The sequence below is a fragment of the Diprion similis genome, chromosome 6 (assembly GCF_021155765.1).
Source record: "Diprion similis isolate iyDipSimi1 chromosome 6, iyDipSimi1.1, whole genome shotgun sequence".
Classification (NCBI taxonomy): domain Eukaryota; kingdom Metazoa; phylum Arthropoda; class Insecta; order Hymenoptera; family Diprionidae; genus Diprion; species Diprion similis.
Window position 1 is genome coordinate 7,342,845 of NC_060110.1, and position 71,263 is coordinate 7,414,107.

Consider the following 71,263-nt stretch of genomic DNA (forward strand, 5'->3'; position numbering starts at 1 on the left):
TCTGCAGTTTTTCGGCTGTAACTTTCCAGGCGCTGCTCGCAGGGTATTGGGACTGCGCTCAATCGATTTCTCTCGCAAAATTACGTCGGAATAGTGCCTCAAGAAATTAATTGCAGCCTTTTTCGAAATCGTCGAAATTTTCGTCAAAAATCCAAAGGGGTTAGCCTTAGTTTTTTCTCGATTTTTGGGGGTGAAAATTTCGCGTCTTCGAATCGGTCGGTATGACCCTTCCTAGAGTAATTCGACCACCAGGAACTCGAAAAACACATGCAAAATAGCGTAGGACCAACAGCAGAGAAATGACGACGAAAATCTGCAGTTTTTCGGCTGTAACTTTCCAGGCGCTGCTCGCAGGGTATTGGGACTGCGCTCAATCGATTTCTCTCGCAAAATTACGTCGGAATAGTGCCTTAAGAAATTAATTGCAGCCTTTTTCGAAATCGTCGAAATTTTCGTCAAAAATCCAAAGGGGTTAGCCTTAGTTTTTTCTCGATTTTTGGGGGTGAAAATTTTGCGTCTTCGAATCGGTTGGTATGACCCTTCCTAGAGTAATTCGACCACCGGGAACTCAAAAAACACATGCAAAATAGCGTAGGACCAACAGCAGAGAAATGACGACGAAAATCTGCAGTTTTTCGGCTGTAACTTTCCAGGCGCTGCTCGCAGGGTATTGGGACTGCGCTCAATCGATTTCTCTCGCAAAATTACGTCGGAATAGTGCCTTAAGAAATTAATTGCAGCCTTTTCCGAAATCGTCGAAATTTTCGTCAAAAATCCAAAGGGGTTAGCCTTAGTTTTTTCTCGATTTTTGGGGCTGAAAATTTCGCGTCTTCGAATCGGTTGGTATGACCCTTCCTAGAGTAATTCGACCACCAGGAACTCGAAAAACACATGCAAAATAGCGTAGGACCAACAGCAGAGAAATGACGACGAAAATCTGCAGTTTTTCGGCTGTAACTTTCCAGGCGCTGCTCGCAGGGTATTGGGACTGCGCTCAATCGATTTCTCTCGCAAAATTACGTCGGAATAGTGCCTGAAGAAATTATTTGCAGCCTTTCTCGAAATCGTCGAAATTTTCGTCAAAAATCCAAAGGGGTTAGCCTTAGTTTTTTCTCGATTTTTGGGGCTGAAAATTTCGCGTCTTCGAATCGGTTGGTATGACCCTTCCTAGAGTAATTCGACCACCAGGAACTCGAAAAACACATGCAAAATAGCGTAGGACCAACAGCAGAGAAATGACGACGAAAATCTGCAGTTTTTCGGCTGTAACTTTCCAGGCGCTGCTCGCAGGGTATTGGGACTGCGCTCAATCGATTTCTCTCGCAAAATTACGTCGGAATAGTGCCTTAAGAAATGAATTGCAGCCTTTTTCGAAATCGTCGAAATTTTCGTCAAAAATCCAAAGGGGTTAGCCTTAGTTTTTTCTCGATTTTTGGGGCTGAAAATTTCGCGTCTTCGAATCGGTTGGTATGACCCTTCCTAGAGTAATTCGACCACCAGGAACTCGAAAAACACATGCAAAATAGCGTAGGACCAACAGCAGAGAAATGACGACGAAAATCTGCAGTTTTTCGGCTGTAACTTTCCAGGCGCTGCTCGCAGGGTATTGGGACTGCGCTCAATCGATTTCTCTCGCAAAATTACGTCGGAATAGTGCCTCAAGAAATGAATTGCAGCCTTTTTCGAAATCGTCGAAATTTTCGTCAAAAATCCAAAGGGGTTAGCCTTAGTTTTTTCTCGATTTTTGGGGCTGAAAATTTCGCGTCTTCGAATCGGTTGGTATGACCCTTCCTAGAGTAATTCGACCACCAGGAACTCGAAAAACACATGCAAAATAGCGTAGGACCAACAGCAGAGAAATGACGACGAAAATCTGCAGTTTTTCGGCTGTAACTTTCCAGGCGCTGCTCGCAGGGTATTGGGACTGCGCTCAATCGATTTCTCTCGCAAAATTACGTCGGAATAGTGCCTCAAGAAATGAATTGCAGCCTTTTTCGAAATCGTCGAAATTTTCGTCAAAAATCCAAAGGGGTTAGCCTTAGTTTTTTCTCGATTTTTGGGGCTGAAAATTTCGCGTCTTCGAATCGGTTGGTATGACCCTTCCTAGAGTAATTCGACCACCAGGAACTCGAAAAACACATGCAAAATAGCGTAGGACCAACAGCAGAGAAATGACGACGAAAATCTGCAGTTTTTCGGCTGTAACTTTCCAGGCGCTGCTCGCAGGGTATTGGGACTGCGCTCAATCGATTTCTCTCGCAAAATTACGTCGGAATAGTGCCTTCAGAAATGAATTGCAGCCTTTTTCGAAATCGTCGAAATTTTCGTCAAAAATCCAAAGGGGTTAGCCTTAGTTTTTTCTCGATTTTTGGGGCTGAAAATTTCGCGTCTTCGAATCGGTTGGTATGACCCTCCCTAGAGTAATTCGACCACCAGGAACTCAAAAAACACATGCAAAATAGCGTAGGACCAACAGCAGAGAAATGACGACGAAAATCTGCAGTTTTTCGGCTGTAACTTTCCAGGCGCTGCTCGCAGGGTATTGGGACTGCGCTTAATCGATTTCTCTCGCAAAATTACGTCGGAATAGTGCCTGAAGAAATTAATTGCAGCCTTTTTCGAAATCGTCGAAATTTTCAACAAAAATCCAAAGGGGTTAGCCTTAGTTTTTTCTCGATTTCCGGAGCTGTAAATTTTCCGTCTCTGAATTGATTAGTATGACCCTTCTCAGGGTAATTCGACCACCAGGAATTCAGAAAACACGTGAAAAAGAGCGTAGGACCAACAGCAGAGAAATGACGATGAAATTCTGCAGTTTGTTGGCTGTAACTTTTCAGGCGCTGCTCGCAGCGTATTGGGACTGCGCTTTATCGATTTCACACGCAAAATTACGTCGGAATAGTGCCCTGAGGAATCATTTGCAGCCCGTTTCAAAATCGTCGAAATTTCCGACAAAAAACCAAAGGGGTTAGCCCTAGTTTTTTCTCGATTTTCGGAGGCGAAAATTTTGGGTCCCCGAATCGATTAGTGTGACCCTTTCCAGGGTTATCCGACCACTAGGAACTCAGACAACACATGAAAAAGAGCGTCGGACCAACAGCAGAGAAATGACGATGAAATTCTTCAGTTTTTCGGCTGTAACTTTCCAGGCGCTGCCCGCAGCGTATTGGGACTGCGCTCAATCGATTTCTCTCGCAAAATGACTTCGGAATAGTGCCCGGAGGAATTATTTGCAGCCTGTTCCAAAATCGTCGAAATTTTCGACAAAAATCCAAAGGGGTTAGCCTTAGTTTTCTGCTTATTTTCGGAGCTGAAAATTTCTTGTCTCGGAATCGATTTGTATGACCATCTCCATAGTAATTTGACCCCCAGGAACTCAGAAGACACATTAAAAAGAGCGTAAGACCAGCAGCAGAGAAATGACGACGAGAATCATGAGCTTGTCGGCTGTCACTTTACATGTGTTGCTCGCAGCGTACCTTGACTGCATTCAATCGATTCTTCCCGCAAAATCACGTTGGAATAGTGCCCGAAAGAACCAATAGTAAAAGTTTTCTAAGTTTTCGGAATTTTCACCATAAACCAAAGGGGTTAGGCTGACTTTCTCTTGCGAGAAAATTTTTTTTTTTCACAGAATCGATTCGCATGATCCTTTTTTGACTCACCAGACCGCCAGGGACTCAGAAAACGCCGCAAATAGTGCGTACGATCATCTGCAGAGATATTACGATCAAAAGCCCAGCAGCAGCAAAATAACAATTCGAAGCGTTTCGTTCTCCGCTCGTGACTTTTTACCCCATGATCGCAGCGTATTGGGACTGCTTTGATTCGATTTCTTCCGCAAAATTACGTCGAAATAGCGCAGAAAAGAATCGCTTGTAGCATTCCTCAAAATTTTTCAAATTCTCCCCATAATACCAAGGTGTCAGCCTTACTTTTTTTCAGGCCGAAAAATCTTTTGTCCTACAATCGATTTATATCAGCCTTTCTTGACGCATTGGACTCCAAGGAACCCAAAAAACACAGCAAAAGCAGGGTAGGACCAACAACAGAGAAATGACGTCGCAAAGACCAGCAGCAGAAGAATGACCCAACGGGGTGTTCCGTTCCTCGGCTGTAACTTCCGTTTCCACGTAACCATAATAACTGAAAATCATAATTCGGAAAACACCTACCTCGCGACAAGCCGGCAATATGTGGGTACCTTGTTGCTTAGTCCTATACAGGCACTCGTCAGACTTGTTTAAATAGTTCAGGTCAATTTACAATAATAATAGAAATGGGAAGGGTCATCATTCAAAATAAATAATCATATGAATGACGTAAGTGGTAAAATATAACTTATATTTATGGATATGAATTGCAACAAATGCATATCGTATAAAAACCCAAAAATGTACAATGAAGTTTACAAATTGTTCGAATCGATATACGAGGCTCACGTAAACGAACAAATCTATATTTAACTGCAGTGGAACTGCAGAACTAGCTAAATCCGAGCGTTTACGTGGTCTATCAAAATATGTAATGAATTAATATTAAATCTTACATCTAATTAGTACTAAGAACATCCATTCTGAACGATAATTATTTCTAGGTGGTCGTTATAATTTATACTCGTATCTTTTTTCTTAGAATAATGTCAATCAAATGTTAACATCACATAGAACTATACTAACTGGTCCGTGGAGGGATGCGCTGTCTATTTTTCCAATTGGGCGTATTTTAGTCGAGATCAAGTCGTAAGAATCTCTCTTATTAAGCGCGGGAGTGCCTCCACGATCAGTCGATAAAGATCTATAGATGAATGGGCACATAGACTTCCAGCTAAATCCCAACACTATTGAGTGGTTTATGTTAAAATCTAAAAATTAAAAAAAAAAAACAATTATATACGGTCTAGATGGGGTAGTGAAGCTTGCCATCAATTGTTGTGCTACCTCTCTATGTCAATAAAGTAGTTCTGACAATTTGGTAATTTTAATGGTTTGAAGAATGTTGGAGAAGAAACTGCTCGAATTGACTTATCTTTGATAACGGTGGCGAGACTGAGAGCCGTCGGATCGTGTTGGTCAGCGTCAATGTTTTACTAGAGCATAGCCTCACCTCGCTATAGTACGAGTTGTTGAAAACGCAGGGTTGAACTTGTTCAAACTCAGCCGCTCAGTCTTTGCGAATTTTCAATTTATGTTGTTGTGCCAAAAGTTATCGTTCGAAATATTCAAATGTTTCACTTGCGATTGATCCATATAAATTGATTGAATTATTATTATACCAGGAAAAGTTATTAACTAGAATTGATGATTAATTTAGTTATGATTACGGTTACTTGAGACTACCTGATATATTCCGATCACTACTATTGCTTCTAAGGGTTAATACGGCTTGACGTCCACGCACCTCGCGACTTGACAGACGAAAGACATGGCTTCTTGGGCCTGATGGTCCAAGAGCCCTCGGTTGCAACTAAATTGCAGCGGTAATTAGCCAATGAGGTGTGAAGGTGACCTCTTGGTTCCCAAGTGCATTCGGTCAGCATTACTCCGACTGCCTCGATGGTGTTCCGACAATTCTCAATCTCGTCATTCACATAGACGAAATATTGACAAAAGATATGTTAATGTAAATCTCACATAGACATCCATTCTGTATTCTAATTAATCTGTTCCAATTTAGTATTTGTAATGTAAGTGGTTTAGCCTAATTATTGATGAACAATTACCATGCAAAAAGAGAGAGATTTCTGAGTTGAGCTCCTTGATGTCTTGGTTCAATGTTTCTTCGCTCAGTTCTTAGTACCAGTTAAACTGATACAAAGTTAAATCTAATACTGGAGTCTGTACGTGACTTCTTTTAGGAGGGGTGGAAATATTTGCCAAACGAATATGAGATTCAGGGTCATTTATCACGCTGTCTGACATGGTCCAAAAAATCTCGAGCACTCTCGAGTGGGCTAAAAGTATACCATTTGGTTAAAATTTAATTTTGGAGAAGAATTTGAAAAAGGTTCGTCGAGGCGATACGTTGGAGCGTAACACATCACTCGCAGCGTATTGGGACTGCGTTCAATCAATTTCGCTCGCAAAATTCGTCGGAATAGCGCATGAAAGAATTGTTCGCAGCATTTTTCAATTCCCTTGAAATTTTCAGGAAAAATCCAAAGGGGTTAGCCTTACTTTTTTTTGGGTCATAAGATTTTTATCCTAACTCCTTTGGAGTTTTAGTGAAAATTTCGGCATTTGTGACAGGCACAGAGTTTAACAATTAAAGATTATTTCTCGAACTTCGAACTTCAAAATGAAGATTGAACTAGTATGATTCAACCGCATAATCTTCGGTTATTTATGAATCTTCATATCTATAGCAGCTATTCAAAGTTGGCTCGCAAATCGAGCACGAAATGGTCCAGACTAATCACCCTCGAAGAAATCGAAATATCGCGAGGCATAATTTCTTACTCATTTCGTTCTTCGCGACACTCAAGCAGTCACGAACCTTTCGAAGGATCTAAATTCCCCCGATTTTTCCCCTGACGCTGCTGGATTGAGGCGAAAGCATTTCTACTTTTGCATTGACTTTTTACCAAATTGCAAAACCATGTTGTCATATTCATATACATTTGATGCCGGGTAAAAATTCTGCACAGATTCAATGAGTCAAAATTTAACAGCCTCAATCCGGCTAGAAGGTCCCTAAAAACGCAGCATCGACCGACCAGTGATTCTTGCGGGCTCTTAGCGCTCCTACTACGCCGGCGCGTGGTGGAATTTCCGATCCCTCGATCCTCTGCGTACAGAATTTCGATCGGCCTTCGAAGGTGATATTTTTCTCTGCAAACATCTCTGTATTACTCGGATGGAGACTATTCTAAAAAGTTCTTCAATTTTTGAATTTCTATTCCTTATATGCGTTATATGATATTTTTTCGGAAAATCTGCTCCGAGCGAAGATTTTTTTTTCACACTCACCTTAATTTTTTTGAAGCAAAAATTTCATTATGTTCCTATATGGAGAACTTACTGTACGTGTTCCGACGTCGCTAACGTGGATCAGCTTCTTCAACGAAAGGTACGTATTACATATTTTCGGCAACTGTGGCTACTCTAAAAAACATGAACCCTCCTGCATGCTGATAATGTTTTGCAATGAATTTGATTAACCGATTTTGGGTATCAATGACGTTCTCCTGTAGGTTGGAGACTTGCTGTTTTCACCGGCATTAGAGCCGCCCAGGTCACCGGTTTACCTGGTAAAGAAGGTGTGCGACAGAAAAGTGTGCAAACAAATCAAGGCCCGAATTTGCAAGAAATCGACGTACGGAGCGTCCGCATCGCCAGCTAATTTACCTGCGAAAAAACGCAAGACGCGAGCCTGCGTGGGTGATAAAAAGAGTGCGTCATCGGATAAGAAGAAAGTCTATTTGCCTTCCAGGCCCTTCGTAATCGTAAAGGAACGGAATAACGCGCAACATTCGAAAGTGAACTACTTCGACGTAATATAACGATTATGTTGTTTATTTTCATTTCTCACGACCGGAGTTCATCAAGTGTATGTGATAGATTTTTACAGTTCTTTGCATGACTTCAAATGGCGGCGTTACGCCCCCGGGAAAAATTCTGAACGCCGAAAAGTGTTTCCGAGAAGACGGAAGGCAATAAAATCAGAAAAAAATGACCCAATAAAATTCGTACAGATACTGATGACGATGAGTGTTTAGATCAGCGGAAAACCTTGCACTGTAGGTATTTGAATTTCTGTTCGTCATTCTTGAGGAGGATCCAGTCCTGCCAATGTATCTGTAAAACAATGCCGAAGAAACGGGTCAACGAATTAGTACTATTATGAGAATATCGATCTGCAGTATAGACACGTACCAAAACAGGATCGTAGCCGATATGTTCAAGCTGCCTAAACTTAGCGCGGAAATGTCCTAGTACACGGTTCGTATTTTTCGCAACCGCATTTCGGGTGCCTATCACTACAGCTAGCCATTTGGTACCGTATACGTCAATTCGCGGAGCCCGTTTAACCGTTCCAAGAGGTATTCCGGAGAGCATGGAGCTGATAGGAATAGGACGCTTCATTGCATCCAGGCAAACGATTATATCGGGGTGGCAGTATTGCGGCAGTACGTGATCGACGTGTAACATTTCCTTTGAACCGAGGTATTCCTTGAAACAGATGAATACAAGATCCATTTTAGGCCAATTGCAAACAAGAAAAATTTGAGAACTGATCGTCCAGTCATTTGAGGTTTTCTGTTCGAAATAAATCGGAGCTTCAATTTTTTTTTTGATAGTTTCATTCTGACGTTCTGATAAACAGATTAAAAATCGAGACCGAGATCGCGTTAGCGTTTATGAATGTAGAAGTGATCTTGACTTTGTAGTTTAAGATTTCCACGATCCTTCTTACATACAGAATATTTGTTTTTTTTTAGTTTATGAATATTCAAGGTCAAAGGTCAACAAGTTTGGTTTTTCGCAAATATCTCGCTTCGCAGACCAATCTAGGTGGTTATTAAAATTGGGACTGAGAAAATTTCGCACCAAACAAGTCCCCTTCGCTTATTACGCATAATGGACTATTTACGGAATATAGCTCGAAGCAAATCTATGACCATCGTAGTATCCGTTTTCGCACTACTTTCGAGGTAGTTTAGCGAAAATCTCGGTTCCTATGGCTCGACGACCAATCGAGGATCAGATCGAAATTAAAGATTAGTAAATTTCACACAAGAAAGATCATGTTCATTTTTCACGTCCAGTGGACTATTTACGGGATATAGAGCGACGAATGTCCGTAAAACGTGCGTAATATCAGTTTCCGTACCACCTTCGAGATAGGACAACAGGTACGTTTTTCTTTGTTATTGATCAATTATTTTCATTACTTATTATTTATTAATTATTATTACTTATTTTTTCTGCCGTCACAGCGGGCTTCCCCCTCAATATGGATTAAGTCTACTGGGAAAACCATATAAAAAAAAAACGCGCTTTGTATCTTACCTGAAAAGTGGTGCGGAAACTGATACTACGAACGTTCTACGGACATTCGTCGCTCTATATCCTGTAGATGGCTTACTGTACGTGAAAAATGAACAGGATGTTTCCTGTGTGAAATTTCATAATCTCTAATTTCGATCTAATCCTCGATTGGTCTCCGAGTCATAGGAAGCGAGATATTTGCAAAAATCCGAACTTGTTGACCTTTGACCTTAAATATTTATGAACGCTAACGCGATCTCGTTCTCAATTTTCAATCTGTTTTTTGGAACGTCAAAATGAAGCTAGCAAAAAAAATTAAAGCTGTGATCTATTTTCAACAGAAGCTATATTTATGACTAGAATGACTGGACTATAAGTAGAGTGAAGCATGTACCTCGCAGACCCTTATCACATCTAACTTGAGGTAATCGGTAAAGGTGCGTTGCAGATCCTTAGATTTCGGCAAAGAGTCCGTCATTATCTGAAAAAATCGAAAACTTTGTACATCAAATTTGGGAACCGAAAAATTATTTCAAGTTCTAGCTTCTGCGGGCTTTTACCATGGCGAGGTTTTTCCGCAAATATGTGTCGAGTCTCGGGCCGCTATAGTCTGGCATTTCAGTCTCGACATTCAAATCTAAAGCAAATATTTCCCGACATTTGTTCACGTCCAAAGCGTACGCTTTTTCGATATTCTCAGGATTCAGCACTCTGGCTATTAATTTTTTTGGCCGTTTGTTGAGTAAGCTAAGACTATGCAGGCACTTTGCAAGGCAGTCCGGGTACCTGTATAAAAGTTCTCAATCAGAAATTGGCGATTTTCTTTTTTGTCAAAGAGCGCATGAATCGAATACACACAGCTTTATTTCAAAGTTGCGTTTAGAGTTGTTCAGTTCGTCTATCACCGCATTAAGGATGTCAGGTTGCCTATTGGGAACATAATGAAATGAGGACAGAGCAAAGACTAACGAATTTATATCCTTCATCCGGACCTTGGATATTTCTCGATAGAATCTGAAAAAAAAAATTACAGGTGTAGTTAGGCAATAAACTGACGTCATTACCAGATAATTATTGCGCTCACCTCACTGTGGCAGCATTCAACAATTCTGCATGAAATAAGCTTTTAGCTGCAGCAGCCAAAACAACGTGAGACAAGCAGGTCATTGAGAGTCGCGGTATCTGTGGTACCGTGCACTCCAATAATTGGCAGAGGTGCCACAGGTCATTGTGGTGGATGCTAAGTCTGGAGATCACACGAAATCAGACTAGAATCATTTTATTGGACATGACACTTCTCGAATTTACCTGGCTTTCAAGCTCAGAAACTTACTTCATTCGTCGTAAAAGTTCATTGAAAATGTACCCACCGACTGATTTTGAGTATAGCAGCCAAACTGATGTCCTCAATGACGTTAACTTTTTCCGTCGTTCTCCTAATCATGGTCGTGAGCAGCATACGATCCCTAATCGGAGTGCGGGTTTTGAAGAATCCAAGTGCAATGATGGCTATTTCGTCAACATCCAAATCGTCCACCAGCAATTTGAGCCTGACTTGAATTTCCTTGAAGTTAACAAGCCTGCTGCGAGCTATGCCAACGTAGAACAAAAGCTGTACTAAATTGGATTGCGAAAGATCCGATACATTGTTACCTAGGTTGATCATAGCATGTTTTACGAAATCTGACTTTTGTAGCAATCTGAGCCTGTACCAGTGATCACAGAACAGAAGGATCTGTGAACGAGACCACTTTTCGGCTCGTACTCTGCACTCCTGATCAAGGATTTTGTAGAGATGTAAAAAGTTGGACTCCCAATTGATGCATTCTATGAACCAAAGCATGAGCGAGCGGAGGACATGGCTGAGCTGTTCGTCGCTCAATATGTTGCAGTTTGTCGCCAGTGTCAGCAGGATGAGCTGATACTTATGTGTGTAGATGTTCTCGTTCTTCTGACAGGCGTAGTGAGATATCTTCCTAAAGCTTTCGACGACCTTTGCGACATTTTCGAGCCTCCAGTTAGTCCGTGTTAACTTGTCCACCTCCTCCTCAGATATTAACTCATTTTCTAATACCTTGGGTGGATAGACGACGGTCGCTTTGTAAGATTGTCTCTGCTCTAGAATACGGTGCGCATAACTGCTTTCAACGCTGTCCCATCTGGTCTGCGGGATGTCTGTGTCACTGTCGTTTCCTTCTGGATACTCGAAGAATTTTCTGATCGACTCATCGTTGGCTTTCTTCCAGGCGCTGTAGAACTGCACCTGGGACATATTGCACCTGATTGTACATGCTGCTAGAATCTGTGGGCTTTTGAGATCCCTAGCTGAGTCCAACCTAACCCCAAACTGTCGCAGGATTTTTACTCCGCGATGCGATAAAATGAATTTGTACATTACGAATCCGTCTAATCATGCGAGTCGAACGCTGGCGGTTTCGACAGTAATAAACTTAGTATTTATTTGGTTTATCTACACCCGCACAGAGCAGGATGCTCTTTATATATCCGAGAGGTTATGTCCAGTTACATCATTTCACAGCTGATATTAGGCACTACCGGCACTACCACGTAAGTCCGTGGGCACCTTAGAGGATGTACAGTATTGTCGCAGCCAATCGCGTTCGAGTACAATTTAGAAGCAGCCAATCAGGTCTTCAGTATGGGAAGCCGCGTGCATTGGTTAAACAAAGATAGGAACATCTCCGTATTAGTGAGAGAGAGAGAGAGAGAGATGGAGTACTACCTACTCTATCTCTTTTTCGGCCGATGAACTGCGAGTATCTGAGAAAGACAGAGTCCATACAATTCTCTATCTTGCTCGGCGAAACTCTCCCGGGCATCGCTGCGTTACGCCGTGCGTTCCAGTATCATTTCAGTGGGCAGCCCTCAATAGAAATCAACTCTAAGAATTGAACTCACAGATTCGTATATTCAACTAGGGTTATCTATCGATTGGATTGGCGCCTCAATTGTTGAAAAATATTCCGTACAGTGTCGCCAGCAGGTGGCTCAAGAGGTGGCGCCACCGTCGATTGAGGACGTAATTGTCGATTCCCTGAACTGAATGAACCGAATCAAGAGACGAATATTCATTCACTGCCCTTCGTTTGAAATTAGTTCATCGTTCATTCTCTTTTGTAATTTACTTGTCACGATGTTGTATGCATGGATTCTACGAGATTAATGAAAAAGGTAGAATAAGTAGAAGCAGATTTGCAGGATTTGTATAAAAATTGTATTTCAGCTTGAAACATATATTGGGTGAATAATTTAATCGTCGATTAGAAACTGTTCCGTAAATCTGAGATTTAAATCGTATAGGGTGATTTCCCAGAATTTAAAAAAGATAGCACGAGATGGTGTAAAGGCTGCGCGCCGAAGATACTTTACTGGCGTATACGAGACGCTACTTTACTTGTTGGTAAAGTAAATTCTGTTTTGGAGATGAAGATAAAGTGCCTTCGACGTGCGATCGCTGACAGAGAAAACTCATGGAAAATAAAACCTTGATCTTCATGAATATCGATTTTTGACATTAAGACTATATCTCCTTAAATAATTCGATAAGCAATAAAATTCATCGTCAGTCTCAACTGCACACGATTATCCAATCGTCGTCTCAAATGGTCTTTCATATTTTAAATATTTATCATATTTCGACATTTTCATGCGTCTTATTTGCAGAAAACCATTTCGTTTTCACCGGAAAACGTACAGGGCCAGCTTATCGAATAAATGTGTTGGCTATCGAATAGATGATTTATGAGTTCCTTAATCGGCGTGTTTATCAGTCGTTGAGTGTTCTCTGAATCTCTAAAAGGGTTTTGCCTTTGGTCTCAGGGAGCAACCGCGAGAGGAGGGCGGTACCGAGCCATATCGAGATCATGAAAAAAAAAAACGGAATCGAATGTCCGAGGCCCCAGCTCTTAACTACTACTAAATAATACTTGATGGTAAAAATACTCATGGTACTGCCGAATACCGATATAATGCAGATAGCCAGTGCCTTGATGTCAGTGGCAAATATTTCAGTTACTATGACACCCTGTACGACACCCAAACCGACAGTTTGCACAACGACAAAAATATACACAGTGCAGAATGGAATCACAGAGAATCCTGTTACGTCAATTTTCATATGCTCTAGGAGATAAAAGTAAGAGGCGATGATACAGAGACAAATACCGCTTAATACCCCTGAGATTATGACGAGCTGTCTGCGGCCATATCTGGTGACCGTACCGAGTCCCACCACGCCGCAAATCGATTGAAGTACGACAAACATCGTCGTACTTATGCCCGGTGTAATGGGAGACCGCATATCCCCGAACATAATATGGCCGTAAGTGACGAATTTACCCAGACCGGAGAACAGTTGCATCAGGTTGAATATGATGACGATGGAAAAGGCTTTCACGTTGCCGCGTACCGTGAAGAGCCGAACGAAAGCGTCGCTCCACTTGTTCGGATTCACTTCGCTACTCGTTTTCTCTTCGCTACTGTTTTTCTTCACCTTCGCCAGAGTCTTTCCCTTCTCGCGGACGGTAGTTTTGATCATCTCAAGCTCATCCGAGACGTCTGGTTTGCCCCGGAGCTTTTCGAGTGCAGCTTCAGCCTGATCCACCTTGTTGACCATAACGAGGAAGTAGGGCGACTCGGGGATGACCCAGAAGGAAATCAGGAGGCAGATTGCCACGGCCATGCACACGCCTGCCGTGATTCGGACCCCGAGATACGGCGCCACCGCGAACATGAAGACATTGCCAAAATTGTACGTAATGCCGCCGACCGTTGACAGGGGTCCGCGCAAGTTCGTCGAGAGAATTTCCCCCTTGTACATGGGAATCGAGTAAAGTATCAAGCCCGATGCGAATCCGGCGAGTGCTCTTGCCGCGATCAGAACCTGCATAGTCAAGACAGAAATACTATCATGTTGCTTGACCTAGAAAAATTGACATTATTCACATAGAGTGCGTAAGCCATGTTGGACACAGCCGCTTTGGGAGACGAAAATCTGACAAAGCTTTCGCATACACGTTGGGATGCTCAGTCTGCTAAATTTCAACGTTTACTCTCGGTATAATGTAAAATACACGATATCGCAAGTAGGTAATACTAACCGTAACGTGTTCAGCGATGAGAATCAAGCCCCAGCTAACCGTCATTGGGACCATGGAAAGCAGGAGGCTATTTCTTCGGCCAATCCTGTCTACGGTGAGAACGGAGAATATCGGAGAGAGTGCGTGGCCGACTGAGGGCGCGGCTGACAGGGTCGACGCATCATCGACACTCAACGAGATCCGCGAATCCGGTGCCCCGAATTCGACTAAACTCGGCGAATTCCATCCTTGCACGCTACCGACGCAGGCCGTGCTGATCGCGCCTGGTAATTATAACACGATTATCAGGAGGTTGTAGGTGACCAATTTACTGTACGTCAGACTTGAAGATTACCACGCACAGAACAACGCGCAGAGATACTCCCATTTGTGCGAGCCCTCCGGAGAAGAGTATTCGGCCTTTTTGACGTCTTTGGCCATTCTCGTGTGATATTTGATAACTCCAATTGCGGAGTACGGATCCGGTGCACCTCTTCGAGTCACTGCCTGGTTTGTCACAGTATATATGGATACAGCTTGTTTTATGCAGATGCTGTTATGCCGCAGCAGCTAGCTACATGTGATAAGATTGTAATGTGTAATGAGCTCTGCTCTTGGAATTTATAGCACGATCATACTGGAATTAATGGATTCCTCACGTTCGAATCGTAATGTATAGTTTAGGGTTCCGGGTACTTTTGAGGGGATTTCATTTGCTTCGAATCGCAATTTCCGTATCGTAGGTGATACTTAGATTGGGAAGAAGAATGTGGCGCAGTGACATTTGGTTGCGGAATAATGCGTTACTTTAAGTGGGCCATACTTTGTTTTGAAAGACCTCTTTCGGTGTATTTTTAAGTTTTCCGTAATTCCGTTATTTGTGTTTTTGACCTGAAACAACTTGCTGATAGCCTGCAGTTCTCGCGATTATATTATTTAGTCACGTCTTCACGTTCGCTCCCAATACTGCCGGTTTTTGGTGAAATGTCCCGGCGTGATGGTTTGCAGGTAGGACCAGGCAACTCTAGTTACATCGAACGTACGTACTGCCTGTAATATCTATACATGAATTCGTATTTTATTACATTTGCGTTAAATAAGGAATTGAAATGAGGCGCGAGGAAGTTCAGGGTAAAAATTACTCTCAAGTTTATTATAAAAGAAACTGTAGGAAAAAATAGCAGACAATTATATTCCTGTTTCCAGTGAATATTTGAGTTTCAATTTCTCATCACATGCTTTTGTTATCTATCCAAAAATACATTTTACATTGTCAAAAACCAACACACGGCTGATGTAGTCTTATCTGGAATCAACTTGTTTGAATTGCTATAAGAAGGATTCCTTTACTAATGAGCTGAATGACGAGCGATGTCTTACAACAATAAGAAATTGAAAGAAATCGGTTTATGTCAAATACTTTTTAAATTAATACTTACGATATCGATGTCACGTGAAATTTGACATTTGGCTTGGAGCATATGACGGTACCATCCATTTGAACTTAAACTTAGCGTTGATCAGGTGTTCAGGATCTTTTGGATTTCGAGTATGGTTTTGCCCTTCGTTTCGGGAAACAAATACGCAATGAGGGTCGTGCAGAGCCACGTCACTATCGCGTAGATGAAGAACGTGGCCGAATATCCGAAGCCCCAGGACTTGGCCATTAAGAAGTGCTGCCGTGGTATGTTCCATCACGAAGAAATGGGGATGATGGTAAGTAAAAATCCGTACAACGCGCCTGCGCTCAATACGAAGATCCTACGTCCAGCCTTCTCCACGTAAAAGGCGGCAAGAATAGAAGAAATCAGCTGAAGTAGATTAAATGATATTGTACTTGTTTGCACATCGATACCAGCGTTCATGTCCGTGAATATCTCGTGGCAGTATTGAACGAGAGAACCAAATCCGCAGCAGTGCGACATCATCCCGAGCGTCATTGTGATTATCAACGCTTTGAGGTTTCCACGGATGGTGAAAAGTCGCTCGAGAGTGTTCAGCATCCCCGATTCTATTTCACTCTTTTCGGTATCATTGCTTGCCAGCAGAGACTTTCCCTTCTCGCGGAGGGTGTTCTAGACCAGTTCAATCTCGTCCGAGACGTCCGTTTTGCACCTGAGTTTTTCGAGCGCAGATTCAGCTTGATCCGTCCTGCCGACCATCAAGAGGAAGTACGGTGACTCGGGCATGAACCAGAAGGCAATCAGGAAGGTCATCGCCACGGTCGGGCAAATGCTTCCAGTTATTCGAATGCCGTGGTCCAGAGCCAGTACGAACATGAAGAGCTTCCCAAGGTCGTATGCACCTGTAGTTATGCACGTCAAGGATCCCCGCAGCTTCGTCGATAAAACCTCCCCCAAGTACGTCGGATAGATGCACATCATCGGGCCCATGGAGAAACCAGCTATCACTCTTGCTGCAATGAGTACCTGCGGTATAAGAGAAATGGCGTGTGTAATCATGTATGTACATAAAGATCGAAACGTTCAACCGAACGAATATTGCGAGGATAAAATGTCACACTCGTTCTAATTTAAATAATTTGGGGCGTCTGCCGGTGATTTCAAAATATCGCCACAATGATTTGGATGCATATTTTCGAAATTTGACATTACTTCGAGTGAAATGAGCGTGATATATTCAACTTCCCGGTTCTATGTTTTCAGAGAAAAAAGGAAGTTATTGTAATCACTCTGAAGATGACAATTTTAGTTTTCAATAGATCTCCACGTTTTGAAGTTTAGGGAATCACCTTGAACCACTTTCAAATGGACGTCTGTGTGTGTGTATGTGATCAATTTTTTTGACCCACCATATCTCAAGAACGAGTTACCAATCGACGCAGCTTTTCCAAACTTCGCACTGATTAAATCTTGGCTTTGATCTTTTAATTAATTTTTCAATTATTCAAATAACAAAAATTCCGAAAAATCAAATAAAAATAATATTTTGAAAATAGATAAATGGATTTGAATAAAAATTGGGTCCGTAAGGTGTTTTGGGTTGCTCATGACGAATCTAAGGTCATATTTGCATAATTCAAATTTGGCGTGTTCGGTGAACTGAATTTTTTTTTTAAATTTGGACTTTTATAAAAATTGGTACCCGTTGGTTTGTTGGGTAGCTGATCATGAATGTGAAGTGAGATTGCGAAATCAAAAATGGCGATTCAATATGGTGTAAAGAAAATCTAAAAATAATTCAATTTTGGCAGAAATTGATTTTTTGGGTAACCGATAACGAATCCGAGGTCAGACTCACCAAAATTATAATGTTGGATCCATTATAGTGGTTCCAAATAAAGAAAAAATCGTCATATTTCCATGTAATATGGTATATGGTATCCGGAAGCTTCAAAATCGTTAATCACGAATCTGAATTCGTGTTTCGGAATTCGAATTGAACGTTATTCGTTTTTTTTCCTTATGAACTTGGAACCTCTAGTTTGAGAGCGGGCAGTTCAGTAACGGAATTTTTCCTAGGATAGTTGGCGTTCATCGGTCAGTTTCGAACCTTCCTACCGATGCGTTGCACTTATAAGTTAAAGCAATGAGGTATTCCCAGGTCCGCGAGCCTTCGTGAGACGCGTATTTTCCTCTTTCAGCGTCTTTTCCTATTTTCGACGGTCTCGTATTTGAATCGTCGCACGAGTTCGCAACTTCAATGTTGACTCAACCAGAGTACCCGGGCATTATCTTGAATAACTTGCTTTATTTGCAAAATTTATACATTATGAAAGATGACCTTCCGAAAAAAATTATAACGTTTACCCACCCATCAAGCTCAGTGGATTCTTAATTTTTTGCGTTTCATTCACTAAATAAAGCACACCGTTTACCGTCTTAGAAGCCGGATATTGGTTTTCTGGGAATAAAAAAAGCACTCGTAGACTTGTCTCGCGAAAACAGTGATATACTCATAACACAACAAAACGACACAGAGCTGACTTATTGTCTTCTGCGAGTCAAAATAAAGCTGATCGCACTAACGTGCATAACTCGTAAGCCAAAATTACATCGAATTGGAAATTTTCGATAAAAGAAGTGGAATTAAATATTTTCAAACTAAGTATAGTGAATTCACAAGCAGTCGCAGAATGAGAAAGAAGTGATAAAGTTTAAAAATTTCGAATTATGGTGCCGATTACTTACAATTACAGACTATATATTTATGCAAAAGAAAAATATAACTCCTGTTCTTTGCCATCGCAATAATTTGGGCACCTGTATGACAAATTACACGCAACGCATGTGTGCCGGTGTTATCTTTATGAATTGAGATTAACTGGGTGATTTTTGTACACATGTTTACCTTTCTGACGCGGTACTCACTGTGTGATTTACGCCACGTGGGCGCACACGCTACTGTTTCAATTCATCTATTTTCTGACAAACAACTATGGTCGTAAGGGGCAACCTTACTTAGGCAAACATGGAAATCTCGATCTAGCAGCATAATTCTACCATGATCCCTATGAAAAACAGAGAGACAATCTCGTTGTCGCATGTCGTGTTGAGATGATAAACGAAAATCGAGTTTCCCAAGAAAGCGAGAAATATTGTTCAAACGGGTTCGCCAATTTCTGCAGTCAAGTGTCTTGCAGGTAACAAAAGTCGTTTCGACGAGATTCCGTGTGGATTTCTAGAGCCGAAAAAGTGAGGAAAAATTTAATTGATACCTCTGTCTCCGATTGTGAGAATAAGAAAAATACGAGTCCCTTTAGGGGGTGCAGGATGTCGTCCTTTGAAATTTATTTGGTATTCACACTGATAACAAAGCGGTCCAAAGGCTGTCCGTGCCACGCTTATACATACATAGACGTACGTTACATAGCCATCGAGACGCAGATATAGATCGCGGATCTTTCGTCGTTGCCGAACTTCTCTCCATAGAGCTGACCCAGTTTGTTCAGTTGAACTCCCCGTATTCTTACCGCGTAAAGTTGCTCACTCCCAGGTTACTTGGCGACAAATAGGAATTACCTGTAATTGTCTTAGTTCAACGTTAGTTTCACCCAACCGAAGGAGTGCCTTTCGTTAACCGAATTTATTCATCTCCCACTCGAACATGCCCTGCAGATTCGAAATTCGAAGACCAGTCTTGCCTAAATTTCTTGATTACATAAAAAAATATCATACTCAAGCTGAAGTAACAGTGAAGGGTCACGAAATGGCACAGGACAACTTCCACAACGAGATTTTGACATATTATCGGCAAAAACTCACTCCAATGTCGATTACTGCTATTTTCATGCCTACCATCGGTCGACCCGTCATGCAGGACTTTAAATATTGTATCGCGGAAGCATTTGCATTCATACCGATTACGACAACACACCGGCTATAAAACAATAATCGTTGACTGAAAATGTAATCTTTTCTCGTCGTTAACATGTCTCAATCGATATTGTGCAGATTTATCTGTATAGAAGTAATTTTGCATTTTCATTTCGAACAACGTCACCTTGGAGTGAGAATTACGTAGTTCACGAGACAATTATTACAGCATGTAACGTTTTTCTTTGAATATTTAGTTTACTTTGAGTGTATAATCTTCGCAAAACATGTGGTAGTTGAAAAAAATTACCAGCATAATTTGAGAAATATTTTGGAGAAATAGAACTTTTTCGGGGAAAATATCGAAACCAAATATTCAATATTTTTTTTCTATGTAACAAATGTCCATTCGGTGAAACGTTGGAACGCGGTTCTCCTTATTCGCGCCCAAGAATGTGTTAAAATTTTATTCGTACAAATCAGCTAGTTCCATTGCGTAACCTTTCCTCATTAGCCGCAAAATCTGGAAACAATTGTCGAACCTGTACTAATATATCATGTGATGGCATGATTATTATCGACAGAATCGATGATTGTCGATAGAATTTACAGTTTTGCACGCGGTATACTGCTCGCTGAAAATTAGGTATTTTATTCGTACACACCCTTGCTTATTTTTCCTTTGAACAATTAACAATCGCGTTCTGGCACTGATTCGTGTAACATGCATTCTCCGTCAGCGTTATTCCCACGCAGGGACGTGCAGCATAAATATGGCGAAGAATTGGACGGTGCTGCAGGTGAATCGGCTGCGTGCAATTAGAGTCAAATTACTCAATCCGATGGTAATCCGTTGAGTTATGAGCACGGACGTTGTGCCTGCTTCATAGAGTTCTGGCGGCGGTATGCCTCGCGATCACGCCAACCACCGGCATAAATATCTCACGGATCGTACATCGGTACATTCAGCACTGTGTTCTCCGTGTGTTATCATTTCTTACGGACTGCGAACACGCCACACGGTGCAGGAGAATTTGAAAACGGAATTTTGACCCTTAGCCTTAGTACGTCGCGGACACGTTTCATACGGTCTTATTTGACGTCGTTCTACAACGTGTCCAGACAAAGGCGTAAATTCTTTCTGATTGGTTATGCCATTTTCTGCGACATAGGTAACCGGGACAGAATGGCTTGACAATGCCTTCCAAAATATCACCCACCTCCGTGATATTAGCTTACAAGTCTTATTGGTTCCAGCGCACCATCTGCACAGTTGCATGAACATGTCGACCAGATTTCACCGCTCTTTTTGAGTATTCTGAATGTTATTGTACTTCTTGGATTCGAGGTCCGTCTTATTGTTCGGTTGAAGACGACGAAGAATACGAGACACCATCTAGTAGGAGACATAAAAATACCGAGCCAATTACATCGTTGCATTCAACTGTGGAAGTAGGTATCGGATCAACTTGACGTGAAAAAATAACGGTCCAACGGCTTGCACCAGCCATGAAGTAAGAGAGAAGAAGACGAAATTCAAGCCTGCGTGCCAGAAAAAATTGGGCCCACTTTAGGGCTTAAAGACGCAGAGTTAGTAGTACCGATTTCCTTCACTCGCCGCGCACAACACCTGGTCTTCACTTAATAATCATAATATTTGAACGACCAGAGTTTCGTCTCCTTCTCTCTTACTTCCCAGCACCATTGACCTCTCGTTTTCTCCGCCATTTTCGTCGCATCCGAATATACTGAAAAAGGGACATTCAACGTAGCGAAAAATCCCTGAAACATCCAAAATGCTTATCTGTGTAAACGAGAGATATGTCCTTCGAGGCAGGTGCAACGGGGGAACAAAAGTGAGGCCAAAGTTGCGGTCGGGGCCGCGGTTTGAGATTGAGTAGGAGATTAATTCGCGATATAAAGTAAGATAAGTGGTCCGTGTCGGGGTCTGCAGATCGTAAGTACTCCGGGGGCGATATCTAGGATCGCAAAACTAATTTCAGCCTCTAATGGTTCTGCCAATAGCAATTTCTGCAAGACTGAATAGCGTTTCTCAGCTGTTAAGTCGGGAAACTTTTATACTATACGCTCTAGCCGAGTCTGCGCTCGACGGATTTAGAGCTTCGCGGGCCTATTTCGTTGATGCATTTATTTCAGGGCAATAAATGGGGAAAATTTTTGTTCCCTCTACCTTCTTCTCACTATACTTTTCTCCTCTTTTTTAACAGACTTCGGGCGCGGACTGTGTATAAAAAACAACCCGGAAATGGCGAGGCAAGCTGTAAAAGTAGCACAGGGCCGTCGGAACGCTTAGCGTTCTGTTTTACGGCGTCACGTTTCGCCGAGTTATGGGTTAACTAGCTTGGGAAGCCCGGAGCACTCGAAACTATATATCCCTGCTCGCTGTTTTGATCGAGAGGTTTCTAGTGGGCTGAGGTTTTCGGCGAAAACGATGCTTGCTACCTACCCGTTCCATGCTCGAGACAGCGTTCATCCTCCAGCAATATCTCCGCCATCTCCAACCGCTGTTCTGAATTTCGACCTTTTTCTCCTCACTGTGCGGATTCCTCCACGCGCCTACACAGTGGAAGACCGAGTACCTCGAAAATAATGCAAAGCGATGTCGTACTCTATGGGAATTCACAGCGTGCTTTCAGGCCGAATGAACCAATGGCTCGTTGTTAACATCGACGATGAATTTTGAAATTCTTTCCGCTATTTCAGCTGTGTTAGCAGATGTGCGCTTTGAGGTAAGTGAGCAAACAGGAAGAATTTTAGGAAGAGGACTCAGGTATTAAGAAAATAAAAATAGAGAGGCGGACAGGCATCAAGTTTATTGAAAATAAAAAAAAAAGAGTCAACTCACAAGGAGAGTAACATGCGTCGGGATCATGGATCCTGATTAAACTTCTGTGGTCGTTTCCTTGACCTAAAATATATAGTTTCCAGTGATGTGTAATTTCATCTAATTCGCCGCTCTTCACTCCGGTCACAAACGCTTGTATTAACAGTTTTATGAATGGAGTAACGTCAAAGAAACGTTAATTCGCATTGTCCATTTCAATCATAGGATATCATAGATTGAAGTGTGAACAAATATATTATTTCAGAGCAATAGTGAATTACGAATTACGATTTCTAGACGTACAACTGGTCTATTGCGAAACAAGGAGAATTGCTTCGGTTACTTTTATTTGTCATTTATAGAGTGGATTAAGCATTCAGCTTCTTTTGAATTTCCAAGAAAGTTTTGCCTCTTGTTTCAGGAAGCAGACGCACGAGAGGTATTGCGCACATGGCCGTGACTAAGGCGTAAATGAAAAACGGCATTGAATGACCCAGACCCCAAATCTTGTAAGTCAACATGTAAGCCTTGACAGTAAGGAATCCTATCAATCCACCGATCATGGCGTATATGCAGGAGGCGAGTGCCTTGACGTCAGTGGCGAATATCTCGGACATTATGATCCCGGGAATAGTGATGCAACTGACGTTCACAGCCATTACGTAAAGGAAGATAGTGGCGTACGGGATTAGATAGTATGGTTTGACGTCCACTTCCATGTGATCCAAGAGAAAAAAGTAAACGGCGATTACAGAAAGGCAAAATGCAGTTACTGCGGTTGAGATGAAGAATATTGGCCTGCGGCCGATCCTATTGACAATGCCGATGGTTATGATGCCGCTGATCATTTGAATCACACCAAAAGATGTTACGCTGTTGTTCACCTCCATGTTAGAACCCATGTCCTTGAAAATATGAGGACAGAAGGACATTAACCCCGAGAATCCAGAGAAGTGTGTCATTACCGCGAGTATCATTGAAATACCGAAAGCCTTGATATTTCCACGAATTGTGAAAAGTTGCACGACGGCATTCCATTTTCCCGAAGAAACACTTTTTTCACTTATTTTTTTATCTTGCAAAGATATTCCCTTATCTTTGATTGTGGCTTTGATCAGTTCAATCTCTTCCGTCACGTCCGTTTTGCCACGAAGTTTTTCGAGGGCTGCTTCAGCTGCCTCAATCTTGCCAACTTTGACGAGAAAATACGGGGACTCCGGGGCAAACCAGAAACTGACGAAGAAGATTATATTCAACGTTAAGCCGATCCATGCCGATATTTTAATTCCCAAGTATGGTCCGGTTGCGAAAATGAATAACAGCCCAGCGTTGAACATGACTATTGTGACAGCGCCCTGCGAGCCGCGTAAATGTTTGGATAAAATTTCACCGGTGTAGATGGGAAATACGCACATCGATAGACCCACCCCGTATCCGGCTAATATCCTCGCGGCAATTAAGACCTGGTGCACAAAAATTGCTATTTACTATTAGCTAGTGATTAACCCTTAGCGGCACAGTGGCATTCCTGAATGCCACCTGTTTTAAAACACGTTTTTACGATTTTAGAGTAGTTCTATTCGATTTAACCGGTTTTTTTTTTTGTAACTTTATGATCTTGATATGTTAGAGGATCAAAGTTTATGTTCAAATTGTTTTTATGTTCCCTTAATTTGTTGATATAAATTAACAAACTCTGAAAAATAGCACTTTTTTTTAGAAAAAATGTATTATTGAAGATAGTTTTAAGAGTATTCTTACGATTTTTGGTAGGCGGGGGTTTTTAGGGTCGCTGATTACGAATCCGTTTTCAGATTTGCAAAATTTAAAATGGCGGACACAATATGGCGGCTGTGCACTTCAAATGACGGATTTTATGACCGCAAAACGATTGCAATTGATTTGAAAGTATGGAAAAGATCTTGGATTTTATGATTTGCGAAGGTCAAACGACTTTTTGCGTTTTGGTCCGCCATATTGAATCCGCCATCTTGAATTTTCAAATTTTGAGTGCAGATTCGTAATCAGCGACCCCAGATGCCCTCGAGTACAAAATTTCAAGTCGATAGTAAGTAAGGAAAAATGTGTGCCGCTAAGGGTTAAAACAGATTGCCACGTTATTTCCAGTGAACTGAAAATACTCACCGAAATATTTTTGGCCAGTAGAATCATGATCCAACTTAAGGCTACTGGGATCGTGGAAATCAGTATACCAGTTTTACTGCCAATTCTGTGGAATATGAAAATGCCGAATGGGGGTGCCAATGCTTGACCTATCGCCAGTGAAGCCGCCAATGTGGATTCCTGTGAATCTGTGATCTGGAATGTCGAATTTGGAGCCTTGAGTTCCGCCAAGCTGGGCGCATTCCATCCCATCAGTTGGCCAAAGGTGAAAGCCAAGATCGCGACTACGAGAAAGGTATAAATGAAGTAGTTGAGTGCATGTTTATAAGTTGGTTTCTGACATAATGTGGAACAAAAATTAATCAATGTTACCTACTGAAAGCAGAAGAGATATATTCCCAGATGTGAGAGCCCTCCGGAGGGGCGTACTCTCCTTTCTCAGAATCTTTGCCCATCGTGTGTTGTTTTCAGCGGTATTCTGAGATGAAGTGAATTTATTCAGACCGAACCAATTACCATTCCGTCCCTCACTTCGCTCTGCATGAATATGTCGTTGTGGTTATTACGAAGCGGTGATAAGATCAAATTGTGTATTTAGGAATTTACTAAGAATTTATGGGATGGCACTTGTACGTGGCACTCCTTAGAACTTACGATTCATCCATTAATTCATAATATATATATATATATATATATATATAATAAATCAGCGGTGAATGACGTGGTATTCTAATTGTTTAAAGATGAAACTTACGTAAACAAGCTCATGGAATTACTTTCGTTACACCGCCGAGTGCGAGCCAAATCCCGCCCTGCAATCTAGTTGTCGATCAGACGATGAAATCAATAATTAAGATGACGTGATTAGTGAATCCAGTATATTTTGAATAATTTAATCGCATATAATAAGATTCTGGGACCACCACATGTACTTTATTCTATGCCATACGCGTGTGATTTGCACAGCGTGCTCATATCACGGCCTTGGGAGAGAATGACAGGAGAAAATATGTGAATAGGCTTTTCAAATTAGCGGCTGCTCTCGATTTTTTTTCTGCTCACAAATTTCATATCTATTATACAGCATTTTTCACGCTCGTGTCATTATCTCATTTATACGTATTTCAGACTGACTTGTGGAAAAAAACATGATTCTACCCTGTCGATGATGACGGTGCTTTATTTTCGATGTTATCAGTGTAGGCACGTGTCTTTGTTATATTTGTTAGGTTTATCCTTCATTTTGAACAGCGCAACAGCGTGCGAACAGTTTACATTCTCGCGATTCAACGATCAAACACTCGTACAGTGTGTTTCTTTATTATTCTATTCTACCCTGTCGATGATGACGGTGCTTTATTTTTGATGTTATCAGTGTAACCACGTGTCTCTGTTACATTTTTTACGTTTATCCTTCGTTTTAAATAGCGCAAGAGCGTGCGAACAGTTTACATTCTCGTGATTCAACGATCAAACACTCGTAAAGTATGTTCAACCAAAAATTCAGCATTCAATCACGGTGTAGTTTCTCTCATCAAGTTCACTTAATGATTATTTGTTATTTGTTAAGTTTTCTTTCTATCTTCAAGAAAGTTTTGCCTTTCGTTTCGGGAAGCAATATCATGATGGCCACCGTGATGAGCCAGGTTACGATGGCAAGAACAAAGAAAGGCATAGAGTTGCCTAATCCCCAGGTTACCGACGTCTGTTTGTAAAATATCATCGTAACGGAAGCGGCCAGACCAGTTGTCGATACGATTATGTCGCTCACCAGCGTTTTAATTTCAGAAGCAACTGTCTCGCCCAAGAGGATCAAGTGCAGTGGTACCAGCCCAAAGTTCAACACGATTACGTTGACGCACATAACGCAAACGGCCAAAGTTGAGTGGGAAGAAGCGTCTATTCCAGTGCATTCCATCAGAAAAAAATACACAGTGATGATTACGAGGCAAGCACTGCTTAGGATCCCTGAAATACCGATCAGAGGCTTGCGCCCGAATCTGTCCACCACGAAGACCGTGAGGGCAGTGGAAACGAGTTGACACGCATTCAAAACGACCGTCGACGTATATGGGAAAATCGGAGACTGCAACGCATCGAATAGAAACGTACAATATACCAAAAAAGTGATGTAACCACCGCACTGCATCCATATCATCATCAACATGTTGATACAAAATGCTTTTCTTTCACCAGGCACAGTAAAGAGTTTCTTGATTTGCTGGAAGCTGTCGAATTTCTTTGGTGTCCTTGGCTCCTTGTCCTTATTCAGTTTCTTCGCACCTTTGTCCAGCTCGGTGATGGTGTTTTTTATCAGATCCAGGTCCTCTGTCACGTCCGATTTACCTCGAAGCTCTTCCAGAACGACCTCGGCTTCTTCGATCCTGCCAACCATCGCAAGAAAGTACGGGGATTCGGGGATGAACCAGATACACACCGCGGCCAAGGTAATCAACGTCAGGGATTTAGTATATGCTGTCGTTCGTACAGAGAGGTACGGTATCGCAGCGACGGCCAATAGTGTACCAGCGTTCATCATCACACTGCAGACCATTTCTATTGCACCGCGAATTCTCACTGAAGCTATTTCCCCGAGGTATGTAGGTGCGATTCCTATCACCATGCCCATCGCGAAACCACTGATGAATCTCGCCACGATTAGAACCTGCAATGGTAGTAGAAAGATTTACAGCTTGAGTTTCTCTCGTTGTCGACATTCCTATACTGCATGGATCTAGTGGCAAACGGAGTACAGAGGTAAGTGAAAAAAATTTTCACATTCACAGTTTGCGCGATTGCCATCAACCTCCAGTTGATGCTTATTACTATAATGGCAATTAGAAGACTCTTTTTCTTGCCAAGCCGATCAGTGATCAGTATGGTGAGAGTGGGAGCAAACATGTGACCCAAACCCATTGCGGCTGATACAGTAGCTACGTCCGAATGCTCGATGGTTATGGGTAAGTTCGATTTCTGAAGCAAGTTTAAGGTCGGTGCGTTCCACCCTGGCACAATTCCAACGGCAAAAAGTAAGACGGCGCCTATCGACAGAGAACATCACAATAATAAGTCGACAGATATGACTTCGGGCAGGTTAAATTCAGGTCAATGCGGATTGTTCTTATACGTGACCTACAAGATGCGGTTGAGATGTACTCTCAGATTGGTGATCCCTCAGGAGTTGAGTATCCCCCTCTGTCGGAGTCCCTGCTCATCTTGAATAGTAGCGTGTTTCTGGTTTGGTTGCGTGCAAGGTCTCCGATTTTCTTCGTTCAAAAACCTATTAGGCACTCGTTGACGATATTCTGTTATATACTATATTCAAAATGTATCTCTACTCGTCTGGCAAGTTTCTCCTGATAAGATTCATCAGATGTGTAACTAAGAATTGAAGAGCAATTTACGATCTGCTAAGAAGAAACTTTTGGCGCTTTGTGAAATAAGTATTTGCCCCACGTTACGTAAAATATTGTGGCCTTGGTGGAATTACGTTAGTCGCTTTTTGCATTACTCTGTCTGTCTTGCAAATCTTGTAGTAGAAATTATACAGAAAGCAATCCTAATTATTTGCAGACCATAGACACTGTTGCTAAATACCATTGTTATGTTTTATAAACTACGAATTTATTGATATCAATAAACATGCATTTTTTCTTACACCTTCTGCTTTTTTCATCGATTAACTTCTTGCAGTATAATGTACGATGAGACTTAGCAGTTCTGTATCACGAGTTTATTTGGTTAATATCTTTGAGCGGAACACGTGAGTATACTAGGAAAGAAAGACCAGGATTACATTGTAAAATATGTATGCAGGTAACAACGAAAGATCAAGCTCTCAGCTTTACATACTAAATTGCATAAAGATTTGCAGATTCTTCGCACATTTTATACCTCAGTACATGGTGTGACGTATAAGAAACCTAAGGTTTGTTTCATAGTTCTGTTTATCCAGGTATTCAGAGGCTAGAGCTGTAGCGTGTAAGAGGTAATCATATAATTTTTTGTTTGAACATGATTTTCGAGATTACGTAAGGGAACAGAGGTTCAACACGTCTTCAGACGTCTATGGGCGTATAAAACTTTTCAATTTTTCATATTCGCGAAAGTACAAATATATGAAAGTCGCTCGATGTGCGACAGTGAACGATCGTAAGATTATTACTCCTCACAACATTCCGTGGAAGTGAAGATTCTTAATCTCATCTACGCCAAGATGTCTACGCTCTGACAATCCTGAATTAAATTTGTCGTCATTTTAAATTTTATGAAAAATTGCTTTTCTTGAATAACTCGGCCATTTTTAATTTTAACGAAAAATCGTAGAGACTAAAACTTGTTGGAACTTGAATTTTCTACAACTGTTGGTGTTTGCATTTTTTTCGCAGATCGATATTTTTTTTTGTTTGTTTCTTTTTTTGACGTCCTCTTCGTCGTAAGAAATAGGAGTTCCGTTTTTTTCTTGCCAGTGTGAGGGATGCGAGCGATGTATTTAAATTTTTTCAATTCTTTTTCTTGTAATCTTATAATCAGAATCGGCACTGTTTGGGTTTTCTTTTCTTGAAATATGAAAATACATCGCTCGAATTGGATTCGCACTGTGGTGGCAGAGAAAAGGGGGTTTTCAATAAAAATAATCCGAATTTCATCTCACAGAGGCACTCGGTTGTAGAATGGTTTGCGAAAAAATATTTTGACGATTCTCTTTTTCTTTGCCGTCCGCTTACGTTCTCAAATATTGACTGTAGGAAAAAAAGGTAAAGACCAAAACTGTTTTTTAAAATTTAATTTCCTACAAGTTTATTTCTGTTCTTTGATAGCCTAAAGTTAAAAATCAACCAGATAGTACAACAGTTTTATTTCACCCTATTTTTTCTTAGGAAAAATGCAAATACCAAAGTTGTAGAAAATTGATTTTCCTACAAGATTAGTCTACGACTTTTCGTTGAAATTGAAAATGGCCGAGTTATTCGAGAAAAACAATTTTTCATAAAATTCGAAATGGCGGACATAAGAACCGCAGGATTTGGTCGGCACTTTGAATTTACGCCACTATATCAGACAGCCAAGTCCCTTTGGATCTCGAGGAAGGTTCGGCCTTTCGTTTCGGGAAGTAGTTTTAGTATGAGGGCTGTGGTGAACCAGATATACAAGGAAAAGCCAGTGAATGGTACCGAGTGACCGAACTTCCAGGCTTTTGTAACCATGAGGTAAAATCTTAAGATTATGGCGGCCAGTAATCCACTACCAACACCGACCAAGCAGGATGCAATTGCCTTGATGTCGGTGTCGAGGGTCTCGGACTGTATGACTGGCGTCACTGGCAACATACCAATGTTCAAAGCAACTGTTCCAGTTAGCAAGGCGCTGAGAGGGATCGTCGAGTATGAAGCAACGTCTACGCCTCCGTACTCCATAAGCCAAAAGTAGATACCGACAATAAGGAAGCAAGAGCCACTAATTATGCCCGAGATAAAGGTGAGTGGCCTGCGACCAATTCTGTCGATGACGAACATACTGAGGAAGTTGCTGACGAATTGGAGGATACTAAATATGATGAAGCATATGTGAGCAGGGAGGTGAGTTTTCATGTCCGTGAATATTATTTGCCCGAATACCGCTATGGCCGTAAATCCGCTAAAATGATGCACAAATGCAAATAGAAAGTTGATCGTGAGTGCTTTCAAATTTTTCGATACTGTGACAAGCTGCTTAAAGGCGTCGATTCTCATTGGGTTTGGTTTTGCTCCTCCTTTTTCAGACCCCTTTCCTGCGTTATTCTTGAAGCCGACGGTTTTCTTAATCAGTTCCATTTCTTCCGAGACATCTGTCTTACCGCGAAGCTTCTCCAGGGTGCTCTCTGCTTCCTCTACCTTACCAACCATCACAAGAAAATATGGGGACTCTGGAACGAACCACACGGCAACCAAAGTGACAATAGCGACGCTCAAAGCCACGCAGGCCGTAGCTTGTAATGACAGATATGGCCCGATAGTGGATATGAACAGTGACCCGCCGGATGCCATTGCGGCTTGGGTGATCGCCATTGTCCCTCGTAACTTAGGTGAGGCAATTTCGCCGAGATACATCGGTGCAACGGACAGCCCGAAACCAATGGATAGACCACCGAAAAATCTCCCCAACGAGAGAACCTGTTGAAATGGAAGAAATGATGTTAATTTGACACGAAAAATTCTCACAGTGCAAGTGTCAGTAATACCTACCGAAGAATCTTTGGCAGCTATGATGAGCCCAAAGCTGATCAGTATTGGGAGACAGCAAGCTACAAGGCTCAGTCTTCGGCCAAGTCTATCAGTCATCAACACGATTACGGTAGGTGCCAGCATGTGACCTACAGCAGTTACGGATGACATGATAGACGCGTCGTTTTCGTTTACGAAAATTGGTGAATCGGGCTTCGTCAGTATGGCCAAGCTCGGCGAACTCCAGCCGCATACGCAACCAACACAAAATGCAACGAGGGCACCTGTAATTAGCGAATACGTTATTGTTTTAAGCTGGTTCATAATCGATTCCGATATACAATATGAAGAGGGTCGTAAATCGGCTTTTTCGTAACGCAACGAAAGCAACATTCTATCCCGACACATTCTTTTAATAGGCTTTGATCTGAACTTACGTTGACTTGTGCACACATATTATTATGTAAAATGGTATTATTCAATAGCTACTGTGATTTGCGTACTTCTTCGTACGTATCACAGAACAGTTTTTCTGCTTTGTAATGTTTCATTTCGAAAGAATACACTTTTAGCCCACGATGCGACGAGAAAGTAAATTTTTTGTGTTTTTCACTCACATCCTAAGGTTCCCAGGTACTCCCACGTAGCTGAGCCTTCGGGATTGGTATATTTGCCTTTATTTGAAGTGTCTCCCATTTTGTTCGGTTGAATTTATACTTTTTATACAAAATGTATCTACCCGCGGCATGCCATGTCGAGCAACTGTTACGAATCGGTGAAAAGTTTCATTATATACAAACGAGTGCAGTGTATGATAATGCGATAAAAACTACTTGTGTAATTAGGAATTAGTGAAGCTCTTACAATCAGTTGCTGGGTGCGGTAAAGATCGGAGTGTGTCTTCCAATATCTCGAATTCCTTCATATCTCGTACTTTTCCAGTGAATTTTAGTGTAGGAATTTTTCTTGACCTAATTTGTGTATGATGCAATTTTGAAGATGCAGGTCGTTGAGATAACATCAATTTTGGTGTCGACTTTTCGGTCACAATTTGGGCCATCCTCAGGATATTTCCATACCGTACGCACATCTACGTCGAGAGCAGCAAAGCAGAAATTTCAACATGCATTCAACAATATAGATTTTCTTTTAAACAAGATGATACTAGATCATGGTATTGACCTTATGAATTCACACCAAGAGCATAGATTTCGGTTTGCCAGCGACGATTTCAATTTTTTTTTTTTTTATATTTACATGGGATATCGAAAAATAGGGGAGTCGAGACTCCGCTTTACAATTACTGACAATAAGTATATACAATAACAACCATAATCGAAAATAGGAAAACCAGTAAAAGATGGAGAGGTAAGTTAACCTTATATAAAGTAGAAAAATAGTATAGAGTTGACAAAAGCAGATCATAGTCGGTGATACTAAAGCCAGCCAGCTCCCTTCAACTCTTTCTTCCATCTCTTTGTCCAGTTCTCCATTCAGTTAAGTTAAATTACAAAATTCACCGATAAAGATAACGGTAATGCATGCGTTCTTAACAGGGGTTATCGCGAAAAGAGGGCAAGGAAGATGACAAAGAAGGAAATAATAAATCAATAGTTTACGTAAATTGTTTTACGTGAGAGGTTTTTTTAATAATTTTTTAAGTCGTTATGACGTTCAACGTGGGCGGATTGACGGGGTATGGATTAACATAGACATCCCCTTATTTTTTTCGCGTCGGTAGTATTCAGTGGGATGGGTAAGTCTGAGACCAGGAGTTTACCGAAACTCGGAGAATTCCATCCAACCACGTTACCGCTGCACAGCATCAATAGGGTGCCTGAAGTGTGGTAATAGCGAGAATTTATGGTGAACTGCATGAGATTTTTCATCTGAATTGATCAGTTCCGGTCAGAACGATCTTTTTTATGTATTCACAACAGAAGGTGCTCAGATATTCCCAGGTGTAGGAACCATCGGCTGATTTGTAACTCCCTTTCTCAGCGTCCATGGCCATGATCCTGGTATAAGTGTTGCAGCGTTAGAGTGCACTGCTGTTTTTCCAAGACTCAACTTATCACTCGTACAACGCGTTGTTTTATACTCGAGATTAAGCTCCATCGATCAACAAGATAACACTGAGAAGATGAACACATAACGGAAAGCTTTCCGAGAGAATTTATCATTTTGTATTTGGTTGCACAATTCTAAATATATTTCTATGCAAACTTATTCCCACTGCCACGGGTAAAATGTTGCACGGTAATTGTATTGACTCTGGCTGCATCGAACGTTTAATGACGCTTTTTCTCATCATACTCTTTGTCGAAAAGCAGGGTTTCAGTGTCACGTGATTTTGCACTCTGCGAGCGAGCCGAAAAGTATTTTTACAGAGAATCAGTTAAAATGACAACAGATGACTTGTGTTAAAATTAGTCGACCGTAGAGCAGGTCATCGTTAGCATAACAACACCTTCTTTGCGAGGAAGAAGAAGGCGAGGTAAAGTCGACGAGAGTTTTTTTTCACCAATTCCGCCGACCATCCATCCTCGGTGACTTTCTACCTTGGCACCCACAGCAATAAGGTTATTAAAGATCCTAACCAGGATGCCTGCGTCGAATTCGACCTACGGTATCGGAAAATCTTCTCTCGTAAGTTGTCGGAGACTCTGAGAGCTCCATTCCGATAAGATGCCCGACTCGGGCAGATAAGGACGAGAGAAAAGGGTGAAAAATGTCGGTCAAAATTCAAGTCACAGCCTGCACTCAGAGTGAGTCAAGCCAGCCTTTCGGTCGTTTGCTCGGTTCGATTCGTTCCCTTAATTTCAAAGATACGCAGGGAGGACGTGGTATCGTAGATTTAAAATTTCGCCTCTATAAAATCGAGGCAAACAAAACATTTTCCATCAGCAAACGTGAAGGGTAATTCCTCTGATACAAATTCGTAACGAGTTCGAGTTTTGCCTCTGTTGGCGGCAAACTCTTCAGTTTTGGAACCCTGTCCTCATTTCAGTCGGGGATTAGGAACCCGATACGAAAGCCGAAGCTGAGCCACTCTCACAGACTACATCCTCCCTAGTCCTCGGCTCATGAATATGAATGACACGTGCAACGTAGTGAAGAAGCAAAAGTATGAGTGCCTACCTCGCGAGTGCCTCACGTCTCACTTTTACACGTTTTTTTTTTCATCGCCTTACTCTTATCTGTTTTCTGTCAGCGAAATTCCATCCATATGATCTCGCGAAAAAACCGTTTTCTTAATAGCAACTGAAAATTCTATATCGCGGAATTCCCCGAAAAAACGTAATATTGGTTACTCAACATCGGTTTTTTCGGTATTCCATTTACAGAGGCAAAGCGCGATTCGGGTTACTGATCAGAGTATTATGAATCGACCGTAAAAAGTTTGCAAAAAATTTAGCAAGTCCGTTTTCAAATTTTACAACTTTTCAGACGCCATACGAATTCCGACGGGTTAGGAACTTCACCGACTACGAAATGACGAGCACGTTTTCCTAGAAGAATCTAAACCTCCTAAGTACGTCGGACAAAACTCATAAAATAAAGTCAATAGAATACATGAGACCTTCACTCATATTCGACCTTCGTAGCTCGTTGCGAAATTCTGTCGAAATTTGAACAGCGTACATAATGATTATATATTGGTGTGAACAGACCTTCTACAAGGTTTGAAGATCGATGATCATTCCGCTTTGGTGCATAGCGTAAGGTAGGGCGACAACAAATACGGCACACGATGTATAAGTAATTCTAAAAAAATACGAACCGAGTCGATTTTTCTCATTGGTGCGAGGTTTAATCAACGTATCCATGCCACAGCGACGCTCCGAATGGACTTTGGCGCTGCCTTTGATCTATGTCAAAGCAAGGGGATGGTAACCAGTGGCAACAGGGCGAGTCCGATTTCGCGGAATCGGTTGTCCAGGGGACTAATCGTTGGGCATCGACACAGTTCTAGCTTACAATTTCAGGCGAGAAATTGATGAAGCTGAACCGACGCGTTGCTACAAACTGGGCCGCAGAAAGAAATCCCTCCCGATTTTCTCGAGCTATGGCGAAGCCAGAGACAAACGTTTATCCCCAAACGACCCTCGTTCTCTAAATCGTTTCTTATTTTTTATTCATCCATCGCTTTACTGTGAGAGCTGTAAAAAATTGCAAGAGGGATCTGCCATGCTGAAACAAAACTACGTGTCGAGTTTTGTTATTTGTTGTTTTACATACGAGTAGTGGCCACAAAATCAGCATTGATTAAAATGCTGTGACAGGCTGGAATTTTTGACGGACCAAAATTCTAAATAAATAAAACTATAGTCACACTGTAAGAAAAAATTCAACTCGGACTTCTACAGACTACAATTTATAGTCGATGTAATGCTAATTTGACATTCCAATATGATGTCAATCTAGCACTGTGTGATGTTCATTTAAGACTATAATCTGATGTCAACCCAACACTATGTGATGCGAATTTAACATTACAATCTGATGTTAATCTAAGACTGTAATCTGATGTTAGTTTAGCTTCATGATCTGATATCGATATAATCTGGTGTCAGTGTAACATTATCTGAAGCTAAATTTCCGAATCGACCCAACATTTTTTATACCAGCCAATTTCAACAAACAGTTGGAATTAATGTTGGTCTTTTCATAACACATCAAGAAAATTACTGCAGAAAGTTTATAAAATCAGAATAATTAGATTCTCGTACCACCTTCCAACCGATGATATATAACGGCTAATTTGGATTTTGAGCTTTGTGAACTTTCACCGGCATCGTGCAGTGACGCTAATCACCTCTTCAGCTTGTGCCGGCTGACTATGAGACTACGAGACAACGTGGAATTTCGGATGGGCTTAGGATACGTAGTTGTACAAACACTGATACCAGACGCAACAGAGGAAGGTGATCACGTTGCACCGGGTACACGGCAAAGCCGATGCCGACGCGACGTCGGGAAGCCTCGTTGTCCTTGCGTTGTACGTCGGGGAGGAGACAATCAAATGTATCATCGGACCAAACGGCCTAACGATCTACCGAATTCACTCGGTAAATATACGTCCCTGGCAAACATGGCGTCGGTACATCGTGTGAAAGCGTTTTGGCAATCAGCGAGTAAACATCGGTGGGAGCTTCAGGGGGGCGGGGAGGGGGTGCAGGGGGCAGCCTCATCCTCATTTTTTATAACATTCGATTGAACCTCCCTGCACCCAAGACATGGAGGGAACGTCATTCAACGTCCTTCTTTTCCCTCTTTCGCTATCACTTGCACCTCGCAGCATCCGGAGAATTGTCGCTGTTCCCGGTTCATCCTGCAACTCCAGGAACGGCGACGAGTCTCTGCTGTAATGAATTTCACACTCCGGAGCAATTATTCAGGAACTTCATTATACCCGGGGTATAAACTGTGCCGGGTGTAAATTAAACGCGACTTAAATATACGCTGATGCTGGAACGGGGCGGGGGGGGGGGGGGGGGGGGGAAATATTTTCCTTCATTCGTTACTGTGACGTATACCCAGTAAATTAGATGCCATATAGCCATGCCCGGTGAAAAACAATTTTCTTCGACTTGTAACCACGTTGCGTCACTCACTTACCTACGCAGGATCGTGTGATCGTTTGGTGACGTGTGAAACGGTGCAAGCGCACCGTGCATCGGTGAGCTCGAATGTAAATCCGTTTTATGAACGAGCTTGAGAGGTCGCCCTGGTCGAGTTCGACGTTTTCGTATATATGTATCTCCAAATATCGAAGTCCGCGTATTTCAAACGCAAAAAGGGCTTAACAGCCCCATTCTATACGCAATTCCGAACAAAAATACCGTAATTAATTTTCATTTGACGCTACAAATTTACTATGGCGATTTCGTATAATCCATGTCATTTATTTATTTCTGCGTCAAATGAAAATGGATTGGAGTGTTTTTGTTCGAAATTGTGTATAGAATCAAGCTGCAAGGCCCTTTCTCGCTTTTGAGATACTTGGACTTTGATTTGTGGAGATCACGAATGGAGTCAACGTCGAAATGGACCAGGATACCCCCTTAAATATTGAACACCGTGACCGGAGTTCCTGTTTCGCGGCCGGGCACTCGGTTATTGGACCCTCTTCAGAGCCCGTCGGGAAAATCAAACAGCCCCGCGAATTGCAAATGGAAACTAATTGCTTTCGTGCTTTACTTATAGCCACAGTGACGCTTTAAAGCTTTAACCAGCTTTAAGTACGTCGGATTTTCGCGGCTTACAGTTCCGTATGCGTCCACACGTTGAAAAAAGCGCATAATTAAAGACGGTAGATATACCTACTCGCACGATGAGATGCGTGAAGCGTTCGAATGCGATAAGTAACGCGTGATTGTCTCTGTTTTAAAAAAATTGTCTCAAAAACGCAGGAAGACTTTCCTTTGTATTTTTTTATTTTATATTCAAATTTTCAAGAAAATTACAGAAAGGTGTAGATTCACTTCAAGCAATTACACTGAAACAGAAAAGAGTCATCGATGCGGTAAAATCTATAGATGCAGTGGTGTGTTCGTTACACGTGAACATCAAGTTGAGTCCTAAAAGCTCGTAGACATAGAACAGGAAAAATATAGGTCTTTAACCTGATTAGAAGTAAATACAGAAGGATTGGAAACAGATGGAAAGGGGCGAGGAAAGGACTCAGTAAAGTTTTTCCGACGGTGTGAAATCCTGGCGAAATTTCAGCGTCTTATTAATCGGCGGTGGCGGTTTCATATGAAATACTTTGTGTCAGCGATAGCCTGTTCGTAGATGTGAATTTCCAATTCGGCTGTCACAGAGAATTTCAATAAATTATTACGCTCGCTGCATTACAAAACAATTTTAAATGGACCTGCTTTGTCAATTTCACGAAGAAAGCCCGCGTGCCTCTGGATATAATAAAGAGGAGGGATACGGTTTTATGAGATCGTTATGAGAAAATTTGTCTTCATAACACCAGCGGAAAACATTCTCTCCCTTTCCCATCTTTTTCCTCCATCAGTCCCTTATACTTGAATATTTCATCGTATTATTGTGATCGCCTTGTCAATTATAAAGTCGGTCGAGAACTTCCCGCCCCGTAACTTAGGTATAGATACGGTATTTCATTAAGACTTCGTTCAAAATTCAACGTCAAACATTTGACGAATGAACACGATATTGACGGGTTGCAATTACTAGCGCTGCTCAAATTTTTTCACATTATTATTGTGCAGCAGCCAAAATCAATCCTAATTTTTTTGAGATGAGTACTCAAATTCTTCGAATGTAAAACAGAAGTAAGTTTTACGGGCCCACTATTGATTTGAACAAATTGTCGGGACAATTTATCGGAGAAATATGAGTTTTCAATAAATGGAAAAATGGACAAGTGATTGAAACGTTTGTATCCATCTTCCATAATTAATTACTAGACGAATAATTATTTTTCAAATCACTTTCCGATAACCGTTTCAAAGATCCATCACTGTGGAAATATTTTACAGAATTCTTTTCCGGCAGTTTAGTACAAAAATGACATAACCTTCGAATCTTCCGTGTTACGAGAATAATAAAGTTGCTTTTCTCCATTAATCTGTGAAGAAAACTGATGGATTCTCAGCCTGAGATAAGATTCTTCATAATCAGATGAAATTTCACAAAGTTCCTACATATCGAAGTTTGAATAATAGCAACTAAATTGTTCATCAAAGGTGTAAATAATAACAAAAACGTGCTGGGCATTGAACAGGATGTTGAAACAAAGGAAATTCGAGTAATATTTGCCAGTAAATTAATGATTTTACTTCAGATGATAAATTGTTATTGAAAAATACAGAGAACCACTAAATTTATACTGTGTTGTACAGCAAATAGCGCAATTCTTTTGTCTGAAAATTTATCCGTTCCATCTGCGAACGCGAAACTCGGATCATTTCGGTCCGGGATAAAACATGGCGAGGATGATCGTGCATTATTTTGGAGCTGCCGAATAGCTCCCTATAGCTAGCTGGGACAGGGATGATTGAGATACCTCTTGAGTTATCTTGCGCGTGGTTAGCATTCCAGGCCGAGATCTCGAATCCCAGGTTACAGTTTCTAATCACGACCCGGAATTCCAGAATTGGTTGAAATCGAACCGGTGATCGGTTTTCTCGCGAAATCGTGATTCGACCTGCCTCGTCGCCGTGATTCAGAATCGGATTCAGAACCCAACGCAGTCGAAATCCCGAGGCTTTGGAAATTGCCTCCCAAAGTCCGGAATGGTTTGGGATGTAAATGAGAACTTGAGTAACATATTCTCGGATTTATCTGCGCGTAATGCGGATCGGAATTTAGTTACATCGGAGAATTAAAGAAATATGAGGAAACAGGTACTCGCGGCGATGATCGGGACAGTTTTAATACCGAGAGCCACGATCCTGGGTGAAAATTTTGCCGGAAAAATTATTTCAAGTTCCATTAATTATGCCAGTGAAACTTTCCAATTGGCTTTAACAACAGCGGGTGAAATTTTCGCGGCCAGGTCGAGGTGTGGGAACCAGGGGGAACGTCAACTTGCGGATGTTGAAACCTTGACGAGGGTTCCTTCCTTATCAATAAATTCATAAGGATACCCGGTGGCGCGCATGATTTCATCACAATAATCGTCATAACCTCGATCATTAATTTTTCAAGAAGTTGAAAAAAGGGCGAAAACCCTTTCGAAAATCTCCATCAACTTTATTTGCACCAATGATGTGTAAAATGAATGAAACAAAAAACGTTTTATCTAACAGAAATGAGACCGAGAAAATTCAAATAATGTAAACTATAAGATAGTAAAAATTTGAGAAAAGATTTATTTCAAAAAGAGAAAGTTCTAAATAATTGGACTCGACTGTTTCGAATTCGATTTCAATGTTTGTCGGCTTCTTTTATCCACCATAGAAATCTCCTGCGTAGATCCTCTGAGATAATTTTTACGACTATTTATCTGCGGAGTGGACAAAAACACATTTCTGCGTAATTATACTACAATCTAAGTTTTCTTGAATGCTTTTCAGAAAATTTATGAGGACCCGGTCAACAAGCAAATCGGGCCTGAAAACATTAGAATCGGTAGACAAAAAACTAGAGTTGAATGATTTTGAACGTTATAATTATAAAAGCTTTTGTCAAATTGTTGACTTCGATTGTCTTATGGGAATTTCCTCAGAATTATTTCTGTCGCTCAAAAGAGATGCTATTTCCTTCGTATTTGCCACCATCAGATCACACACGATCACTGAAGATCTTCGAAACTGTTTTTTCTCTTTTTCGATCTTGTCATCCGGACATATTACATTACATGATAGGATTAGGAAAATCTGAAATTGGATAATGTACATGAACGTCCATCGAATGAAGTATTTTTCCGACACGATTGGATCTCAATATTATTTCAATTAAATCCTACAAAAAATTTAAACGTTTTTGACATTGCGGAGGAGAAAAACAATCGTTTGAATTCCCTGTTAGAGTTGAAGCGAGAGTAAATAATAGGTGAATGTAAAAACCTAACAAATCGATGTGTAGGTAACCTGCAAGCCGGCGTCCATCTTTTTACTTCTGCGTGTTTCCCACCCTCGCGTATAAACGAGATTGCATTTCTTTTTGGTCCGCCAACGATGACAGATTCCATTGCAGTCGGCTGTGTTCTTAATTCGTATTCTTTCGATGCTGCTGACTGGTTCAAAATATTTCTTATGCTCCCGGCTCTTTGACCGCTCTTCGACAAGGTACAAAGGGCCAAAGAGAAACGGAAACGAGGCCGCATCCCAGGTGCCGAAGGGAATACACGTGTTTCCAACAGGGTGCTGGATGTGGCGACTTCTTTAATTTGATGGATTTTATACGACGTACTGCAAAGGCAAAAACCGATGGCAAGAGCTCGCTGCTCTACTTACTTTGTCATATTTTTATTCCGAGCAGAAATTTCCACACGCGCCTAATGGTTTTTGTCTTGTCTCTTTGAAACGACGCGGGAAAACAAGACGGAAGTTACTTTTCAAGGAAGAACATTACCGCTTCTCACTCTTGGTGGGAAAATTTAAAGACCACGGTCAAAATGAATATTCACTTTTAGTACTTATTTTACTTTATTCGTAATTCGACAAAAATATCCATTTTCAAGTCAAATCTATTTAAACTGGAAAAATTTTTACTTTTCATCACCTTTAGTGGCATAAGAAAAGCATCGGTTGCAGTTGGAAATCATTTTCAATGTGATGATTTCGGAAAAGGCCGGATGTAAAATTGCCATGTAGCGTTCAATTTGAACTTCCGGTTCTACCGGAAATCAATTGATTCTCAATGTTTAACCGAGAAACGTATACTTTTTCCTCCCTGTTAATTTTTCCAAATCAATGATTATGTGTTTTTTTTCAGTTTACGTATTTATTGTTAAAAAAAATTATGAGTTTGTTGTTTTTCATAAATTTTTAATCTAATTTTTTTTTCAAAAATTTATCATTGCGTTGTCAAGTCCTATCAGTTTCAGATTTTTCACTCGGCTGTTTTCGAGATCATCGCGAAAATTTGTTGGACAGACCGAAACGGACTCTTCCTTTTTCATGCTGATGAAAACTATCGCGAAAAACTGGTTTTCCGTCCTGTTTACTGAGTACATTAGGAAAGGGTAAGGGTCGATTTTAGGTAGATGATAAGTATTTTTGAATCGAAAGAATTCGTCAGGCTTAAATATTTGAAGAGAGAATTGAAATGCAGAGCCTGGAGCAAAATGGACCCTCTAAGGGAATATCCCTCTGTCAGTCTGCAAAATACGATATTTTATTAATTTGAATCACATGAGAAAATTTCGAACATATGTTTAATTTTCAATTTCTTATTTTTCAAATTTCTTATCCTAAAGCCTTGTTTCGCATTCCTCGTTAACAATAAGGTGAGATGGGATTCGCAAGTATTTCGGAAAAAATCGATTTTATTTCAGATATTGAAACACGTTAAATTGAAAATCCGTTACAACAACTTCAAAATTATGATAACAGATATCTCGCGATCAAACATTACCCTTCTGTGTTCACACTTCGTACGCTGAAGCGTAAAATATGATTTTACACAGCTTCCAGAAGAAGTCCATTCCAGCCCTGGTCCGCTGCTACGTCGAAGGCTGTCCATTTTACCTTAGTGGACCATTTTGCCTGATTTTCGACTATTTCAACGGTGGTCCATTTTTTCCCAGGTTCTCTAATTTTACAAGTCTCATTAAATCGATTGAAACACGTCTTTGAATTTCGAGTTCTGAACGTAAAAAATGACGAATTCGAAGGTTCGAAAAGCCGTTGAAAATTTTGAAACGTCGGTTTCATTAAAGAATGATTAATTTTTGTTCACAATAACCCCGAAAGTGTCGGTCAATTTGAATTAAAATCTTATTACAAAAATGCCAATAAGTATTCATCAGGTTTGAACTTTCGTTTAGCAATTACAATGCTAATTTTGCGACAACTTTCTCCCAGCAACCTTTCGACCAGTCAATCGTAAGATGACTAGACCGTTATTTTAGCAAATTAAACTGCAGTGAAAAGTGAAACGCCCGTATAAATGAGTTAAACTTTTTTCTTATTCTTGGCACTAATCGTTCTCACTCTAGAGGCGAATGTCTCCCCCTGAAATTCAGAGCGGCGAATAGGGCATAAACGAGTTATACGGAAGCTAAACGAGACCCGTTTGTGTTTCGTCCCTTGAAATGAATATGAAACCAGGGTTAGAAACGACGGTAGGTTGACACTGCGTCGTTTAAGCCGGACTAATTCTAGTTCTACGTGTTCCGAGGGTCCTAAATGGCGGGTAGACGATGTGACGTTTGTCAGGTACTTTAACGTAGGATAAGGCCGTGGAAATTTGCAGGTGAGTCAGTCGAAAATTTGGCCGTTAAACCGGTCCCACCGGGCCGATTTACCGGGCGATTAAAAAATGTGACAAATATTTTTCAATCTCTTATTGAAATTTATTTGAGCCTCTCATCGCCTCGCAGCTTTCAACCGTTCTCAGCAGTTTGTTTGATTTGAAGCGATGAAAAAAAGGAAAAGCAGCAATTGGAGGCATATCTCTGAATTTGGTTGTTTTCTATTCTGCGCAACAAGTTCTGGCGTTTTATTTGGCATTCTTTCCTACCATTTCACTGCGAAAAGAAAGCGCGAAATTTCTAAGTAAATCTAGAAAGAAAGCGAACGAACTTCGTTCTGCACGGTTTGTGATTTCGGGTCTGGCCGAAGGGTAATAAAATTAGTAAAGCGGAAAGAAAATTTATGTGCCAGAGTGTTTCTTCTTGTTTTATATATCAGTACACCCTCCCTCCGTGGTAACGTTTAAGCGGCGTTAAGGTTGACAGAAATTATGTATAGCTTTCGAAATTATTTAATCGCTCCATAAAACGGTGTGGCATTAATTAATTCATCATCGAGTAACATGTAAGCTGTATCGGCTGCAATCTAATATACATTAGCGTGTTTCGTTTGGAAGTAAATTTTGTTTTTGCCCCAATGGGAAAATTTTTTAGAACTGAATTTATAAGAGACATTCTTCCACGAGAGTTGTACATTTTTTCTTTATCAATCGCAACAAGTTTTCCGCGTGACAGCAGCTAAAAATAATGCAATTTGCACATTGAAAAAAGAAAATGTTTTTTTTTCTCTCTTCATTTTCGGTATTATAATTATTTTCTCATACAATTTCATTGATAAAATTCTTCTTGCTTTAGGTATGATGAAGTCTTTTCAGTTATGTATGTTTGAATATACCAAGCTATTAAAAAGTCTTGCCTGAAATGTCATAATTGTTGTTCCAGAAATATTTTTCACTAAGATTCACAGCAATTCGACTGAAATCTACTAGTCTTTTCCGTACTGTGCGCACGCGCTGTCGCGAATAAACCTGACATTCCGCGACTTCAACCTCAATTTCGTGCTTCGTGAAAAAACGCGTAACATACTCTTGTTATATAAAGAATAGCGTGCAACAATGAAGCAACGATATTTTCGCTTCGCGTATTTACGATTTCGACTTCCGCTGACCTAAGACTCATATTGCAAACTTACACTCGGCCCAAAAAGACCGAGTTCATTTCCTTGTTACACAATATACTGTTATACTGAGCCACGAAATTTCCCGATAGCGGTAGAAACTCGCGGCTTACACCAATAAGGCGGGCAGACGCGAGACGCCTTGACGATTCACCGGTGGCCGAGTCTTCGGGGGAGAATTTCTCACCCCCGACCGAAACTCCGGGTTAACAAACTGCGCCAGCTGAACCGCGCAAAACAGCAACCCTCGGCCATTGTCCGAGGCGAATGCACCTCAGTGCTTTCAAAGTTTCAAAACTTCCGCAGCCGAAGAACAAGCACGTCCGTGACGAAAGTCCGGCACACCCGAGACATTAATCCTCTATTCTGTACCGGGTCACTGGCGTTTTTCTCTCGCTGTTTGCTTCCGGTTTGCCCGCCTAATTCATCCGCCCTTTGTACGCGGGAATTTGCCTTGTTAACTGAACCCCGATTTTCTCCACCAGTTGCAAAAATTCATGCGATCCGTGTCACGAGATTGTATTGAGTCTTTGACAGCGTTGTTGGGCCGTTTATTTTTACTCTAACTTCGTGAAAGTTGTTCGAAATTGAAATTCAATTTTCCGGGGTGTCGTTTTTACATTGCATCAGTCATTTTTTACCTCGACAAGTGTTATTGCACAATTACACGTTTCTTTACATAAGACTCAATTTTTATTTCAAACTTTGGTTGTAATTTGAATGAAAGTGGTGCGGAGAGACGGATTTTCTGGGTCAATCTTTTGTCCCGAAAGACTTGCTCGATAATAATTGTGGACTTAAGAACGTCGCACCAGTGTGAGAACTTCGAAAAAAATTTCATTGCAATGTAATTGGATGATTACTTTACGAATTATTAAGTATAAGAAGTAGATAATAAATGATCGGCAAAGATGGGGAAGACGTGTGGTCGACAGGCTAAACGTAACAATAATAAAAATCCTGAAAGATAATATCTAGATGTTCACAAAATCGGAATTCCCCAGTAATATGAACGAAATTTTTTTTTTCATGCAATATATTTTGATGACTTTTTCATCTATCGACTTTCCAATACGATCCCGTTAACAGATATAAAAGGAAAAACAAAAACAATATAGAAATACGAAAGTGATGTTTCTGGGTACAACGATAGAATATTTTACTCGAGCATGGAACTGGGTGGAAAATTTTTTACCCTTCCGAAAGAATAATCTGTTCCAACTTGTCCGACTAGACCGATTCGCATCTGATTGTGTCGAATGACTGACTCGGTTAAAATTTAGTACCGCACATAATTTCACGGAACGCATTTTTCCAAAGAGAAAGAACTGAAATATGGGGATGAATTAATTAGCGAACACACGCGCACCAAAACTTCGAATTTGACTATACAAGTCCCGCAATTTTGCTCCAAGGATCCCCACCTAATCACTAGGCGATTAAATTGATTTAACACTGATAACTTCGGCAATTTCGAAGCCTGTTTCGTCGAAAGTATTAAAGGGACAATGCCTGAGGCCCGATTGTATCTCGGGGAACCGTGCAGAGGTGTCCGAGAGAGTTTCGGAACTGGGGAGAATTTATATAACAGAAGAGGCAAGTCGCTTGGTATTTAGACGCCCGTAGCTACGCGAGATATCGGCCGAAAGGCCAATTGGGAAGAATTTCCGGCGAACTGTTTCGCGGATTTGCCGAACGAGGCCCAAATCCGGGTTTCAAAGGTGCAATTAATCATTGTTCGCGTTCCGCTTGGGCGCCAATTTATGACTAGTCAAATTTTTCAAATCGAATGCAGCTATTTATTTTCTAGAATTTCCGAGACATCTGAAAATCGTTCAAAAAGTGTTTTTTTACTCAAATAATGGGATTTTGAGTGAATACTTTAATTTTAAAGTGAACGGTTTGTAGGAGTATTTAATAATACAAAATGCGATATGAAATCGATGATATGATTAGGTTCATGTGTAATCTGATTTATCCAACAATTTTTTCCTGAGTTTCTAATTCTTTGAAAGAGGTTCAACCAGATTAGAGCCAACTCGAACGGTTTGTAGGCGTTGATTTACTCGTTGAGAAATTAATCGAGTGTAGATCAGACTAATGTACTCGGCTGAGAGTTATTTTCGGTATGAATGGAGCGAGTGGAGCTCGTCGAGGCGTCGGGACGTCGGGTGGTTAAAATACGGCGTCGGTATCATCCCGGTTATATATGGAGGGCCATTAATTAGGGGCTAATTAATTGAGTATTAGGGGAGGTTTTGATTAGCCGTGAATTAAGATTGAGATTAGTTTATACCGCACGTGGAATATCTCGACTGCTTTTCGAGGATACAAGGTGTCAAAGAACGCGGGCGTAAATCGGCATAAATCAGCTCCGAATACCCAAAAAATAAAATATAGTTCAGCACTTTTACCGAAGCAATCAATTACGCCACCCGATATATACTCCTCTTTCTGTCCTTTCACAGGTTAAGGGCACCTGGGCATGAGCCTCCCTCCATCCCTTCCGATACCTAATTCCATCATGCTGCAGATGGCACGCGAACATTTAGACCGGAAATGATCTGGAATCGAAGCAAAATTGACGGTGGATCAAACTTGCTTTGTGGAATGTTGGCTGGTTCTTTTTAGGTTTTGTTTTTGAAAATTTTGAGGTTCCAGTTAGGCGCCAATTTCTACAGACAGCAAAGTTTCTCTTCATCTTTTTCGTGGCGCCGGGCCTTCGCGAATCCAAAGAAAATCAACTGCTTGTAAGCCCGGAGCGATCGTAGCTACAAATTCAGACTCGTATCGCGAACCGCACTTCCGACTGCTTGTTAGAGTTCTCGGAACGACTTTGATACGCAAATTGCCGCAGATTTATCGGGTTTGTAAGAAATTTTATGAGGAAATCGACCCCGTCGTTTATACGTCTACGGTTCGCTGAAAGGAAAAGAATTACGGCCGAAGGGGATGTTGTATTGTTCTAACCACCACGTGCCACGGGCTACATATGCTCAAGGCATAATATACTTTTACGAGCCAGTATAATTTATGTGTTCGTTTTTTTTTTCTCACACGTAGCAACGTCTGAATTTACACACATTTAAACTAATTTTTTTATTGAGAATTTGACGAGTAATCGTTAATTCCTGTCAAAATCAATTTTTCATCAAATCTTTTTTCAACTTTCAGCCAATTTTCTCGGTAAGCTACAGAATTTATAAAGATGATTTGGAACCTCGAGGAAATCGTACGATTTTATTTTAAGACGGTAACTCATTTATTTTTGTGCACCATCAATCTGTCAGTTGTTTCTAATCAACAATGAAATAACATGAAATAATGAAATATTCTCATGTTTATCAAACTAATTCAAATTGCTCAAGCAGAACATAGAACCGTAAATCAGACATTGAAAAACTTCGGTTAGAATTCTCAAAGAAAATTCTCTCTGACATCATTTAATGTTGCGACTCAGTTGAACTTGGCAAAGCTGGCACACATAGACGCGAGTTAGGTAAAGATCGAAAGGGTCGCAATTCGTCGCGCTCGAAAAAGTCTGGAATCGTCGTTCAGCAAAGAATTCCCGAAGCGAGTAACCGAAAGGAATAATTGAGGACCAGGAAAGGGAGGAAGCCGGCTCCGATATTCTGGGCACATTCTGCGGTCAGGGCCAGGGCCAGGGCCAGGGCCATTGGAGAGGGCTGCTTTTCTGAGGAGTCTGCAGGGGCGGCGCGCAGCCGTTTGTCAATTACGTTTTATTCGCTCCGTGGATTTTACAGCACGCGGCTTATCTAACGAGCGGTTTTACTGTCCGATCCAATACGTTATGTGTTATACACCAACACCATCTTCGATGGGTAGGAGGGTGGGGGGGAGATGCGTTATCGGGTGCTAAGCCGAAAATATTGAACAACTGTTTCATCGCTCTTGTCCGCATGTCGGACCAAAAACAATGCCAACGAATACTTAATCGCCTGCTATAACCGCTTATTTACGGACTCCGCAGGATTATTATCGTCCGACAGTTGTTTACGCTTTCAGACTCGACCGTTATCAAGTATAAGCCAAAAGGTTAATCATTGTGTAAAAATGTAACGAACAATGGTAACAATTACAAACATCAAAAGTTTATACCAGATATTATACAGGGATCGCTAGGAGATTGTTGATATTAGAAGGTAGATAACATGGATTACAGTGATGACGGAAACGATAAAAGAATCGAAAGTATTACGAGGATTCCGAGGATTGCAAAGGAATCGCAAGGATTATAAGAGTTTGTAAAGGTGACAGAGATTGCAAAGAGTTCGCAACGATTCCCAGAGCTTACAAGGGATCGAGACGATTGAAAGTGATTATAAAGATTAAAAGAATCACAAGGATTTCAATGATCACAAAGCTAACGCGAGGAATTCAAAAGGATTACATAGGATTGCAAGGAATACGATGATTACAAGCGATTACAAATATGACAAGGGTTTTACGAATTATAAATACCCCGATAGATCACATGAATTTCAGGGATTTTAGGGATTGCAAAGATTTCAATTATGACAAAGATCGCCCGAGAATATAAAGGGAATACAAAATATCACGAGAAAATTACAAGGTTTACAAGTGCTGTCATGCTTTTGACCGGAAAATGGATCGGGAGAAAAGTTATGTGCAGAGTATCAACCCCAGGTTGAAAAATGAAAAGCCCTCACGGTCCTGAAATTGATGACCGCTTACCAGCATTAAATTTTTCGAATCAATTGTGTAATATTGCGTTCGGGGGAGGGTCAGAAATTTTTTAATCACCCTGGCCTGAAAATTTTTCAAATATTTACTAATACACACCGCGTGAACAGTGATACGGTTTATTACTGATGGGAGGTGCGAAAAAAAAAAAAAAAAAAAAAAAAAAAAAAATGATTCGCATAACGTGTTCGAATGAGAATATTCGTTGTACACTTTATAGCGTCAATCCACTGCCAGCGGCGCAAAAGGGGCAACTCACCGAATCAACTCGGTAGTCCGGAATTCAACGTCGCTGAAATTTCCTCTTCCGCAGGCTAGTGCAGATGTTGGAATTCGCACCGACGTCGGAGTATCCATCGGGAGAAATAGCCGCGGACAGCCACGGGCCAGTAACAATCCTCTTAGCTAAGGTGCTTAGCGGCAGCGGAGCTTGTCTGCCCTAAAAGGGTACGGCACTGTGATTAGGGTGAGTCGTAGTGCAATAACGACCCCGAAAAAAAATACAAATTCGAATCCATGGTTTATTTCGTCTCGCGTAGACGGAGATTACGAAAAACGATCCCTCTTGACTAAAATCACGTACGAATGTTACAAATACGAGTTTACACGATTGACATAACGATTCGTTTTAACTGGAACACCGAAATGGTTAATTTTTGGCGACTCAATCTGCATTAATATAATTTGGGTCGAATAAAATGAAATTACGTGTGTGAATCGAACAGATTTTGCACCGTACCTCCTGGACCGCAACTATCAATGCGGATTGTTAGGGTGAGCGTGGAAGTAACAACAATTTACTTCTGTGTTGAATGAAAAGAAGCACCCCGCTGTGAAACGTTAGAAGATAACTACGATTTACGAACAAATTATCGAATGATTAGAATTTGTCTTGTTCATTTGATTCGCAGTAAGGAAATTTAATATATAACTAAGAAATTATTGAATGAGATAGTATAATTGAAATAAATCTTTTCGCCTGGAATGGATGTTTAGACGTATTATAATAACGATCCGAATATTCCGCGAACGAGGAAAAGACGACCATTAAAACTTGACAGAAACTTTCGAACTGACTTCAGAATCCTCAAAGAATGAAAAGACACATTTTATGTCAGATAAAAATCTGTAAAACGGAGAGAAAAAAAAAGTGTAAATCAGGAAAGAAAAGTTGTCACGAAGTGTAATGATCTGTTAAAGTCTTCTTTCCCCGAGAGAATATTCTGAATTACATCAGTTCTCTGACAACTTCAGCATAGTTTATACTCGCTTTTCTATTCCTCATCTTGAAATGAAACTAGAATCCTACATTCCATCCAATTCTGCCGTCCGTCCTTCAACCCCTAAGAAAAAGATTTTCACATTCTCGACTAGTTATGAGCCTGCAAGCTTGCGTAGGCGATGATTCAACTTGTTCGGGGATCGAGGCAATGTAATTCCAGAGAGAACAAAGTCGGTTATAGATCAAAGTCCTTTATCTGTGTAGGGTGATGGACGTCCTTCGAATTGCGTGATACATCGCGTCGATTAATCACGAGTCACGCGATACTTGGTGGGGTGCATTAAAATCCAGTTTCAGTGACGGCGGTCCACCGCTTGACTGTTGTTTGCGGAGGTCAGTGTTTCTTCGGAGGGATGAAATACAGGGTCGGTTTCAGGGCCATCGCGAATTGGACCGGCCATCATCGCCGCGGAGTCACACCGGCGCCATATTCCATCCCATTCCATCCCATCCCATCCCATCCCATCCCCGGAGAAATCAGCACAGTAGTGCCATTGTCCTTGCCGTTCTTCTCCGGCGGACGGATCTGCGTTATCGACCTTCCCAGGACTTCGGTCGTACAAGCCCAGCGCCCCGAGCAAGGATACTCAGGTATCCGCAAATGGGGCAGGGTTGACGGCTCAAAGCACCGCGGGGGTTGCGACCCGCTACGGAGCGATTTCTTCGCCCTAAGAACCTCGAACCGACCAAGGTGACTACGCACGCTTGCCTGGAAAAGTGATTGCGAACATTACAACGATTACACGGATTTCAAGAATCAAAAACACAGCAGGAAGAATACAAACTAGGGCACGAGGGATCGGAAGGATTACAAAGATTACAAGAATTATGAGGATCGAGCTAAGATAACATGAAAAATAACCAAGGATTACAAGAAATGTTAAGGGGTTACTTACAGGATTACAAACATTACAAGAATTCCAGACGATCACCAAGATGAAATGAAAAATGCCGAAGAATTAATTATAGGAGATTACGACGATCGCAGGGGATTACAAAGAATGCAAGAATTACAGGAATCTTAAGGATCACGTAGCTATCCTGAAGAATACAAAAGTATTACAAAAAATTATAAGGGGTTACTTATAGATCTATACAAAGATTATACGTGATTACAAAAATTATAAGAATATATCATAAGAGATTACAATCATTGCAAAGTTTACAAGAATTTCATGAATTGCCAACATAACACGAAAAATACTGAGGAAATACAAAAGATTACAAGTGCCTGTAAAGATTAAAAGAATTGGGAAAAGTAACGCAAAGAATACAAAGTGGATGAAAAAAAAGCGGAGGGATCTGCGTTATCGACTTTGCCAAGCCTCAAGCAAGAACACTAAGGTGTCCGCGAATGGGGCAGAGTGGACAGCTCAAAGAGCTTTCGGGTCGGTCATCGCTAAAACGCGATGTCTTCGCCCTTGGAGCCCCGACCCTTCCAGGGTAACTATGAACATATTATACTTAAGTCCCTTGAGGAATGCCTTTCCAAAAAAGATTTACTCTAGGATTATTTTATGCCGCCTCGCCTTTCGGCTGCGGGGTAAACGCTGTTATGCAATATTACAGTTTCACCTGCTTTGTGTCTCTTGACCAAATTTTGTACCGAAAATTCGTTTTGAGAAGATTTCAAAGACCTTTGATCGGGTTGGAAATATTTATGGATGAAAAAAAAAAAAAAAAAAAAAAAACACTTACTGGGGTCGAAATTTCCCGACTTAAAAGCGTTGCCGGGAAAATACAACGATAAACACTTCTACACGATTGCAGAGTATTTTGATTGTGTTTCTTTTTACGGAGTAACACGATAATTTGATATTTTTATTTAACAATAGACAGGATCACTTCACAGGTTACAAATATCACCTTGGAATTTCAAAGATCGCATCACTCGAACGTTACAGCACATTCGCAAAAATGGTGAACACTAAATGAAAGAATAAGAATAAGAAAAAAAAAAGAAAAAAAAAAAAAAAAAAGATGTGGCAAAAGAGCGGAAATGAAAGAAGGGGGAACTAAATGAAACTTGGGTAATTTAGTACCCTTTGAAAGACTGGTGAAAGTAGGTTGAAAGCTCTGCGGCCTAGATGAAAATCTTGATCAAGATTTTCCGACCCAAGATCAAGCCCCGGTTCGTCAGAATCTCGGCGCGTTATCCGGCGTTCAGGAAACAGCGTATAAGTTTGAAGTTAGACTTTGGAAATAATCAGAGAGACGCGGATAGAGATGCAGGTGGGCACCAGTCTTCCTAATTGGCAGAGCTGAACGCAGCTAGACGGAATTCCGGCGAACGAAACGACGTGGCGTAGAACTGTTCCATTTCCATTCAGACAATCACTTCCTGCGAGAGCTTAATCGGGTGGCTAATGCGGCGCTAGAAAGTGAGGAAACTCGGGATGTAGACACGTTGAACCGCCGAGTTCGGGCTGACGCGGAAATGATTCCATTTCTTTTAATCAATTTTCTTCCCCATCTAGCCAAATTTTGACAATTTCACTCTCACGAGTAGGTATACCTACTCAGGATGCAATCAACACCTCCGAATCCTGGGGTTCGGATTAAATCGCCTCTCGAATGATTTCAGGAAAACTTACAGAGTAGCGTGCAGGGAGGAATGAGGCATGGAACAAAGTTGCACGAGATTCGATTCGAGGTGAGAGCTCCAGCCAATGGGGCTGTGGGAGGCGCTGCGCTGACCGAAAGGCGGAAATTATAAAATGGAAATACCGCGGAAGCTTCGCCGCGTAATTACCTGCGGTATATAAGTGAAGCTTTGCATACGTTTCCACTGTCGACCATCCAACGTCGTAAAAGTTAATTTTAGCGAAGCCCGCACGGAATTCATCGAGTCAAAAGAAGTCCAAGAAGTAAAATGTGTGTGTATGAGACGCATCGGTGTGGGAGTTTGTGCCTTGAGCATTTCATGCAGTGCAAATCACTGCAATTGAGATTCCTGTGTAATAGGCTTCATTATGTATACTAAGGAATAGGCCGCTTAACTTGGTACGATTTAGATTAAGCTCTTCAAGCTTTGCGACGACGTGACGCACGCGAAATAAACTCGTCGATTCACTCGTATATCATTTCTACGTTTCAGAGAAGTTTGGAAAACACAACGCGATTCTTTTGCAATTAATTTCAGAGCGGAGAAAACTTTACGCGGATAGGTACAGAAGTCGCAATATGATCTTTGCGAAATACTGAGTGAAAATTTAATGAACTAGAATGAACTGTTTTTTAATTTTCTCATAATTTTCTGTACTTACAATTGAAAACAGCGGCAAATGGAATTTTCCAAGTGTAGCAAATACCTTTTGCATAAATTGCTACAACGTACTTTTGCTCAGTGTGGTATCCGAAAGTGATCACAATATTTTTTTTCATCACTCAAATCAATTAAAATCGATTCCTAAAAATAAATTATTGATATTATATGATACTGGTTTGAGCTTTGCGGTTTGTTCCCTTCCTTTACAACCAATGTACGGTACAGTATTGAAATTATCGAATTGAGAACTTGCCGGGGTGTTTGAAAATAGTAAGCAAACCGCAACAGGTGCTTCTGATTTGTGAAGCGATTAGCGAGCGATGGGATGCATCGTTCAGCGAGTGGCCGGGAGGGCGGTCTTCTCTTCGCCTGAAGAGTCTTCAAGAGAAGAAGAATAAGAAGAAGCGACGAGAAGGATGGAGCCCATGTGTAGGCATCCGCGGCTCGTCGGCGTCCGCCTCGGAGGCGAAGGGTGTAAAATCGTTCCACCCTTCGACGACTCTCTCCTGTCGAAAACTTGCTGCTTCTTTCATCCGGAAGACGCGGACGTTCCGTTAAGCTTTTGTGCATAATAGATAACAAGGTGGCGACGGGGGTGGAGAGGGTTTGTTAAATATTTGAACGAGCTTGGGGCCGCGATGCCGAAGTGGAATTGCAGAAAGGAGCGAAAGAGGAAGGGAGAGAGAGAAAGGGGAGGGGGGAAGACGCTTGGAGCACCGGGGTTAGCGTCCTCATTATGCCGAGTACCCCGCGCTGTCATTTACGCCGAGTAACCAAGATTTCTCTAGCACCCTCGGCACTCGCGACCCCCGTGAGCTGGTGCTGATGTTGCCCCGTCGCTTCGAAGGGCGTGCTCTCGAAAACTCGGCGCAATGCACACCAGACTTACAAGGACCTTTAATAACTCCGATATACTTGCGTACCTTTGAGTTGCAAGCGGTTCTGTCGAGCTTTAAGAGGCCGTGTGTACACTAGTAGGCAAAGCTCCGGAGAGAAGAGAGAGAGAGAGAGAGAGAGAGAGAGAGAGAGTATGATTTTTTTTTCGTCAAGGCTGGATCTCTTTCGGTTTCACATCGTTTGAATGAGAATTATTATTGTGGAGAGCCAATTTTTAGTGACACAACTTTCTCTGGAATTTCATTTGGAGATAATGTTGATGCAAGAAGGTTATGAAAATTTAATATTTTCAAGGAAATGGTGGCGCAGGTATCACTTTTAAGGCGGGACTTTGGTGGAATTTTGATATTAACGATTTTTTAAATCTCCAAATCGGTTTGAAAAAGGCTCGCAAGGCTCATGGATTATGATGGGCATGTGTTTGGCAAAAAATGTCAATGTTTTGCGATATCATATGAGGAACAAATCTGTGATGCTTAATTTGAAAACATCGACCCTCTTTTTTTCCGATAAATGAATGGCTATCTTAATACAACAGAGCGAAGTTTTCTGTTCATCTCGTCGCTACTTTTTTTTGTCTCATTAATTTTTCGCTGGAAATCTCGATTCCACACACTTTTCGAAAGAGGGAAATATTTTTAAGAGATCCGTGAGGCGATTGACTTACCGTTTCTCTCGTTTAAATGACACTTGGTAACTTTTCAACGCGACAGCAAGATTTCAGAGGGACGTTCGTACTAAGGTTGAAAGCTTTTTCCCTCTCTCTCTGTCTCTCTCTGTCTCTCTCTCTCTCTCTTTCCCTCTCTTCATGTATTTAATATCTTTCTTCTCCTTCTTTTCCGTTTTCTTCGTAAAGAATACTTTTTCAAGAAAATTGATTTCAGATATCATACAACAGGGGGAAACAGACTCAATGTAATTGCATCAGCGTTCAACTTTTTTATCGAGTTTTTTTGTTTGTTGCGTTGAAATTCTGTTTTAGATATTTAAAAAGTTGTACATCGGGATTTTAAAGCGAAAATTTTTCAAGTCTCGAGATTCTGCTCTCGAAACATTTTCGCAATTTTTAGTTTATTTTTAGTAGTGAAATTGAACGTACGCCATATGGAAAGAAAGTATGCGACTTACATGCGATTTCATATACCTGTATGTATAAAAAAAAGCAAATCGAAACATCGATTTGGCTATGCTTCCGACATTTCTGTGTCCTGCTGTTCAGAATTTCGGAGACTCAATATGTAGAGACTCGTGGCAAATGTAAAAATAGAAAGAAACGAACTCATCAGGATCCAGATGCTTTGAGGGTAGAAGAAATTAATAAATGTTTTTATTTTTTTTTCACAGATTGCGACTAATCGCATCTGCAGACACGTAAAAGCGATTGGAAAATTTCAATATATTATACGGAGTCTAATAATAATAAATTCTCTGCTAAAATTTATGAAGCAATAGAAAATATTGAAAAATTCCGGAGTTCTAGCCCCAAGAATCCATATAATTTCTACCTCGTCACCAATATCGTGAATTTTGGAATACTTTAAACGTATGTTAGGGTCAGTATCAGACACTCGAAACTGTCGACGGCTTCCAGCTTATTGGGAAATTTTTCTTCTTCCCTTCCGCACAAGATTTCAATTTAAAATTGTCAAAATCTTCAATTTCAGTGTATACAGTTTAGGAAATATCAATTTCTTTTTTTTCTCTCAGCTGAAACTAATTTATTCCCACCTTGTGTCGCAAAATTGTACAAAAAAAAGCACCAACAGCTCAGAAAGAAATTGTATTTGGATGTGAATCTATCAGGGATGTATTAGTCATCACAAATTATAGTTTCTAAAGGTTGAGAGGATAAATTCGTAGTAGTTTCAGAATTTCTGAAGATTAGTAAGAGAACGATAACACTCCTCGAGATCTCATTTTCAACCTTACTGACATGGCACTGCTTAAGATTCATCCAACTGAACGAACGTGAGTTGAATTTCAAAGCGAAAAACAAGGGTGTGCAAAATTAGTGCTGGGAGTAGGCCGGCGATGTCCAATGGGGCTGAACTCATATCGTAACAATTCGGAACGCAAAGCCCCGAGTGCGCATGCGCCAAGTTTTTCATGTGCTCATAATTCGACAGGTTGGCCAACTTTGTCTGGTTGAGGCGTGGCGCGAACTGTTAATACGCGCAAGCGTTTGGAGGTTATGTTGACTAAAATCAGCCCCGTCAACACAACCTCGTGATACCTCGGAATTCGGGTGACTATAGTGTTTGGCAGCAAGTGAGTAATTGGTCAACCTGACGAGTACAACTCGGCATGAATTAGTTGAATGGACCAATAAAATCGTGTGGAGACGTCCATAAACTAGGTTGGTTTTGAGCTTTAACCCCCCCTCCCCCCCCCGCTACAGAGTTACGGCACCTTTTCTACTAGACTTTTATTTTCAGATTGAAATAACATGGACGACAAAACTTGCATATTTTTTAAAGGTAACGTAGTTTATGGACGAGCCGTGCTTAGTTTCCTGAGACTTTCAAAGCGGTACTTTCAATCATTCGAAGTATGAAAGAATTGCCGATCGCGGATGCAGACCGGCAAAGGTAACGGCTCGAATAAAAAGTGAATAAAAATCGAGGGTGATTACACGGGTTGATATTCGCGGGGATCAAGATGTCTGGCATAATGGTATTCGCATATCGGAATGGGAAGCGGAATACGACGTGGCGCGAACTTCACGCAGTGCAGCGTGTGGTGTATAAACAGTTTGACTTTCAAATGACTGGCGTAGTTGCGAATATAAAGCGGAATCGTTTTCCCCTTTCGCTCCACCCTTCCCGTTTCATCCCTTCGGGATGTGAATGGCAAGGGCTCCGCGTCCCGGGTTCGTTCGTTCGACTCGGCTCGAAACCCGATGAATATTTCATGGGGTTCGAATCGCTCGAGCCAGGGGGCAGGTACGCGGGGCATCGAACGGGGGTGCAGGGGGCGGGATTGGCATTGTCCAGACATGAGATTACGTGCCGGATCTCCGAGGCTTTCGATGCGGGGTGAATTCAACCCTTTCTGCCCCGACCCATCCCTTCATCTTGCCCTTGATCCTGAGGACCGCCCACTCGTGGTTCGATCTCCGTGGTCAGTCATAAAGTAACTCCTCGTCACGTGACTTTGGGCAGCCGCGGCACCGCAGGATCGTGGATCGGGACCGGAATTTTTTTTATCCGGAAATGATCATGCCCTTTTCAGCCCTTCTGATTTCCCCCTAAGAACGTATGCCCTACGCGTGGCATATTTCGTGTCGGTTTTACTATACAGCGCACAAACTTGACCCCATATCTCGAATTCGATCTGTCGCTCGTACTTCTGTGTCGTATTTATATTGCTCCTTAAACTCTGTTTAATACGCAGATTTATATGACTTTCCGTTTCTTTATTGAACAGAGAAGCAAAAGAATTAACGGGATTGTTATATTAATTTGAATAGCAAAATCTAGAAAGGAAACAAAAAAAATTTCAGTGATGGTATCTCGAGAACAGATGGCCGATGAACACATTTTGGAATCTATCAGTCCAGTTGTTTTTGAGTTACGGATTTAAGAAAATCAAAAGAAAAATTATTCACTTGATAACGGTTTCCAAGCTTAACCTCGTTAGCAAATTTTTTCTTTGCAATCGTTATATTTGTTCATGAGTTGTTCTTAATTAGGTAGATTTACGGGACGAAGCTTGTTTTTTCTCTTCTTTAAGAAAATTTCAAAACTTGTATTACACTTCATCAAGTGATTGACTCACGTCTCAGAAAATTTTAGTCCATTATCGTTTTCCCTGTAGCATTAGGCTCTACTGCATGTTCCAGTGCCATTATACTCTTCGAAAACTCGGTTTTCAAGTCTTCTGATTAGACATTTTTGACTCGGTAAAACTCGAAATCTCATAGAGTTTCTGAAGTTGGATTGGGTCAATTTTCAAGTTAGCTGATCGCATGTTTTGACTTTCAGCAACCCTGCGCAGATACTTCGATATTAATTCTCGATAAGCACGAACGGAAACAAACTTCTTATCAATTTTGTTCTCTAATCAGAATCGCAATCAATTCGATTTCGCGGGCATACTTAGATAGATTTGTGTACTCGGCAAATTCTCGTTACTTTTTGTTCGACATTTTCCCCTATTACGGGATGAATTGTGTTACCCTCCCCCCTATGAAAAAGGGACCGGAGGAAAAAAATGAAGAAGAATCTTTTCTCAATTTAATGGAAGATTGCTATCGAGGCAGCCATTCACTTCGGAGATAAAAACATGTGGCACCGCGGCGGGTAAACCGCAGCTACTCGAAAAATCGAGAAGTATATTTCCTCTCGCGTGAATATCGCATAATGTCTTCTTCCAAGAGATCCAACAATGCGCTCATCTCTTCGGTATATAAGATTTCCAATCAACTAACGGAAATAGCGTCTCCGTCGGAGATGAGGTTCCCGGTCCTCTCAGGCTTGCTCGCCGAATCATTCCGCCGCGCTGTTAAATTATTACCGAAGACCGCACATCGCTGTAATTGTGGAATTTACCGCTGGTACTCATCGCGGTTTTTACCTAGTCTGAGCGGAAAAACTATTTCTCACTTATATTCTCTCTCTCTCTCTCTCTTTCTATCTTTCTTTCTCTGTGATTGCAATGATTTCAAATGACTTAAAGTGATTTCAAGCGATACTAAATTGACTGCTGTCCAAAGTGGTTCACGATTTCAATAACTAAAGACCCCCTCAACGTGTTCTAATTACTAGTCTTTTTGCTGAAAGTAAATATCGATTGAAAATTTAATATTATAATAATTATTGATTTGTCCGATGACAACAATGACTTGAATCCAAAATAAATTGTCCAACAACAGAAAAAAGGGTTTCATAAAACTAGAAGGGACACATTTAGGAGATGAGATTAATTATTTACAAATTAATCGCCGGGTAGCGCGATTAACTAGGTCATTTTCACCCCCCTAAAATCAAGAGCAAGAGTCCAAGAGACTGCGGCGAGCTTCGGGATGCTGCAGGGTGAGCCCTGCCAGGGTCAGGAGACAATGTAAGTGGTTGATGCGGAATCTATTACGTCTCCCAGAAGACGTCGGGGTCGTCCATCATGCAGGCGGAGTAACCGTGAGCCGACGCGAACCTCGGAAGTCCGACGGGAATACGAAAACAACGAGGTGCGCCTTCGGCGTCCGGTACAAGGGCTGCACGTTTGAAGAACTGGATTTCAGATTACCTCGAGACTGTTTTATTGCGGTTTTCACAATTTTCGATATTTTTTTAATTGGGTCAGATGCAGCCGACTGAAATAATTCTGCAGTGCACGTTTCAAGGCTCAGATTAAAAAATTGTTCAACTCTAGAGATCGAGATTTTACAGAGGAGGCAAAAAATTAGTCCGATTCATTGATATTTTTCCATTTCTAAATGTAACTTCTATCGATTTCTATTTCCTTGTGAGGTTTTCATTGATTTCTAGTTTCACATACCGAGTGATATTATACATGATTCCAGGTTCAATAGAATCATAGGATATCACAAAAAATCACCCGAAATCACTGAAAATCACTTGAAGCGGTAGGAAATCATTGGAAATCGACGAAAGCACGGTATAACGTATAAAGCATTGGAATGTCGATGAAATGCAACATTTAACTTTACCGTAAGATTTACAATGATTTCTATGACTTCCATCCATTTCATACGATTTCAAAAGATATGCAGTGATTTCAGTTATCTCAATTGATTCCTCAGTGTTTGAAGCAATATTTCTGCCATTTCAGTTCCTTTGAATTACAATTTGATTTCTAAGTTTTCGATTTACGACTTCCTCGAGTGATTGGCCCATATCAGGCAAAAAACTTTCTTATTTTCACGAATTCTCGATTTGAAGTATTCGACGGTAGGTTATATTGAAATATGTAGACAGTTGATTGAAATTAGTGACATTACTGTGAGAAAAATACCGCGAAGATCACCCATTTAAAAATCTTGCAATTTCAGGTGCAGTACGATTGTTTTTAGTCTGCATAGCATATCATCGAAAAGAATTTGTTATAGTTGTGCGTCGACGAAGTTCACGAAATTTGATGTTCAACGGTTTTGATGAAATTTAGTACACATTTATTCTGTCCTGATGCGATGTTTGTTCAGGAACTTGAATAATTCATGGCCATCCTAGAATTTGTGAGTTATAAATTGAAGACGTGCAGAAATTCAATAAAATTATGAAAAACGTGCGGTAAAAAGTAAAGTACCGCGACGAGGAGAGTATAATATTGTTATTTCCTTCGATAGCAAAGAGTCTGTTGAACCTAAAAGCACATGCGTTTTTTTTTGTTTCCAGCAACGGAAAACATCAAAAAGCGCAGGCCCATCAAGGATTCTGTTACCTGTTAAAGGTGTCATAATTTAAACGATTATACATCACTTGTCTAATTAAAACTCTTAACAAAATGACAAAAATATTATTTTTCAGTCGTATAATGCTTGGCTATTTGCGAATCTTTCCGTGTTGATAGCAGCTGTTAAAAATGAAAAGCTACGTGAAAACAAAGGTGCAGTTGTTGAATCGCCAGTCCCATTTTTAGACCTGCACACACGCCGCCAATAGACATGCAAATGGATGTTTGTTCCTCGTTACGTATGCAATATACATGCAGTCACGCGTGGACCACGTTCGCATGCATTATGCACGTTGATACCTACTCGGGCGTCGGAATTTCGTTTGTTCTAATTTCACCTCCGGGCTACGCAGCCTCGAAATATATCCACCACTAATACATTCCACAGCTTTAGCATACTTAATATTATGCAGCATTTACTTCAACCACCCGACACGCCCCCGTCAACTCTTCAACGCTATAAAACAAGCCCTTTTCCAATTCTACTTTCTCGACCTCTGTTGTTTTTTCATCACAATTTCACAGAGCGAAACCGAATGTTTCACCGAATTTCGAAACCTGTGTAGTCGATTTTCCTTCGTGGGTAGAGACAAGATGAGAGAGTGGGAAAATAATTCTACTGATAGAATATATGTGCAAAAAATATTTTATTTCAGCTGCATGGGAATTTTTTTGGTGAATATCATATTTTCGAGTGTACGGAATCCAAACGTGACTTCCGTTTTCCTCCATCACGTACGGTATTTTTGCAAAATACAAGGTGTTTGTATAAAAAAGCCTATCAATAATGAAAAAACCGCCATTTTATTACATCAACTAAACAATGTATCTTATAAAATTGAACAAACAATTTCTTTATGAAATGTGCTCAACATTCCGTGCTCATTCTTTTCGCCTATGAAACCTTTTCTTCTTCTCTTTGATACTTCACCGAACACGTTTATTTTCCTGCAGAATTTCCTTCCCTTATTTACCTTCTATTTCGCTTATTTTCTCCCTGTATCTATTCTTGAGTCTCACTCTAATACATATGAAATAAAAGTTCGAAATCACATTTGCATTTCAAGAAAAAACCCGACGCGATAAAATTTTTCGAGCATTTTTCCGAGTTTCAGTCAGTAAAAATCTATTATAAACAGAATGAAACACCTGTGCAGTCTTTTAGTTGCAGACCTGTGTAATCATCGGTACTTGTGTTCATTCGATTCATTTTTATTAGGTAAAAAAGGCATTCAAAATGATTCTATAAAACTGATCAAATGTAAAAAAAATATTAAAGTCAACGTGTGATGTCTGTTGAAAAATGTTTTCAGTGAAATAATCATAACATTAATTATCGATCATTTTTTAATTTCAGAGCTTAAAGTTTCAAAGATATTAAACTATTATGCTCCTGCAGTGATATAAGCGTTATTTTTTTCCGAACCTCTCGTAAATTTTCTTAATATTTACTCAAAACCTGCGAGCTGCGACCCGATATCTCAGATCTTTGCTAGGTAATCGACAATAATTACATGCGGCTGTTGAAAACCGATTGTAACCCCACGCAGGTACCGTCTAGACCTGCGTTACAGTGCAATTCTGTCGCGTTTTCCACACGCACGCACGCTTTCGGCACGAGATTCGGGTCTTCGACCTGTTTTACGGGACAACTTGAACACCGCGAGACTTCTGTTATTCAAAGTACGACTCGTTACCTTGTGGCTCCAACGATTACACGACTAATTAAAAAATGAACGCTCCAAAAAAATTTTGCAAAGATTTCAAGGACAACGTCGAAAATCCTCCAACGAAAGAAACTGTAAATAATAAAGCCCTTGAACACAAATTGCTCAAAGTTTCATTTTCTTAAATAAAAAGTCCTAAAAATAGTTGCGATTTTAGACCTTGAAATATGTGAGAAAGTATAGAAAGATCATGAAGAACAGAAGAAATTTTTTTTGGAAAAACTGGGATTCTTCAATCTGTTAAAAATGTTCAATTAGTGTATATTCAAGTGGGGCTCTGGTTTCAACGAGGATTGCAGTAACTAAGTTTAAAACTCGAAATTGGAGGAATCGCGTGCCGACAGACAAAGACAAACGCGGTGTTTGGCAAAAGGTGTCAATCCGGAGTCAGGCGGGGGTAGGCGCACGGCATCGGCTGCATGATTCAGGGAAAGTATACGTGGCTTGTACAATCACGATTTCATGCCGTACGGACAGGTCCGAAGCAATGCGTGTCAGCCGGGCACATTATGCACGCGGCGAGGGAGGCGAGCAGGGCTTGTAGAACTGGGATTGGCACTTATGCACGCACCCGCCTCGCCGTGAACGTAATAACTTAGCGATACGAATCCCCGACAACTTCATTCCCCTACGAACGCTTCGAGTAATAAGCCATTAGTTGCACGTTTTAAGGTATGCGTTACGGACCCCACGACACGTGCCGTCGCGGCGTGTCGGCACGACACTGACCAGCCATGCACTGTGCTGGGAGTACTCTAATGAGCCCATTGCGATCTTGTCCGACACCTTCTTAGCCACGATCGTTAAAAATGGAGTGCCTTATACATTCAAACTCAAAAGGTCGGGTCGAGAAAAAAATTTCGAACCATGCAGGGAGCCGTTTTTGTCCATTTTGAAGAGTGGATGTATGACGGTGACACCGATTTCTGTTGAACAAGATGACACTCAAAACGCTGAACCGATTCTCACGAAATTTACACAGGATACTGTTGCTATTCCGAAAATGTGCAAGTGAGCTTTTCTAACCGATCCCACTTCTGAAAACAGCACTGTAGAATCGTGTTTCACGCAAAAAAGCGATGAGATTTTCGGTTAAAATGAGCTGTTTGAGCTTCTGTTTCTTCGAGGGACCGCGGTTAGACAATTCAATGATCATTTCCGTAGGAGATCTTGAAGTGCCTCGAAATTTCGTCCCACGTCAAGTCAGGATTTCTGTTTACGGATAAATTGTGTTAATGTTCGTAAAAATTCTTGTTTGCTTTTTCTGATCGCGATAGTTTGAAGGTTTTTTGGAAGGATCTTGAAGCGTCGCTTTGGTGAAATTTTTTCCTCAAAATTGGAGGATTTTTGTATTTGAGGAAGAATGTAGGTCGGTAGAGTCTGAGTTAAAAGTTAGAAATACAGAAAAAAAAACGTTTAAAAAATCAATAATTGCACTCACGCGTATCAACTATAATAGAACGTAATATGCCTCCAATGTTTTTTAGAAAAATCTGTTTTAAAGGTAATTTTTTCAAGGGCTTTAATCATTTTTAAGGTGCAAATTATGAAACCATTTCCAAAATTGAGGAATTTCGTTTCATTTGAGTTTGCCACCATTGGCACGAATAACATCGTTAGAGTTTTCTTTCGCTCTACGGCTGTTTGGTTACTTGTCTGGAGTTCGATTCCAAAGCTAATCGAGATAGGATGAGTGAGTCAGAGGGTGAATAAATAAAGTCCACAATTTCGCGAGAGTTAAGAGAGCGCTTACTTCGGCATAAAAACCCTCACAGTTTATAGGGAAAAGCCGAAGCAAGTCCTATATTTATTCAACAAAAATGAGATCGGCAAGCTACAGAGTAATAAATTGGCTGGCGCGTTCCTTATACAAATTAATCAAAATTGAATGATCATTCAATAATCTTAATCTACCCTGCCAAGTCTGTACAATTAATCAACACGCCGCACTTCCGCACTTTCTGAGATGGAAAGAACTCGACACTCGACCGAGCGCGGGAAGAACGCGGTAATCGCACGCACGGGCAGAATAGGGTGATTTAGCAGTACGTCCTACCTACTCGAGCGCTTGATTCTAAGTGAATCGCGCGCGCGCATGCGCCCGCTAGACCCCCTTTGCGCACAGCGCGCCACCATGCGGCTGGGTGCCCTAAACGTCGCGAGGTACCAACGGGTCCGCGAGATTCGAGCGCGAAGAACGGCCTAATCATCGTGAAGTTTCTTCCACCTCTTAACATTTTAAGAAGTGGGCTCATGTTTTTAACCAACATTTGATACAATTTATCTACGCGATATTTCCAGCAATATTATCAGTACAGGAAGACAAGTAGGTAAGGAAAGATTGATTATCGCGAGGATGACAAAGTGGAGAAATCCGCAGCGGTGATAATTGAGAATTTTGGGCTATTTGACCAGTCCAAACAGCATGAAGCCCCATAATTTCATCCCGAACAGTAGAAAGGCTCGAGATTCATATTAAACGTGACGTCGAGACCAGGCGTAATAATTATTCGCTAACCTAGTTATAAGCCGAGTACCTACGCTGCAACGGGTATTAAATCCGAGGAGTTTCCGTAAACGCTGATTCAGCGTTTCAGCTAAATATCGTATGGCAAGGGGCGGTAAAGTCCTTAGCTGGACGTTGGTTTGGTTTCCGGCAATACAATCGTCTGCAAAGTTCCTCGAATGGGGTGCATTTTGAGAGGTCCAAAGGCGTCTGTAGAGTGTGAGGAAATCCAGAGCCCGGTTAATTTTGAAATTGTGACAAGCAAAGCAAGTAAAATGTACCTGCGGTTCATTATTCGTGACCGCGTATATTTCTTTCAACAATACGGACCAGCGTATTTCACCACGGATATTGTAGGCAGGTGTAAAAGTTATTATATAATTGCGAGCCAGCCGCCTTTCCGCGTCACTGCGGGATGAAACGGAATGCGCGTTGCCTGCATTCTTTAATTGAGAAATGCTGCAGCGGCGGCTGGAGGAAATCTCTGTTGCGGAACGATATGTTTAAGCTCGTAATTACGGACCTGGTGTGCTGTGGTCGTGCGAAAGCTTGTGTGTATACATATACACATAAACATTTTTCTTTTTTTCATAACGAGCTGCCACGGCCAATTCCCGCACCCTCATCATCCAGACTTGATAAGGGTATGATAAATTGCGTAAAAATTTTTTAATCGTTTTAATATCACGCGATTATGTTTGCTTCGCGTATCTGTGTCATTACACCTATGTGTGCGATGCCAGCACGTACCCAAAAACGTACAAACCGAACACAATGATTAATAACAATGGCCCAACGGCACGGCGATATTTCAAACCGTGCGGATTTCGCTTTCTTCCTGCCTCCAATTTCTTTCGAAAGAATTTCAAAAAAACGAGGGTATAATTACAAGGACCGTTGTCGCAGCTTGATAAAGTTTAAAATTCTCTTGCGTTCGAAGATCTATATAATACCCAACGTAAATTATGCATAGATTAACGTACCTATGTATTAAGTATATAATGTGAAATTCAATTCCTTGTTACTTCTCTCTCACCTTGATTGGTTCAATTTTCTTACGAATCAATTTTTTGAACAGATGGCAGAGCGCAATCGCAAAAAGAAACAGCACACCGGATGTATTTTTAATATCTGTCTATGGAATTTATTTCCTGTTACGAATTCCGTTCAATATAGACTACTTGATCAATCAAGATCGACGGTCACCGATTGCGCCAAATTCATTAAAAAGAAATTGAACGCGCGCGAGCCAACGCACTATCTTTTACCGCGATGAGAAGCCTTCTGACCTTCCCGGCGAAGATATAACCTCAGAGTTCTCCCCTCTCACGATGAAGTTCGACATTTGACAAGTTGTGTACGTTTCTAAATTTTAAAAGCGTTCGTTCAAGCCCTATATCAATACGATCGATGCACGGAGAGTCGAAACATATCGGTTGAAATATTTCCGTTATAACTTGGCATGAGGTCACGTGACCAGTTCAAAAGTATATCGACGAGAATCCAACCCATTTTTTCGTAAGTCATCGGTTGGATCTCAAATTTTTCGTTACATGATTGATTTGATATGGAAAAGTGCATTCTGCTTTCCTAGGACCAATAAATTATCATACGAATTGATAATTGAAAAATTTTCACAATATAACGTCCGAGTCTGTCTCGTAGCGAGATGGGTGAATGAAAAATCTGTACAATATTTACTCAGCCCTGGAAGACCAGAGTCCAGTTTCTGACAATATCAGGATCGTTAACCTAAGAATTCTAAATCACTTCAAAGTTCAGAGAAAAAATCATCTCGATTCTTGTAAATACCGTCGAATCTGTCACTACGCGACTCCTGCACGCTCGAAAGAATTTAGCAAATTGAAATCGTCGATCCGATTCGCAAGTGAATGGTCCTCCGAGGTTTGAAGCTCACGATGGGAAAAAGAGGCGGCAGTTGGTTCCTAGGTATCTGATATCCTACCGAGGTTCAAGTTTCCACCGGGATACAAGGCTGCATCTAACCTAGACGAACTTTAGCGGGAGGCGATTAATATTTGCGGACAATGGGCCGCGCACATCTCCGTGGCATCCGCGTCGCTCCCGGCTTGGCGCACCCACGAAGCGGTCCATGGGCATATTCTCCTTCCATAACCAATGGCGCCCCCCGCGTCCGTGTGTCACGCCGCGTCTGCCGTCTAACGTACGAGGGAAGTTTCCTTTGTCCCCGGAGCCCGCGTTTCCCGGGCGAACACAAAACCCCCGGCAAAGGTTATAGACAACCCCGCGACAACGAGAACTTAACTATTCGTCCGCGTCTTTGCCGCGTCTTTGCCGCGGGTTTTGCCCCTCTTTAACCCCATCCTTAAATCAGAAACTTTCACAATTCGATCTTGCCTGTTCCTCCGTTTTACGCCACTATTATACTCGCCTCGCCTTCCATTATATCACCGTCGCTTATATTATTTATCGTTCCTTTGTTACCGCGTCGCTCATATGCCGAGAAAAAACCGTGAAACTTGGCCGGCCGAGTGACCGATTGCGCATGCGCAAAACAATCGGACTTTATTGGTCGGTGAGATGGGACTGCGGTAATATTCTAGGCTGCACGACAGGGGAGCCAACTCACTCGAGGCGGGGCATGAATCGTGAAACTTTTCCGCGTTCAGTGGCAGATTCAAATTGGGTCGTTACAATCACTCGTAGTTTCAAAATTGGCATATTTTTGCAGATAAAATCGCTTTTGTACCATTTGCGGCCACTTGTCGTTCCTACAAACATTTGTACCAATGTCTCCCTGGAATGGATCATGAACAAAAATGTATTGGTTTCATTTAACAAGTTATATTCTTCATTCTGCTGGATTTTATTAAATTCATGTTGGCAATTCTGTTCATTTTTCAACATTACCGGAAGGCAGTTCCGCAGGTGTATAATAAGTAAATGGTAGTCAATCCATCATAATCGGAACCTTGTGTGTGTATAATGAGTACACGATGTAAATTTTTTTCACTTCATTGTGCATGAATTTTGGTGGAACTGACGGAATACTCGATAAATAGAATCGCAGAATAAGTGAGAAAAAGGTGAAGAAGGGCTACGGGTGGTGGTGGGGGTTGGCCTTAACGCAAATTCCCCGCGGAAAAAAGTCTATTTCTTTCCACATTTGCGGGGATAAAGTTGATTTTTTCCCGGAAAAGTTGAAAGGGATAAATATGCCCCTTTTGTCCCACTTTTCAGGTCGAAAAAGTTGAAATTGCGGTTGAGTCGAGAATAAAGTAACTTTTTCGCCCGCTGTCGATTTTTATTAAAAGGGTTACTTTATCTCGCGGATTTTATGTATAAAAAAATTCGAATATCGTGCATGTGTTATAAAAATATATCATAAGTAAAACTAAAGTCGAATAAATGAAAAAGAAGGGTGAAAGTCCGATTAAATAGTTGTGTATTGTTCTAGTGTGTATTATTAGGAGTTTTTTAATACCTGAAATTAAGCCTGATGGTCTGTATAAAGGAAGCGTGAAGATGATCATTATTCCGAACATTCTGAACAACCTGACAATGAGAACGATTTATAAAGAAGAATATTGCCGTGTTTGCAATAAATTTTCAAACCACTATACTATTCATGACGTTTTACACCCTTTACACCATATCCTCAGGGTTTATTAGACTTTATACCTTACAGCTGCTTTATCGCCGTTGCATGTTAGCCTTTGCTATGGAGGGTAAGCTGCACCAAGTTTACCGGCGACAGTTCATCGTCACCCTTCCAGAAGGAGCCGGGCTTGATGCAAGCTTAACTCACGTGTGGGGCAAGTGGATGCTGGTGTAATTGTCAACGTCTGTGCTTTGATCTCTCTAGAGCATCTCGACTTAGGGCGTTGGTCACCCTTTCGCGCTTGATTTTTGAGCTTACTTTAAATAGTTGTTGTTTGAAAGGGAAGGTTTGCAAATAACCAACGATTACAGGGGTAAAAAATGCTAGTTTTATTTTATGTTATGCTTTGTAAGTTGAAAAATGGTCTATAAATAATTAACTTTGCAATCATGTTACTCACAGCGCAGTTCGTCAACATTTTTTGGGGGATAATTTTAAAACTGTTAGTACAATTTCCGTAATATTTGCTACACATTTTGTCCTGATACGTTTTGTCCAAGGATTAGAATGAGTCACTAGTCCGAATTAGATTTTGTGAGTTATAAATTAAAGAGGGCCTAAAGTCCGATTTAATTATGAAGATTGTTCTGAAAGAAGAAAATTCTCTCATGATATTAAATTTTTATGTGGTGTGTTTGAAGCGAAAAGATCTGTTTTTTCAGTTTTGGATAATGGACAATAGCATAATGCCGTGAAAAATGCAAGCTCATAGAAAATTCTGTTACCTGCTGAAGGTTTCACAACTTGAACAATCTTAGACCAGTTTTCAATTAGCAAAGTTTGGAATAAGAACAAACCAATTATCTTTCAGCCGTATAATGATTGGTTATTCGCGAACTTTCTCGTATCAAAGGCAGCTAGTTAAAGATAACTCAAGAATTAAGTCCAAAAGGATGACTATCCCCCTTAAAGTGGTTGGTTAGCCAAAAATCGATACTCTTTGTTAATTTCATTAGGAGCCAGTCGTACATAGACTATTTGTTAAATTATTATATTCCTGAGGTTCAAAAATCTCTTCTCGAAGAATACAAAACTAAAAAATATTGAAATTATATTAGATTCGTTCGATTTTACTCTACAATGACTTTTTTATTCAGAAAACTGTTTTGTACAATTTTTTTTTTTTTTATGGTGTTGGCATTGTTGAATATATTTTAATTTCATTCCATCGCGCCTACTGAAAAAAAAAAGAAAATCTGTTACAGCAACTTTGTAGAAAATACTCCCCCGAATAAAAAGCTATTTTCAGAGATCCTCGCCACTCAGGAATGTGAGAATTTCATAAACCAATCAACTTTCTCAAAGGAATCTTCATTTGGGTCCACTCTCCCCGCCTAAGCATTTTCAAATACGGCATCCGGTCCACACGCGTTGTTAAAAAAATTGAGGGGGTGTTAAGCCCGCTCGCTGCGCCCAGTTTTCCTTCTAATTAGTTAATTTCCTGTCTGTGTCGAGACGTGCGAAAATAGCGACGGTAACGTAGAATAATGGCGCTAAAGATGCTCTACAATTGCGGGAAAAACGTAACGGTAATGGATATGGGGCTGGAGTTGAATGCCGTTTATGGAGGTTCAAGTGGAGGCCGAAAGACGGAAAGATCAAATGATGCGAGGGGCAGGATATCGATCCCCATTGGTACAGTTTCGATCTTACGAACAGAAAAATTTTAGTAAGCTGAAATTTAAATACCAAGTCGTCATTATGTTAACAATTTTAGAAAAATAACATTACAAATATCATCATTTTTGCCCAAAAAATCCACATTGCTGTAACTGTCCGATTCTAATTAACAATAACTTACTTCATTCGCGAATGGATCTTTCATAAATCGTCTTAGTTAGATTTTCGGTACCAACGATAAATTTATTGCTAGATGATAAGTTTATAATCTGTAAATTATAACGACAGTGGGAGTAGAAACCAAATTTCTTTCCCCTGCAATTGATGTGTTTGAGCAAGAAGAATCCGTCTTAGTCGGATGTAGTGAATTTACTTACGAATGGAACATTTTATCGTTCACAAAAATCGGAAAAACTAAATAGATTTCTTATTAAAAAAATAAAAGAAAAAAAAAAAAATGTAGAATGATGTGATTTCTCTGAGATTATAATTATAATAATTACAATATTTACAGTTGAAATGATGTGTTTAAAATTTTCTTCCACTTCCTACTAACTTTCTTTAATTATACTTAACTTGATCAGGTTAATTAGTTACACTATTTAAACCCCTGTTTATTCACGTTTTTTATCTAGAGCATTTTTGAACCCACTGTACACTTAAGGATAGTGATTCTGAGACGATTCATTTTCTGGACAAATCTGTTACGTTGGCAATGCAGAATCAGTTCGCAGCACCTACCACCATCGACTGACCGCAAAACAGGCTCAATCTTCGTAAACGTAACATAATCATAAAGATATCATAAATAGAGTAGGAAAGTGAATGATAAACTCAGTTTGCATATGAAAAAAAGAGAGAAAATCGAGAAATTCTATCTATCCTTTTTTACCAAGCCATGCAAGGTGTGGTCCTGCGCGTATTCTTTTATCACCCTCCCCCCCCCCTCCCCCCCACCCCCCCTTCGTTCGCACTCTCAATCTTATAATATTTTTCAGTTGAATTAATAATTACTAACTAATAATGTATGGAATGAATGAATGAATGAAATGTTGCTATAAACTCTTATATCAAGGTTTATAAACTCTGGGAAAATATATGAAATTGTTTTTTAAATAATCATCATCGTATTCACCGAAATCAGTGGTCGTGTACACGGAAAGTCGTGGGTTCACCCAATGGTGATACATTACCGAGCTATCGACCAACAACCAATCAAATGCCTAGAAAGAGATAGAGATTGGCCGCGTGTGTTTCCTCCTCTCTCACTTTTAGGGGAATGCGCAGTCTGTGCTTTGAGCATGTTTCGCGACCGGTCGACGGTGGCGCTGCGGTCTGATTCAGGATTGCCAACGTAACCGACTTGCCTGAAAAATTAGCCGTCTCAGAATCACTGTCCTCGAGTGTACGTCCCATATTATACATATTTGGTCGTTAAATCAAAATTCCCCAGTTAATGCCCAGGCGGAGTTGCCCATCAATCCTGCCGGTTGAGGGGTAGCCGGAGTGTTATTGTTCTCCCAAATACCCTCGTTATCATGGCACACTGTGCAGCACGTGCCCCTCAGTTTGGC

General features: G+C 40.9%; 5 protein-coding genes and 1 pseudogene across 5 annotated transcripts; all 6 read right to left on the reverse strand.

Moving 5' to 3' along the window:
* Positions 1-7,327: 7,327 nt before the first annotated feature.
* LOC124406916 (FAST kinase domain-containing protein 5, mitochondrial-like) lies at positions 7,328-11,537 on the reverse strand. Its single transcript, XM_046882595.1, has 7 exons — positions 10,361-11,537; positions 10,075-10,236; positions 9,849-10,004; positions 9,551-9,776; positions 9,385-9,471; positions 7,875-8,171; positions 7,328-7,796 (listed from the first exon to the last, which is right to left on the reverse strand). Exons 1-7 carry the CDS (start codon positions 11,383-11,385, stop codon positions 7,719-7,721), a joined length of 2,031 nt encoding a protein of 676 aa, XP_046738551.1. The 5' UTR covers positions 11,386-11,537; the 3' UTR covers positions 7,328-7,718.
* Positions 11,538-12,713: 1,176 nt separating this feature from the next.
* LOC124406917 (facilitated trehalose transporter Tret1-like) lies at positions 12,714-14,583 on the reverse strand. The gene is made up of 3 exons (XM_046882596.1): positions 14,452-14,583; positions 14,111-14,373; positions 12,714-13,893 (listed from the first exon to the last, which is right to left on the reverse strand). The coding sequence occupies exons 1-3, from the start codon at positions 14,528-14,530 to the stop codon at positions 12,778-12,780; spliced, it is 1,458 nt and encodes a 485-aa protein (XP_046738552.1). The 5' UTR covers positions 14,531-14,583; the 3' UTR covers positions 12,714-12,777.
* Positions 14,584-15,783: 1,200 nt separating this feature from the next.
* Positions 15,784-16,551, reverse strand: LOC124406481 (annotated as a pseudogene).
* Positions 16,552-22,186: 5,635 nt separating this feature from the next.
* LOC124407151 (facilitated trehalose transporter Tret1-like) lies at positions 22,187-24,831 on the reverse strand. Its single transcript, XM_046883005.1, has 3 exons — positions 24,711-24,831; positions 24,356-24,618; positions 22,187-23,673 (listed from the first exon to the last, which is right to left on the reverse strand). The coding sequence occupies exons 1-3, from the start codon at positions 24,787-24,789 to the stop codon at positions 22,579-22,581; spliced, it is 1,437 nt and encodes a 478-aa protein (XP_046738961.1). The 5' UTR covers positions 24,790-24,831; the 3' UTR covers positions 22,187-22,578.
* Positions 24,832-25,648: 817 nt separating this feature from the next.
* Positions 25,649-27,655, reverse strand: LOC124407152 (facilitated trehalose transporter Tret1-like). Its single transcript, XM_046883006.1, has 3 exons — positions 27,471-27,655; positions 27,113-27,375; positions 25,649-26,999 (listed from the first exon to the last, which is right to left on the reverse strand). The coding sequence occupies exons 2-3, from the start codon at positions 27,248-27,250 to the stop codon at positions 25,893-25,895; spliced, it is 1,245 nt and encodes a 414-aa protein (XP_046738962.1). The 5' UTR covers positions 27,251-27,375; positions 27,471-27,655; the 3' UTR covers positions 25,649-25,892.
* A 1,688-nt stretch (positions 27,656-29,343) lies between these two features.
* On the reverse strand, positions 29,344-31,284 carry LOC124406482 (facilitated trehalose transporter Tret1-like). The gene is made up of 3 exons (XM_046881908.1): positions 31,155-31,284; positions 30,535-30,821; positions 29,344-30,486 (listed from the first exon to the last, which is right to left on the reverse strand). The coding sequence occupies exons 1-3, from the start codon at positions 31,231-31,233 to the stop codon at positions 29,392-29,394; spliced, it is 1,461 nt and encodes a 486-aa protein (XP_046737864.1). The 5' UTR covers positions 31,234-31,284; the 3' UTR covers positions 29,344-29,391.
* Between the last annotated feature and the right edge of the window lie 39,979 nt (positions 31,285-71,263).

Excerpts from the sequence above, each read along its gene's own strand:
- LOC124406482 (XM_046881908.1), bottom strand. The coding sequence starts at position 31,233 with ATGGGAGACACTTCAAATAAAGGCAAATATACCAATCCCGAAGGCTCA. Across the intron at positions 30,822-31,154 it reads GTACCTGGGAACCTTAGGAT|GTGCCCTCGTTGCATTTTGT; the intron begins GTGAGTGAAAAA and ends CGCTAATTACAG. Across the intron at positions 30,487-30,534 it reads GTATTACTGACACTTGCACT|GTTCTCTCGTTGGGGAGATT; the intron begins GTGAGAATTTTT and ends CCATTTCAACAG.
- LOC124406917 (XM_046882596.1), bottom strand. The coding sequence starts at position 14,530 with ATGGCCAAAGACGTCAAAAAGGCCGAATACTCTTCTCCGGAGGGCTCG. Across the intron at positions 14,374-14,451 it reads GTATCTCTGCGCGTTGTTCT|GCGCGATCAGCACGGCCTGC; the intron begins GTGCGTGGTAAT and ends TATAATTACCAG. Across the intron at positions 13,894-14,110 it reads TCATCGCTGAACACGTTACG|GTTCTGATCGCGGCAAGAGC; the intron begins GTTAGTATTACC and ends TTGACTATGCAG.
- LOC124407152 (XM_046883006.1), bottom strand. The coding sequence starts at position 27,250 with ATGGGTTTGGGTCACATGTTTGCTCCCACTCTCACCATACTGATCACT. Across the intron at positions 27,000-27,112 it reads CAATCGCGCAAACTGTGAAT|GTTCTAATCGTGGCGAGATT; the intron begins GTGAAAATTTTT and ends CTACCATTGCAG.
- LOC124407151 (XM_046883005.1), bottom strand. The coding sequence starts at position 24,789 with ATGGGCAAAGATTCTGAGAAAGGAGAGTACGCCCCTCCGGAGGGCTCT. Across the intron at positions 24,619-24,710 it reads ATATATCTCTTCTGCTTTCA|TCGCGATCTTGGCTTTCACC; the intron begins GTAGGTAACATT and ends CCTTTCTCGTAG. Across the intron at positions 23,674-24,355 it reads TACTGGCCAAAAATATTTCG|GTCTTAATTGCCGCGAGGAT; the intron begins GTGAGTATTTTC and ends TTTGTGCACCAG.
- LOC124406916 (XM_046882595.1), bottom strand. The coding sequence starts at position 11,385 with ATGTACAAATTCATTTTATCGCATCGCGGAGTAAAAATCCTGCGACAG. Across the intron at positions 9,777-9,848 it reads CGCAACTTTGAAATAAAGCT|GTACCCGGACTGCCTTGCAA; the intron begins GTGTGTATTCGA and ends ACTTTTATACAG. Across the intron at positions 7,797-7,874 it reads TCGGCTACGATCCTGTTTTG|ATACATTGGCAGGACTGGAT; the intron begins GTACGTGTCTAT and ends ATTGTTTTACAG.